Source organism: Homarus americanus, unplaced genomic scaffold (assembly GCF_018991925.1).
Source record: "Homarus americanus isolate GMGI-L3 unplaced genomic scaffold, GMGI_Hamer_2.0 scaffold5589, whole genome shotgun sequence".
Taxonomy (NCBI): domain Eukaryota; kingdom Metazoa; phylum Arthropoda; class Malacostraca; order Decapoda; family Nephropidae; genus Homarus; species Homarus americanus.
In genome coordinates this window covers 510,772-582,860 of record NW_024736650.1, presented here as the reverse complement: position 1 = coordinate 582,860, position 72,089 = coordinate 510,772, and the positions used below count along the sequence as shown (strand labels likewise).

Below are 72,089 nucleotides of genomic sequence, written 5' to 3'. Positions count from 1 at the left end.
CACCAGGGAAGAGTTTAAATGCCTGAAAGGTAACACCTACACGATAGCAAAGGCCGAGAAGCTGACGAAAGTTAACAGTTGGCAGAGCAAAAGTAACACAAAACAATTCTGGAGAATATTCAGCGTCAAGAAATCTGTGGACTTCTTGGTGGGAGCATGGGATCAGCTGTCTGTAGCAACTAGATCACGCATGAGAGCATGTGGTGCAAGGCATTCCGGGCGTTAGGCAGGGAATCAATCTGTGACTGGTGGTGAGGTTCCAGACTGTTGCAGTAGCAGTGGACCTTGCCGAAGCTGCATGAAGTGTTACACAGCTGCAGGCTTCTCCGAAGACCACCAGCGACGACATCCTGGAGGTGATAGGGATCATATGTGACTACCGACGACATGGTAGATGATGATGGCGTCAGTGAAAGAGGCGAATTGATGCGTCATCCCAAAGAGCCGCTTATCCCGCAAATAATGTTAGGGAATTTGCCATCGAGTGTGTCGAGAAAGTAAGCTCCTCCTTTCGGCGACCCTGGCGCAAACAGGTATGAAATCTTCACTGCGCAGCTGTTGCAGACTATAGACCCTACATCAAAGGTTTATGAACTGTATATGAAAAGGTCACTCTAGGGAATGCATCTTATTATTATTGCTTTATTTTAATGGTAATTTATGATTCACAATACAACGATTCACCTTACACTGCAATATTGGAGAACACATTACCGTCGTTATTCGAGGCTTTACTGTAATGATATAGTGAAATAATTTTTTAATCTATGAGATCTTGGTGAAATGGCTACTCACAATAAAGTAGCATATACTGTACCACACAAAAGCATGTTGTAATATATAGGCCAAGCTTGGAAAAAAGTCAGAGATAGTGAAATGTAAGACCGTATCGCAGTAGAGTCATGCCTATGGGTATGGAGAATTATAATGAATATATTGTGCTTATTTGATACGTTTTCGTAACGGAATCATCATTGTCATGCATATGCCAAGGCCTATCTCGTCCAGGGTTGGTGATTTTCTTTATTAAAAAAATATACAGTTAACCCTCACTTTACGCGGTTAATGTAACCCGGAGGGTACCGCGGAAAGCGAGAAACGCGTAAAGTGAATAACATAACATATGGGATTAATTGAAATGGAGTCCAGGCCGATCCCCAAACTCCACTTTTTGACGACACATAACTATGTTGCAGTAAAAATAACATCTTAATTTTATGATGGTACATGCACACAATTAATACTTAAGAGAAATAGAGAAATACAGTCGCCAAGTTAATGTCCATTCAAATAATGGACACGACTCCCTCCCCCTCTCACACTACACTGCCGGCTCTTCCCTCTCTGAGAAATTTTGGGGGGAAAACCAGGTATAGTAATAAATAATACCTCAAACTAAAGTTAGGATAATATAATTGACATTGCTGGATTCCTTGTAAGACCAGGAATATTTTGAATATAAATGTCATATATTTTTCACAAAAGATAACATACTTACTCAGATTAAACATTTTATCTAAAAATTTTATGTCTTATGCAAAATATATGATGTTTATATTCAAAATGATCACCAAATTGTAAGAATTCCAGCAATGTAAATTATATTCTGGCCGGGTAATTTGTATGAATTTTATGAGCTAAAACAAATATCTTCAGTAAATAAAAAAAAAAAAATATTCTTCACGACACTATCTGTCAATCAAAGTACCCCACCTTGCCTCCCCCCTCTTCCAACCCCGCGGTCAGTCCCAACCCTCCCCCCCACCCCACACCAATCCTCCCTTCAAGAGTTTTTAACATTTAGTATTAAATAATACCTCAGATTAAAGTTAGGATAATATAATTGACATTGCTGGATTCCTTGTAAGACCAGGAATATTTTGAATATAAACGTCATATATTTTGCACAAAAAATAACATACTTACTCAGATTAAAGATTTTATCTAAAAATTTTATGTCTAATGCAAAATATATGATGTTTATATTCAAAATGATCACCAAATTGTAAGAATTCCAGCAATGCAAATTATATTCTGGCCGGGTAATTTGTATGAATTTTATGAGCTAAAATAAAAATCTTCAGTTAATAAAAAAAAAAAATATTCTTCACACGGTAACAGATGGTCGGTCGCCGGTCCCTCCCTCCCTCCCTCCCCCCACCAACGTCCCTACTAGATAAATGTGTGGGAATACCAGACTGTTTACCTTTTTAGTAATAAATAATAAATCAGACTAAAGTTAGGATAATATAATTGACATTGCTGGATTCCTTGTAAGACCAGGAATATTTTGAATATAAATATCATATATTTTGCACAAAAGATAACATATTTACTCAAGAGTAAACATTATATCTAAAATTTGTATGTCTAATGCAAAATCTATGATGTTTATATTCAAAATGATCATCAAATTGTAAGAATTCCAGCAATGTAAATTATATTCTGGCCGGATAATTTGTATGAATTTTATGAGCTAAATTAAAAAAAATTATACTTCACCGTGTAAAGGGGTACATCCACCGCGGAATGTGAGCATCCTGGGTTCTGGCAGGGCACCGCGTAAACGAGGAAACGCGGAATGTGGGACCGCGTAAAGTGAGGGTTGACTGTATAAAAAATTCAGATTTATTTAATTTAAATCATATTTTTTTTATTTAAATCAATTTTTTATTTAAATAATTACTTTTATATCTTATAAAAAAGGTGAAAACACGATACAGTCAAGCTATCATGATGGCTCACCTGCTGGCCAACATGGCGCATCCATCCCTTCAGGAAAGAACACTCACTGAGGATGAGAAAAACTCTGCTATGGAATATGCCAATGATTAGGTAGTCGGCAGCTCTCAAACAGGGGGGTACTACCGCCTGGGAAAATATTGGAAGCATAATGTATTGTCTAATGGTAGACCCTGCTGCCATATGGCATCACGAAAATTGTGACCCAGTCCCAGGTTGCTGATCTGACTTTCTGCCTCATTTACACACAAATGCAGGGTCTCAATTGTTACTCTTACAATTGATAACACAACATACATATATTGTTTCTCACTTTTGATCTTTTTTTCCATTTTTGTATTTCTTTATTATTATTATTATTATTATTACAGTGTTATTATTATTATCATTATTAATTTAATATTTTATTTTCAATTTTGTATTTTTTATTATAAATTTTATTTACTATAAATTATTAATATTATTATTATATTTTTGCCCCCCGAGGCACCGATGTGGGTCAGTGACCTGTGCCCGGGTGGGCTGATCCCCATTAAAAAAAAAAAAAAAAAAAATAACCATCTTGATTCAACTCCAGGCCAGATCTCCACCATTTCAGGCCTTAAGCTTGCTGACCATGTAACCAGCAGTGTCACAGCAATTGAGTGGTGGCTGTCACACAGTGAAGTCATTGATAAAGACTGCATGCCAGTAGCGAAACAGTTGATGTCAGCTGTAGCATCGTCTGTGGGGGTGGAGAGAGTCTTGTCTTCTCTTCTTATGGCCTAGTACTGTATAGTCCAAGCTAAGGAACCACCTCGGAACCAAAAAAGCTGTTAAATTAGTATTCCTTTCCAAAGCTTTCAATCAACATTTGAGGTCAAGAGCTATCCTGTAATTTTAATTGGTAATTTAGAAATATATGTACTTTGAGTTTCAACTACCTTTGAGTCAGCAAATTAAGCTGTCATGACCAGATGAATTTCATGTTTTCTAGAAAGGAAGTATTTGTTTTGTATAAAATGATTGAAATAAAATTTGAAATTAAAACTATTGTTCCTACATTGAAATAAGAAATAATATGTATGCACTGGAAATGTTTGTTCAGTTTAGATGAGTGAGCTATTATGATTTTCATTGTCATAAAAAGTTAACACAGACACTCTCATGTCATTTTAATCAGAGCTATAAATCCATAAATTTATATACAGTCGGCCCTTCACATACGCGGGTTTAGCATTCACGGATTCGCAAATACCGTATATACTTGTCTATAAACCCCCCTCGTTTATAGGTCGACCCTGATTTTTTGACCAAGAAATCGTTAATTTATTATATTCCTCGTTTATAGGTCGACCCACGTTTTTGAGGGTAATGGAACAACAAAACCATCAGTAAAAACGCTCTACGTCCTATAAACTGGGGTTCGCCGTGCCTGAAACACCGAGTGCCGAAGGCAAATTGTTTACCATTTATTATTACGACACTTTACACTGAAACGCGGGTAGTTTCAACTAATGTATTGTATATTTCCATTCAAGTATTTATTCAAGTGAATTAGGAGGGAATATTATTGTAATACAACAGTTTTTTAACTAAACTATTCGAAAAACGATTACGGTAACATCTTTTGAACAAAAGAAAGCGAAAGTCATAGTTTTCGTCAAGATTTTATCCCACTTTCCACTGTAAAACGTACGAAATTTCAGCAAAAATATTACATTTCCGTGAATGTATTATATCAAGCACAGTATGAATAGAATATCACTAATATAACAGTATTTTAACCGAAAACTATTAAAAGAACGAATAACATATCTTGAACATCGGAAGGTTAGGTAAAGTCTTTTGTTTTCATGTAGTTTATCCCAATTTACATTGAAATACATTACGTTTCAGCAAAACTACTATTTATTTCTGAGAATATGGAAATGTAATATTTTTGCTGAAATGACGTACGTATTACAGTGGAAAGTGACGAAAGCAATGACTTTCGCTTTCTTTCGTTCAAAAGATGTTACCGTAATCGCTTTTTGAATGGTTTTCAGTTAAAAAATTGTTGTATTACAATAATATTCTATCCTAATTCACTTGTGATGCAACAGTTTTTTAACTGAAAACCATTCAAAAAGCGATTACAGTAACATCTTTTGAACGAAAGAAAGCGAAAGTCAATGTTTTCATCACGATTTTATCCCACTTTCCATTGTAATACGTACGTCATTTCAGCAAAAATATTACATTTCCGTGAATGTAGTATATCAAGCATAGTATGAATAGAATATCACTGTAATTTAACAGTATTTTAACCAAAAACTATTAAAAAAACGAGTAACATATCTTGAACATCGGAAGGTTAGGTAAAGTCTTTTGTTTTCATGTAGTTTATCCCAATTTACATTGAAATACATTACGTTTCAGCAAAACTACTATTTATTTCTGAGAATATGGAAATGTAATATTTTTGCTGAAATGACGCATGTATTACAGTGGAAAGTGGGATAAAATAGTGACGAAAGCAATAACTTTCGCTTTCTTTCGTTCAAAAGATGTTACCGTAATCGCTTTTCGAATGGTTTTCAGTTAAAAAACTGTTGTATTCCAAAAATATTCTATCCTAATTCATTTGTGATGCAACAGTTTTTTAACTGAAAACGATTCAAAAAACACGTGTACCGTCTAGCTAATACGGCAGAGCCCTGGTCACGGAGGCTTTGTTTTTGCATCGGCCCTTCTTAAGCAGCCTTTAATTTTAGCGTACGTTGAAATTGTGCTTACCGGTATATTCTTATTTTCTTGCTTCTTATTTTCCAGAAATATGACAAGTTTGTATATAATACAATGTTACGGTACTTTTAATTTACAAGTATTCATTTTTAAAAATACAGAAGACACCAAACAAATACCAATACGGATATTTGCGTGACTCTCCCGGCAAAAAAGACCAAACAGCTGGTACTCTCTCCCTCAGCCCTAACAAAAATAGCCCAACGACATCTTTCTTATTTATTCTCTTCCAATTTCTCACTTTAACTGGTATTTTTTACTTCATATTGCCTACATCAGATAAACTACAGTAATTGAGGTTAGACACTGTTATAAATTTGATTACCGGGTACTGGCAGGATGCTGCTAGAACCACCTGACCCTACCAACAGTGTTGCAAGTCAGACACAGCATTTTTTTTTTACATTTTTGGTGTCTCCATTTGTTAATTTTTTTCTGTGGGGTTTGCACAATAGTAAACTGTTTTACCTACAGTATTGTAAAACGATTTGAGAAAAGAAATACTCGGTAACTTAAAATTTTAAATGGAAAATCTTGAAACTGGCAACTGTGTGCTGAAGATGGTGACAAGGAAAATTATTTTGATGGATTTTCATGAAAATATTTAGAAATATGGTATCGTAGTATTTATTCAAGTGAATTAGGATAGAATATTATTGTAATACAACAGTTTTTTAACTGAAAACCATTCGAAAAGCGATCACGGTAAAATCTTTTGAACGAAAGAAAGCGAAAGTCATTGTTTTCGTCATGATTTTATCCCACTTTCCACTGTAATATGTACATGCATCATTATTCTTCTGAATATATTCAGTCACAGTTAAATTAAAACGCTGATTATATACTGGCTATAACCCCCTCGTTAATAGGTGGCCCTGATTTTTGACCAGAAATCATTAATTTATGATATTCCTCGTTTATAGAGTTGACCCGTTTTGAGGTAATGGAACAACAAAACCTTCGTGCTCTCTGGTCCTATAAACTGAGGCTGTAGAAACACCGGTGCGAGAGGCAAATTGTTTACCATTTATTATTGGACACGACACTTTTTACACTGTGACGCGGTGGTTTCGAAAAAATAATTTCATTTCAAGTATTTATTCAAGTCAATTAGAAGGAATATTTTTGTAATACAACAGTTTCTAACTAAACCATTCAAGCGATTACGGTAACATCTTTTGAGCAGCGAAAGTCATTGTTTTAGATCACCGATTTTATCCCACTTTCAATGTCATTATTTTATTTCAGCATATTACATTTCATTGAATGCATTATATCAAGCACAGTATGAATAGAATATCATTGTAATATAACAGAATTTTGTAACTATCAGTAACATCTCAAGAACATCGGAAGCTTAGGTAAAGTCTTTTGTTTTTCGTCTGTTTATCTATTTTATATTGAAATACATCGTTTTAAAAACTACTATTTATTTCGAGAATATATTCAGTTTAGGTAAAATATATGTTGAAGTAACGGTTTTTAACTGAAAACGATTCAAACTGCGTACCCTCTAGCCCTGTTCAAAGGACTGGGAAAGCTGTGGTGCTGCAGGCGATGACAAGGAAAATGATTTTGATGGATTTTAATGAAAATATTGAAATATGGTATGTAGTATTTTTTCAAGTCAATTAGGATAGAATATTATTGTAATACAACAGTTCTTTACTTGAAAACCATTAGCGATTGACAATATCTTTTGATGAAAGAATCCGAGAGTCATTGTTTTGATCGTTTCCTTTCCACGTATCTGAGGGTCTCATTTCAACAAAATATACATTTCCGTGAATGCATTATATCAAGCACAGTATGAATAGACCATTGTAATGTATTTTAACAAAAACTATAAAAAAGCGGTAACTCTCTTGAACATCGGAAGGTTAGGTAATATCTTTTGTTTTTTCATGTATTTTATCTCCTATTTTATAAAATACATCGGTTTCCTTAACTTCTATTTATTCCGAGAATATATTCATTCAGGCACAGTTAAGAAAATATACATGTGATGTAACAGTTTTTTACTGAAAACGATTCGCTCGTGTACCGTCTAGCGTGCTCCAGCGGTGATGCGTCATCTGTCGTTTATAAACAGGAGGTTGAAGTAGATTACCGGGTATTATATTGAGGTAGAAATATAGAAAAGTTTTATATTTTTTGTAGATCAATGAGAACTGTGATACCGTATATAATAAGATAAGTTAACCTGTGCTAAGGAACTTCAACATAGACTACTGAAAGCACGTTGCAAGGTAATTTAGCCTTTTTAAGTTGGTGAGCTTCATTTGCTGAAGACACCTTTCATTACTATTAATTGGTACATTTTTCGTTCCATTGTTTGTGGCATGTAAATGGTAAATATTTTTCATGTCTGAAGCTAAAGTTGCTCTCGCCCTTCCCATCATGCCGCAGGTTCAACCTAACAAAACTATGCATGTATAGGGCGACCCCAATTTTTTGCCTAAAAATTTGGTTTTAAAACTTCGAACTATACGCAGTATATCTGATTTACTAAATGTTAATATTTTAATGGAAATACCGTATATACTAATTGCATAGTTCGAGTTTTAAGACCAATTTTTGGGCAAAAAATTGAAATTAGATCTATACATGCGTAATAGTTTTGTTAGGTTGAACCCGTGCATGATGGGAAGGGTGAGGAGCAACAGCTTCGAACGTCAGAAAATATTTACCATTTGCGCGGTAAAACAGTAAAATTGTACCAATTAGTAATGAAAAGAACTCACCAACTTTACAAAGCTAAATTACTGTCTTTCAATCTATTTTGATATTCTTGTTATCACGGTTAGGATAAAATGTGTAAAATAGTTTGTTTGAAAGTTTTGGATTTTAGTTTGTTCTTGTGGATATTTTGTGGTACGGTGGAAGATGGGATGACAAAAGTTTATGTTAAGTGGTTGTGGTTTTTTGTTGTTTAAATGTGTGGTAAGCAATTTGCCGGCACTTGATTTTTATGCAGCGACCTTTTTGGTGTTTTTTTTTGTGTTGGTGTGTTTTGTGTGTTTTTTTGGTTATAGAAGGGTATATACGGTATCTATCGTAATAATAAATGGTAAGCAATTTTGCAGCCAGCACTTTCGTGTTTCATGCTGAGGCTTTCAGTTTATAGGATGTGAAGGTTTTTAGTGAAGGTTTTTGTTCCATTACCCTCAAAAACGTGGGTGAACTATAAGCGAGGAATATAAATGAAATTAGCGATTTCTTGTTAAAAACCAGAATTGCGACCTATAAACGAGGGGGATTTATGAGGGGTATATACGGTGCCCGATTATTTAGAAATACAGTGTCGTGATTTTCTTTTATTTCAAATTTAATTAACAAAATTGATCTTTCAAATGTAATAGACAAAAACTAATGTATCTATAAATAAACTTTGAAAATGAATACAGTAGTGCCCGCTTAGCAACGGTCAATAAAACCACAGTGCGATGTTAAGTGGCTCCGGCGCTAAGTGAACAACAAATTATATGGGATTAATTCCAATAGAGAAACTGGCTATCTTGACTCACTTTTTCCAGAGCACAATACCTGTGTTCTACTAGTAAAATAACATCTTAATTTTATAGTGGTACATACTTTTAATTAATACTTAAGAAATAGAAATACAATTTTACTTAGATTAATGTCCATTCCAAATAATGGACTCATTCTATCCCCTCTTCTCACACTACACTGCTGGCTCTTCCTCTCCTGAGAAATTTTTGAGGAAAACCACTAAATTTTAATAACCTCAAAAGCCTAAGTTAGGATAATACAAATGGCATTGCTGGATTCATGTAAGACCAGAATATTTTGAATATAAATGTCATATATTTTTGCTAAAAAGATGACATATTTACTCAGAGTAAACATTATATCTAAAATTTGTATGTCTAATGCAAATCTATGATGTTTATATTCAAAATGATCACCAAATTAGCAAGAATTCAGCAATGTAAAATTATATTTATTCTGTGGGTAATTTGTATGAATTTTATGAGCTAAAACAAATATCTTCAGTTAATAAAAAAAAATATTCTTCACAACACTATCTGTCAATCAAAGTACCCCACCTTGCCTCCCCCTCTTCCCGCTTGGCTGTCAGTCAACCTCCCCCACCCCACCAATCCTCCTTGAAGATGTTGGGTGAAAAAAACTAAATTTTAAGATTTAGTATTAAATAATACCTCAGATTAAGTTAGGATAATATAGTTGACGTTGCTGGATTCCTTGAGACCAGGAATATTTTTTGAATATAAATGTCATACTCTTTGCACAAGGAATGCCTCTTCCTCAAGAGTAAACGTACATCTAAAATTTGTATGTCTAATGCAAAATCTATGATGTTTATCTCCAAAATGATCATCAATTATAAATTCCCAGCAATATAGGTATATTCTGACCCTTGGGAGTAATTTGCTTGCCAGATTTTATGAGCTAAAAACAAATATCTTCAGTTAATAAAAAAATAAAAATATTCTTCACACTGGTAACAGATGACAGATGGTGGAATTGATTCCTCCTCCCCCCCTCAACTGTCCCTACCAGATGTGTGGGAAAACGAATATTTACCTTTTAGTAATAAATAATACCTCAAACTAAAGTTAGGATAATATAATTGACATTGCTGGATTCCTTTGTAGCCCAGGAATATTTTAAATACAAATGTCATATATTTTGCACAAAAAATAACATATTTACTCAGAGTAAACATTATATCTAAAATTTGTATGTCTAATGCAAAATCTATGATGTTTATATTCAAAATGATCATCATATAGAATTCCAGAAATGTAAATTATATTCTGGCGGGTAATTTGTATGAATTTTATGAGCTAAAACAGGCAGTCAGGCAGGGTGGCGGTGGTGGGTGGGGGTGGGCGAATCTAAAAATAGCTCTCGAGGCGGACACTCACGGCGTATCGTGGAAAAAACCCACATTAAGTGAAAGTTGGCCTGGCGGGCACGGCATTATCTGAATGGCTAAAAGCGAAACCCGCGTTAGCGGGGTAATACTGTACTTTATGTTTTACATCGCCCTCGCTACCATACTATGGATTTGGCTACTTTGCGGCTTGCTATGATGGCATAAGAGATCTGTCTATTGGTGTATCGACACTCACAGCTGGTGGGCGTCGTTTCCATTGTTTACTGGTAGTTACTGGTAAATATTTTCAACCTAAAAACTATTACCTGTTTATAGGTTGGACCCCAATTTTTTGCCAAAAATTTGGTTTTAATTCGAACTACACACAGGTATACTGTATCGATAAATAAGGACATGGGGGCCAGGGTGTTTTTAGGGGGAGCAAATCGTTGATTTTAACATTCACGGGTATCTCTGTTACCTCACCCAGCGTATGTTAAGGGCCGACTGTAATGAAAATAAACAAAGTCTCTCATCATTCTTTATGTACAGTATATATCACCTACGGTATATTATAGTGATTAATTAGTAGTTTTGACAATTTACTTATTTTATTCATACACAGTATTACCCCGCTTTACACAGTTTCACTTTCACGATTTCTCATTTCTCATTCTGCGGTACCTTGCCAGAACCGAGACTTTCACTTTCTGCTGTGCACCTACTCATACTCGCGTGCATCTACTGGTGCATCTACTCATCCTGTGAAGTATAATTTATTTTATTTTTTTAATTTAGTTCATAAAATTCATACAAATTACCCGGCCAGAAACATTGCTGGAATTGTTTGAATATAAACATCATGGATGCTAGATAATTTGGTTTACACAAAGCAAATATTTTATCGTTTGTGCAAAATATATGAAGTTTACATTCAAAATATTCCTGACCTGCAAGAATCTAGAAATGTCAATTATATTATCTAACTTTAGTCTGGGTTATTATTTATTACTAAAAATGTAAATATACTAATTTCTCCCAATCGCTTCTCTGGTAGGGAGGTGGGAGGTTGGGGGTAGGAGGAGGAGGGCAGAGGGTGGAATTTTGATTGACAGATAGTGTCTTGAAGAATATTTCTTTGTTTATTTACTGAAGATATTTGTTTTAGCTCATAAAATTCATAAAAACTACCGGCCAGAATATAATTTACATTGCTGGAATTCTTACAATATGATGATCATTTGAATATAAACATCATGGATTTTGCATATGACATACAAATTTTAGATCTAATGTATAATTTGGTTTACATAATGCAAATATTTTATCTTTTGTTGCAAAATATATGAAGTTTACATTCAAAATATTCCCTGACCTGCAAGGAATCCAGAAATGTCAATTATATTATCCTAACTTTAGTCTGAAATTATTATTTATTAAAATCTAGTTTTTCACCCAAACATTTCTCTGGTAGGAGGTGGGGTGGGGGGTGGGACCGACCGACCAAGCTGGCGTGAGAGTGTGAGGAGGAGGAGGCAAGTGGGGTACTTTGATTGACAGATAGTGTCTTGAAGAATATTATTTTTTTTATTACCGAAGATATTTGTTTTAGCTCATAAAATTCACATTACTACTGCCAGAATATAAATTACATTGCTGGAATTCTTACAATATGATGATCATTTTGAATATAAACATCATGGATTTTGCATTAGACATACAAATTTTAGATCTAATGTAATAAATTGGTTTACACAAAGCAAATATTTTATCTTTTGTGCAAAATATAAAGAAGCTTACATTAAAATATTCCCTGACCTGCAAGGAATCCAGAAATGTCAATTATATTATCCTAACTTTAGTCTGAGGTATTATTTATTACTAAACGTTAAAATCTAGTGTTTTCACCAAACATTTCAGAGAGGTAGGAGCTAGTGAGCTGGGAAGTGGGGGATTTGAGTCCATTATTTGAATGGATATTAAATGGTGACTGTATTTCTCTTAAATATTAATTGTGTGAGCATACCTTCATAAAATTTAGATGTTATTTTTACTACAACATAGGTACTGTATTGTGTCAGAAAAAGTGGAGTTTGGGGGTCGGGCCAGTCTCTATTGGAATTAATCCCATATGTTCTGTTGTTCACTTTACACGGTTTCCACTTTCCGCGGTACCCTGTGGGTTCAATTGACTGCGTAAATCGGGGTACTACTGTACTGATTTAAATCTGTGATTATAAAAAAAAAACCAATTTATTAAAATCAAGTTGATTTAAATCGACCAACCCTGACCTTGTCTGAGTGGTAAGCAGTGGTGGGCACGGTTCCGCTAACCGCTAATTAGCGAAGCTAACTTTCTCGTTAGCGGATCAGCTGCTTAACTTTGGAAACCATTACGACCAATTAGCTTCCGCTAAATTTAGTTCCGCTAACTTTAAGTCAGCTAGCAAAATTTATGCATGTTTATTCCTGTCTGTTGTAAGTGTGTGACGCTGCAATGCATGTCTCCAACAGCCAGTCAGGAACACTTGACTGACTGCGTGTTAGTACGTGTAAACGTGACAAGATGATTTGTCGACGTCGCGCTGCAGCAGCTGAGCAGCATTGTGTAATTCCGCAGTTCTGAGTTCAGTTCACTTACGACGTTGTCACATTACAGACAGTCTAAGCAGTCTTACAGTGTCAGAGACAGCAGCGTACGTTATCGCTTATTGTTATGGAGGGTGAAGACTGTCAGTGTATGTTGAAAGAATCATAGAATGTAATTGTAAACTAATGTATAATTTCATTTCTCATTTATTTGTTAATTTAATTAGGATTTTTGTGTCAATATATTTGGTTATGCTAAGTACTGCATAAGTTAATAACCAGGATGTCATCCAAGGTGTGCACCAAACAAAATTTTCTAAAAACTTATTTTTCATTAAAGTTTAGAGTTTTCTGTTTATTTACATGACTAAGACCATCAATAAGTTATATAAAAATGCACTGGTATAATAGGGTGTGTCATACGTAGGCGAATATTTTTTTTTTTGGTATTTGAAAAATCGGCCCATGGTATTAATGATATAGTTCTATGTGCAGAATCATGTGATATCTTCAGATTTGAAAAGTTTCATTTTGCTAGGTAAATTTTAACTTGAAATCTTATGAAAATTCAGTATTCTAATTCTTTTACTAACACCACTAAATAGCTTATTTAAAGTAAAGTAAATGTATCAGGTTAATTTATTAGATGAAAAATGATCCAGAATAGTGAAACGTAATGATCTTGACACATTTATTAAATTTAATATTCCTTAGAAACAAAAATCATCAAATACAAAAACCGGGTTTACTACTACGACCCGGTGTTGCTGCACACCATAGAGAATAATATGTCTTTCTTGCTTGTTTCTACTCATCACCTCCCTGTTGACCACCTGAGCTCAGATGTAGCCTTCCCTCCTCTCCTGGCTGTACACGTGACTGCTGGCCTCGCTCACTTGCTGTACACAACGCTCTATACTCTGGGTGTGGGAGGGCCAGGCAGGGACATGCATGGGGTTGTCCAGGAAAGCTCTGACTTGAACATTGGTGAGGCTGCAGGTAAGAGGGGGCTCACTGTCAGCCTGGATGTTATCCAGATCTATGAGATCAGTGAGGGTCTTGGCACCTAGATTGACTTCAGGAGTCTTCCTGGCCCTGAAGGAATCGTCACCAACTGATTCGTCATGCCCAGATCCTCTCATAAGTCTGATATCAAAGATCTTTTTGACTGCCACTCTTCTCTCCTCCTCATCCTTACTGCAGAGCATTGTCTGCAGAACTGCCTCGGGATGAGTATACCAGGAAGATCTCCTCACAGTCTGCTCCACAATCTGAACAACCCTCCTTGGCTGGACTCCTCAGGAGCCTTCAAGCTGGAAGAGAACATACCGGACCTTCGGAGAAACGATGATTCTTGACCTTGGTGTTGGAACCAATTTGGCAAGTAGGCACTCACGATGAATTGGACAACAGTTCCAGTTGTAGTTGGTTCCCTTTCAGTTTATGATGAGCGACCCAAATTCTGGCATGAACCTGAGAGCCAAGCCAGAGCCACCCAGAATGTGAGACTGACCTATCTGCAGGTAAGCAAGCTCATTGTAGCATGACCCCAGTTTTGATGGCACTGCAAATCATGTAACCATAGTACTGGTAAGCACTCAGGTCGTCAATCACAGTATGTGCAAGCTCAACGAGTGGAGGGCCAACTGTGATTTTTTCAAAGCTCGGATTTATTTCTAACTCAGTGGCAGAGTCCAGCATCTTGCCAAGAGGACCAGACCATCTGTTGTTTGAAAGAGTCTTGCCATCCAGCTCCTGGATCAGATGTCTGAGTGGCAACTCGTTGGTGTGGAGGTCACAAACAATCCAGACCAGCTTCCTCCCAATCTTCCTCTCTATCCACTGTATGACCCCCCCCTTGCCACCCTGTGTTTGTGTTGGTGCTGTCCCCTCCAATGGCCTGCAGGGTCTGGTCTACGTTCCTATCTCTGAGCCAGTTCACAATGTTATCTGCCACTATCTCAGCTGGTTTCCTGATGTCATCTTTCTCTGGAGTGAAATGCCACAAATACTTCCCTCCTGGTTCACTGCAGCAGGAGTAGTGTTCCTCCTTCACCATGGCAGGGAACAACTTGTCAGAATCTCCAACTTTCATGAACACTTTAGTGTCATCCCTTCTCCCATCAAAGAACAAACAATTGATTCCATTTTCTCTTATCCCCTTATCAAACTCCTCTTCTAGGTTACTGACAAGTTTCTCCTGAGCTCTCCAGGTGAACATCATCAGGTGTTATTAAACCACCGTCAATCCAGGCAGCTGTTGCTATCTCTGCAGTTTCTCTGAGACCAGTGTGGTGTCGCATGCTGGCCAGAGCTATGCTCGGGATATCTTTCCTATTTCGAATCTTATGCCTGGAAGGTTTGGGATCATTATTTTCTGGGTTAGGGACAAAGTCACCATTCTCCTGGTCAGCACTTTCGGATCAGCCATGGGGAAGTCATTAAACTCTGAATCAGCTTGACTCCAATCATCGGCCTTTTTTACCTCACCCTGGGCCTTCTCAAGTCTCTTTTCCTCGGCAACTCTTCTCCTCTTCTGTCTCTCTCTGGCAGCCTCCTGTCTCTTGGACTCCGGAATATCTTGGCTAGAAATCATGAGAGCCCCTATACTGCCAGTCTTCTCTCTCTGTGCTTTGACAAATGCCAGTTCAATCACAGGAATCTTCAGTTCACGCTTGCAAATACATGAGATGTGGGCCTCGGATTTACAGTCACGATCGCATCCAAACTCAGGACAGAGAACAATTGGGCACTTGCAAGTAATTATGTCAAATAACTGGTCCAGTTGCTTGGCAAAGCTGTCCTTAACTGCAAGTTTTCCTCTCCCAAGAGAGATATCTCTTGCCTTTTCCCAACTGGCTAGCAGTCTCACTAATCTTCTTCTGACTTGTTATGACTGGAGGCTTGAACTGAGCGTTAGCCAGAGTGTACTGTGCCAAGACAGCTTTGGTCATATCACTGGCAATGTCTTTGTTTGTGTAAGTTCTTTGGTTCTTTTCACTGATTTGCCTGATTAAAACACCGTATCTCAAAGCATCTCTCAATGTAGGCAACTCCGACTTCAGGAGCTCTCTCCCAGACCCAAGATAGTGACTGAGATGGCTGGATTTTTGGTTCCTCGTCCTGACACAAGCAGCCATCGCAAATATTATCAACTTATAAATGCATCAGAATCTGAAACAGAAAAAAATATTGTTAGTTGGGTTGTTAAAGAATGAAGTCAGAAAGCAATGTTCACTATTTAATTGTAATGCACTAATGCAGCTGTACGTTAGATTTTCGATAAATTTCACGCTAAAATTTACCTAGCAAAAGGTTGCAAAATATTGAAACTGAAATTATTTTCTGTTTATATACACTAAAATCTACCAAAAAAGTGATGGGCCATTAGTTTTACCTGATCTTCCCTCCTATGACACACCCTACTGGTATAATGACTAAGACCAACAATAAGTTATATAAAAATGCACTGGTATAATGTGTATGTGGTTGGTATTGCATATTTACATGAATAATGAATAAGGCCGATAGGTTGTATGAGAATGCAAATTAATTATTTGTGAAATTGTGTACAGTGTACACCTTGATAAGTTTATCATCATCTGATCTTGGCATGATGCTATTTGCTACCTATGCTATACAGTACTATAGTTTTTGGATTTGTTTAATACTTCTGTCTTTTCATACAGTAAATAAAGATTATAAAGTATATGCTAATACTTGAATGTAAACTAATGTTTAATTTCATTTGTTCATTTAATTATTTGTGTACACCTTGATCATCATCTGATCTTGGCATGCTATACCTTTTTGGAAAGCTCTATGTCTAAGCTACAAGACAACATATGAAAATTTCAGCTCTCTAGGTCTGTTTTTAAGGGTTTTAGAGCCCCCCCCCCCACACTAGCATGGAAAAAAATGCGTACTGTATTGTACTGTACACTGTATAAACATTTCGGCCACCACGCCTAACCACAACCACTTTTTACTTTTTATTCTGTAACTCTGTTAATTTTTACAATATCTTTTTTTCTGATTCTGCCATCGTCTTCTTCATGATTTAGTCTTTCCTGTCATGTGCATTATATACTGACTGATGCAATGATGTGGGTACAGCACAAAGAGGAATCAACAGTAAACTCTCACTTTTACTTATACTGTACTCACCAATATGGCTTTTATTTATTTTATTTATTTTTGAGGCTTAAATATGATTTCCCAGCCTTTCCCAGAAAGGCTGAGCTCCAAACAGAGCGAGTGACAGACTCATTTAATAAATTTCAGGCTATCCCGAGTGGTAAATGGCTGGCTTTGGTTTCGAAGCCGAATGTTTGGCTTTGGCTCCATGTCTGCCCTAGGTTGTTGTAATTATTTGCTACTACGCTTGATACAAATTTTACTAATATTTTTTAAACACAACAAATAAAAAAATCATTCACTGACAACAAGAACTACAAAGTATTTAGCATGCATTCCAGGTTAAAGTTTTTCCTCAACAAGAAAATAAATTTACACTCACCATGCGTCCAGGCCCTAAGCCAGCCACCTTCACCCTGACATTCTTCAAGCCTCGGTCAAGCGCTCTCTGTACATAAACCCAAAACTTGTTAATGCTGTTTGCATTATAACTGGGCCTAAAATATAGTAAACCCTTAAACTACGCGGCTTTAAACAACACGGGCCTCACCCCTCCGCAAATTGCATGGGGAGCAAGGAAGGTTATGTTCGTGCATCTGACAACTTCCACTACTGACCGCGAGGGTTCTCTACGGTCGCACGGGTGAGTTCCACTGCATCTTAGAGACAGAAAACACACCCATGCTCTTCATAATTTTTATATTATATTTCCCATGCAGTATTCCTAAGCCACATTAGAGTATTTCAATGACTTTTCCACAACTTATATAGTTTCATTATAGGTAACAATGGCAACATGTATTACCATCCTGTTTTATTTTTTTATTTTTTATGCTTTCATTATTTTTACGAAATATTCTCTACTGAAATCAACTTAACAATCAGTGGCAAAGAGGATAAAGTAAAATTACAGCAGAGGTGATTGTGAGGTGAGCATTTAAACTGAAATAGGGCTAACCAGCCAAGCCACCAGATGCACTAAGTATTGACAAACTGCTCACTGTTTCCACACATACAATCACCTCCCGCAAAGAATTCACACCCATGCTCTTCATAATTCTTATATTATAGTTTCATATCATATTTTCTTTATTTCCAAGTCACATAAGAGTATTGAAATGATTTTTCCACAACTTTTATTGTTTCATTATATGTAACAATGGCATCTTGCATTACCATTTCACAGGCCACAGATGACTGGCATGTCAGCCAGCTGACTCCCAGTGTGTGTCTCAGAAAACATAATTCTTTAACACTTATTCTACTCTATATAAACAATGTGGGTTAGAAATAAAGAAAATAAATATAAAACAATAAAATTAGAAAAATGTATGTGTGAGAAGTGAACATTTGTCATGGAAGCCACACATCCACAACATTGCTAAAGCTGCCTCCCAAAAGCTAGGAATGCTGTACAGATGCCATAGCTACTTCACTCCTGAGCAGTTACTTCAAGTATATAAGGGATTCATTCGTCCTAACTTGGAGTACTGCCCTCATATCTGGGGTGGCTCTTTTTCCGTCCAACTGTTAGATAGGATGGAATTAAAGGCATTTCATCTTATTGACTCTCCTCCTTTAGTTGATAATCTTTCTTCCCTTTCTCTTCGCTGCAATGTTGCTTCACTCTCTCTATTTTACATATACTTTAACAGGCAATGTTCGGTGGATTTGGCATCCTGTGTACCGCCGTCAAGGCTGTGGGCTCGTAACACTCGTCTTGCCCGCAAAGCCCACAGTTTCTCTGTGGCTGTCGGTCACACTAGAATAACCCGTTATAGTACATCCTTCTTTCCTCACACAGCCAAACTGTGGAATGCTCTGCCCTTTTCTGTCTCACCTCACTTTAAAAAGCTGATTTTCAGGCATCTTTGTGGTGTAGATTTATAATCTTTTTCTTTTCTATTTTTAATTTCTTTTTACTCTTATTTTTTTGCCCCCTAGGCCCTGTTGTGGGTCGATGACTTGTGCCCGTGTGGGATATTCTCCGTCAAAAAAAAGTAATAATAAAAATAAATAAATAAAAATAAAAATAAAATAAAATAAATAGAAATAAATAGACTATACCTACATCCCCGACTAGCCAGCTTACCTGCCGTGTTTACTGTTGCTTGCTAATGAAACTATAAAAGTTGTAAAAAAATCATTACAATACTCTAATGTGGCTTAAAAATAAATAAAATATAATATAAAACAAGAAAACAAAGAGCATGGGTGTGTATGTGTGAGACGTGAACGTGAATCTATGGAGGCAGTTCTAGCCAGGGCCTTAGCTATAAATTATGTGGCCAACTCACTAGACCAACTGCCTCATATACTGTTACTTGTAATGAAACTATAAAAGATGTGACAAAATAATTACAATACTCTAATGTTGCTTAGAAATATGGAAATATAATATATAACTACAAAATAAAAAAAATAACGAGCATATGTGGGAAGTAAGTGAGTTATGGAGCAAGTTTCTCTATATTTTTTTACAATTTTGGCTTCCCGTAGCTTCCCATAGGTGAACATTGCGGTTTTGGGTCTTCACAGGGTTTTCATTAACCTAACGCCCACAATGTTTAAGGGTTTACTGTAGTTTATTTCACAAGAATACTATGAAATAAGAGACTAATGTGTATGTCATAGTATGGAGCTATATACAGTAGTACTTGATAGGTACTATCAAAACTAGGCCTCCTAAAACATGAGTCTATTATGACTGGAAAATACTAGAATTGGGTCTACTAGGACTGGAACATACTAGAACAGGGGTCTATTAGGACTGGAACATACTAGAACTGGGGTCTATTAGGACTGGAACATACTACAGCTGGGGTCTATTAGGACTGGAACATACTAGAACTGGGGTCTATTAGGACTGGAACATACTACAGCTGGGGTCTATTAGGACTGGAACATACTAGAACAGGGGTCTATTAGGACTGGAACATACTACAGCTGGGGTCTATTAGGACTGGAACATACTAGAATTGGGGTCTATTAGGACTGGAACATACTACAGCTGGGGTCTATTAGGACTGGAACATACTACAGCTGGGGTCTATTAGGACTGGAACATACTAGAACAGGGGTCTATTAGGACTGGAACATACTACAGCTTGGGTCTATTAGGACTGGGACATACTAGAATTGGGGTCTATTAGGACTGGTACATACTAGACCTGGGGTCTATTAGGACTGGAACATACTACAGCTGGGGTTTATTAGGACTGGAACATACTAGAATTGGGGTCTATTAGGACTGGTACATACTAGACCTGGGGTCTATTAGGACTGGGACATCACATACTAGAAATGGGGTCTATTAGGACTGGGGTCTCCTAGAATTGGGATCTATTAGGACTAAGACCTATTTTGAATGTCAGATCACGAAAGAAAGTGGGTCATAAGTGCCAAGAGTGAGGGATAGTAAGCTTTGTATACAAGAAAGTAGTGTGACCAGCACTACACTCAACCACATTCACTTCCTCCAATGTAAAGTCAGGTACCCTTTTACATTATACATTGTGACAAAATAATTTAAAATATGCAGTACATACATACTTCTTCATATCCACAATGTACATACAATTATACACAATATAGAAACCATAAATTCATCCCATATACACTGATACATTCAGAGCATTTAACTCACTGTAGCTAAACTTATGGCCGTTGCCTGTGCTGCGATGTTTGTGCCTTTTCTTGTGTTTTTGAAGCCTTCCAATCCACATGATCGATACATCTTAACCACACCTGCAAGGAAGAAATCATGATGTGAAATCTCAATACACTCTATGATATTGATAAAGTAATGTCAAACGTATTACTGTACAAGTTAGTTGATTGGTGTAAAAAAGCATTTGTTTGTTTTGATACTGTACATTAACCCTTAGGCCCCGGGTGACGTTTCAGAATGTCCAACTAGCGCGCCCCGGGTGACGTTCCAGAACATCTGCCTATTTTATCGCCATTTTTTTTTAATTAATTTTGGAAATGTTGATTTTTTTTCTCGATTTAACCCCGCATGGAAGGTACTGCCAGCAGCACCCTAACCCGGGGCTTAAGGGTTAATATGTACAGTCCCCCAAATAAGTATTGTTAGATTTCCCGTTGCTACAATCAGGGCTGCCATTTTGAGGAACATCGTCTGCTAATGAGGAAAACAAATGACAGTTGGTGACATCATTAGGAGAGCCCGTCCACATTCTAAGTCACCGAGATGCTATGAGGAATGTATTCCTCATTGTTCTAGAAATCCATATAAAATGTAAAGGACTTAATCATTTTTTCTTCAGTAATATATACAGTATATGGCATTTTTTTTATCAACTCCTTTAGTATACAGTCAACCCTCACTTTACGCGGTCCCACATTCCGCGTTTCCACGTTAACGCGGTGCCTTGCCAGAACCTAACATGCTCACATTACGCGGTGCGTGAGCCACATTACGCGGAGCGTGTCCGGCGCGACGCTATTTTTAGATTCGCCCCACCCGCCTGCCTGCCTGTGCTCCTCGCCTCTCCCTCCTCCTCCCTCCACTTGGGCAAGCCGCACGGTAAGGTTGCGCAGTGTGTGTCTTTGTTGCGTTATCACTGACGTCATATGACGTATCGGACTGTGATTGGCCATGCATCCCTACCCCCCTCTGCTGCTAGCTGTAATTGGCTTAAAATATTATGACGTGTCCACCCGGGGGAGGGAGGGAGGGAGGAAAGATGATCCTTGACCTAGCCGCGCCAGTTTCATCCCTCCACGCCAGACCGTGTAAACGTGCATCCATTGTTCTCTAAAATGGCTTCCGCCGGACCACCACCCCCAGAGAGAAACCTTTCCTTACCTGGACCCAGCGGCACTAAGCCAAAGAAGACACGACGTTCCTTAAGCTACGAGGTGAAGTATACCATCATCCAAGAGTTGGAGAAAGGAACAAGGCAGGTTGATTTGGCGCGCCAGCATGGTGTGAATGAATCTACGATTCGAACAATAAAGAAGGATGCAGCCAAGATAAAGGAGCACATGAAGATCACAAAGTCTACAGGTGCTTCTATGATCAAGTATTTTCACAACCAGGTGCTTCTCAAGACAGAAAAATTACTTGTGAGGTACTTGGTGCGTCAGGCGCGACGGAACATGGCGGTCGACACGCGCTCTGTTAAGGACTACGCACGTGAACTGTACATGGCAGTGGCACGAAAGATGGGAACTACAGAGCCCAAACCCTTTAATGCTTCCTCTGGGTGGTTACAGAGGTTTAAGATCCGGAACAAGATCACCAATATAAACATTGGTGGTGAAGAAGCGAGTGCTGACCGTGCTGCGGCTAGGGAATTTCCTCCGTTTTTACGTGAGATTATGGAGGAAGGACAGTACAGTGACGACCAGGTGTTTAACATGGACGAATCTGGTCTTTTCTGGAAAAAGCTACCTTCCAAGTGCTTTGTTGTAAAGAATGCCAGCAAGATTCGGGGCCGGAAGATGCAGAAGGAACGCATCACCGTCCTGTTTACCACCAATGCCTCCGGTACCAGTAAGCTCAAGTTATCGGTGATCCACACAGCACGCAAGCCACACGCCTACAAAACCATGGACATGACCAAGCTAAATGTCCACTGGCTGACCGCACGTAAGGCGTGGATGTTCTCTACACTGTCCCTCTCCTGGTTTGATGACTGTTTTGTTCCCGATGTAAAGAAATTCTGTGAGCAACAGAATGTGCCATTCAAGATTTTGTTGCTGCTGGACAACGCACCAGGACACTCGCCCCTACTGTTAGATCGTCACCCCAACGTAAAAGTGGTCTTCCTTCCTCCCAACACTACGTCTATATTACAGCCCATGGACCAAGAGTTAATCTGTAATGTAAAAGCTGCATTCTCTACGAAAAAATTCAAACTCCTGAACGACTACACCAACACCAGGGAAGAGTTGCGCAACCTGAGTGACACCACCACCGATAGCAAGAGCGAAGAAGATGAGGATCAACAGTTGGCACAGCAAAAAATACTGTTCAAACAATTCTGGAGAGTATTTAACATCAAGAAAGCTGTGGACTTCTTGGTGGAGTCATGGGATCAGCTGTCTATTGCTACAATTCGTCACGCATGGAGACATGTGTTGCATGGAATACCAGGTGAGAGGAGGAGTCAATCTGTGACTGGTGAGGTTCAGACTGTTGCAGTAGCAGTGGACCTTGCCAGAGAAGCTGCGCAGACTGTTACAGTTCCAGGCTTCTCCGAGACCACCAACGACAACATCCTGGAGGTGATAAGGGATCCTGATGTGACTACCGACGAGATGGTAGATGATGATGATGACGACGTCAGTGAAGAGGCAGGTGGTGCGTCATCCCAAAAAGAACAACACTTATCCCATAGTAATGCTAGGGGTGCCATCGAATGTATCGAGAAAGCCAAGCTCCTCCTTTCCGACGACCCTGACGCAAACAGGTATGAAATCTTCACTACCCAGCTGTTGCAGACTATAGAGCCCTACATCAAGGTGTATCACGACAACATCAACACCAGCCGTCAGCAAAGCATAACAGATTTCTTCGCCCGCAACCCACCACAGCCAGCCCAAGCCAGTGATAGTGACAGTGAAGATGACTTTGAGGGATTTGTCAGGGAAGCCCTGACAACTGTAAGTGACAGTGATGGTGATTCACCTAGTAATGGTGATTCACCTGAGGGCCAGTAATCTGCCCTCTGCCTCGGAACCAGCCTCCATCCCTGTATGCCGACCCATCTCTTCTACTAACGTAAGTGTTCCACATAACTTTTAGTTTTCCTAACCTAACCTTTACTTTTCCTATGTTAACCTTTATTTTTCCTAACCTAACCTCTTCTATATTACTTGTTTTTTCATACCATCATAAAGTTAAGATAAAATTTTTACTACAACAAAGTTGTGTGTCGTCAAAAAGTGGAGTTTGGGGGTCGGCCCGGACTCTATTTCAATTAATCCCATATGTTATGTTATCCACTTTACGCGTTCCTCACTTTCCGCGGGACCCTGCGGGTTACATTAACCGCGTAAAGTGAGGGTTGACTGTACTGGATATCAACAGATAATGCATAGCATAAATGGATTGTGGGTAATAAATGACTTGCAAAATCAAAATGGGACCCTTGACTGCTGTGGAAACCCCAGTTTGTTCTTGTCCGTGGATATGGTTAGAGCTCTTACCATCAGCTGGACAGGCACACAGTACTCTATCTACAAGCCGGTAAGGATATATTTATTTATGTATTGTCATTTAATTAATCACAACTTTCATCATTGGTAACTACATATAGAGGAGTTACCCATACCTTAACCATTTTCTTTTATCAGTGTATCAACAGAAATGATTAGATAAATGAAACCTTTACACCTTGTTCATTTGTTCCGTTTATTAATCCAAAGGGCCAAATATATATTACTGTGCACTTATAAAGGACTGCGCAAATAGCTTAGAAAGATCATGGCAATTATTCACTGATTTAGTAATTCTTGGGTTTGTAGGGGAGACTACACAAAAATTTATCAAATCTCCTATTGGAGGTGGTGATGGCTGCGAAGTGGAGCTTCAGAGATGCATGGCTGAACAGTAAAGATTTCCAGTCCTGGTTGTCCCATGTCAAGGACAATCCATCTACAGCCTTTTGCAACATATGCAAGAGGGAAGTGAGTGTGGAGTTGACACACATCAAACGTCACAAGACAACAAAGATGCATGCAGTTTATGAGGCCTCACAACACCAGGAGGTCCAGCAGGAGTGGACTCCGGTCCACCAGGAGTACTATGCAGCAAGTGGAGTAGCAGTAGCAACAATTCTTTTTGCTTGCTTTAATGCCGAGCACAACTTGCCATTTACCACTGCAGATCATTTAGTAGACCTCATGAGAAGGATGTTTCCTGATTCAGTAATTGCTCAAGCCATGAACATGAAAAGAACAAAATGCATGGAGGTTGTGAGTACATTAAGATGGAGTGCCACCGAGGATTTATTAGATAAGCTTAGAGAAAATAAATTTTCCATTATTGTTGACGAAACAACAGACATTAGCACGATGAAAGCATCCTCTGTTCTTGTCAGATTTTGGGATTCAACCACACACAGCATTAAATCTGGGTTATTAGAGCTGATCAATGTACAGTCTCTCCTCGACTTACGTCAACCCGGACATACGACGGCCATGGTCGTATAAAATATTTTTCACATTACGTATTTTTGAGTCCTGACATTAGTGATCGCGCTGTGTACTGACCAAATTTTTGTTTGTAATTCCCTTTAAAATGGCTAGCAAGCGTAAAAGTGAGAGTTCTCGTGGTGCTGAGAAGAAAAAGAGACACCCATTTTATAATTTCAATGTATTATTTTCGTCTTTTCGACTTACGACCTGGTCGATGGGACGGAACCCCGTTGTAAGTCGAGGAGAGACTGTATATGGTGATGAATCATCTAAACGGTCAACAGGGAAAAATTTGTATAATTTAATTATGAAAACATTAGAAACACACCGTAATCCACATGAGAACATGATTGGCTTTGCTGCTGATGGCACTAGTAACATTATGGGAGAACACAATTCTGTTAGCAGCAGACTACGTGCCACTACAGTATTCCTGTTACAACCATATTGAACTGCATGTATCATTCTATTCACTTATACGCTTCAGAGGCTGCAAAGACGTGACTACGGCGTTGTGAAGACATGATAGGACTTATATATACAGTAAGTCCTCGCTTAACGTCGTGGTTCCGTTTCTGAAAACCGCGACGTTAAAAGAAACAACGTCAAAGGAATAAATTTTCCCCTTAATAGAAAAAAAACAGGAGTTATGTTCCCCAGCCTCCCTTTGCCCCATGAAATACATTACATATACATAAATTAAATTAAATTTTTATAGAAAATCGAATATATTATACATCCAAAAAGGTAAATAAACTAAATCATTTTGTATTGTACTAACTGATGGGCAGAGGTGGAGCGAGTGTGTGGTGTGTCTGTGATGACGTTATACCGAATTCGCGGGACACTGTCCGAATCATGGGTTTCTAAAGAGTAGCGACGTTATAACGAAACAAAGTTGTCGGGGGCAATGTTAGACGAGGACTTACTGTACCTTTTTTTCCCATAGTGCTAAACAATAGAATGAATTTATGGAATTTCAATCATTCTGTACTGTCAAACTACACAAAATCCTGCATGTAAATCACACCTGCTAGTTATCATTCCATCAAGCAGTTGAAAGAGTATTAGTGCAGTGGCAACCCCTAAAAATGTTTTTTACTTTAAAAGAATCAAATAGCGGAGTCTTTGGGACCCTTCACTTTTATTGTACTGTACTACAGTACAATTTTCTTAATTTCATATTGCCTAAATGTAACAAGTTAAATCTACTGTTTCAGAGAGTTACCAACTATTCATTTGTTACATGAAAGTATATGTCAGCTTTACAGGAATCTTTGGGGATATTTTTGTCATCATGAAGCACTTCAAACAGGTAATCTTGATTCAGTTAATCCTAGAAATGAAGCAAATTACCTCCCAATAAGCTAAATATACTTGGGAGCAGTAATACTTGACCTACTTCAAGTGAAGAGTATAGAAAGCTCCCTAATATGGTCAAGGATGTACAATTCAGATGTCGTACCTTCATGATAAACCTTTGTGTGCAATTATGTCAAAGATTTGAGCTTGGCAGTAAATTTTATAGATGTGTTCATTTATGTCATCAAACAAAGTATTTGATACTAAATCCAGAAAGGAGATGCCATTCTTATACTACTTTGCGAAGGAGGTGCCCCACATGTACAGTGGCAGTATAAAAATTTCAGATGATCAATGGAGAAACTTACATGTGATTGCTAATACCACCTGGGATTAAGGACTGCAGTGACATAGTGGACGTTTATACAAAACTAGAGGAACTTAAGGACGGTGTAGGCGTTTCCCAATTGAAGGACTTTTGTACATTTGCTTTGCAGTTCCAACAGATGCAGAGAGACTATTTTCTAAATCTAATTCAACCTTTAAGCCCCGGGTTAGGGTGCTACTGGCAGTACCCCCCACGCGGGGTTAAATAGAGAAAAAAATCAACATTTCAAATTAAAAAAAAAAAAAGTCAGGAAAATAGGCGGACAATCTGGAACATCACCCGGGGCCTAAGGGTTAATCGTGTGCAAGGAAATGTACAGTATATTCGTATTTTTTTCTTTTTTACGGGGAATAGCCCACCCAGGCACAGGGTCATCGACCCACAACAGGGCCTATGAGGCAAAAAAAAATAAGAGTAAAAAGAAATAAAAAGAATAGAAAAGAAAAAGATTATATTAACCTACACCACGAAAAATGCCGGAAAACCAGCTTTTTAAAGTGAGACATTGTATGAGTTTGCCCTGAGGACAATTAATTCTTTTACATGTATTGTATGTGCAGTATATACTATACAGGCATCCCCCGCATTACGGAAGGGTTGCGTCCTTGGAAAATTGACCGTATTGCGAAATTCCGTAACGCGAAACCTATTTTCTCATTGACTTCCATTATAAAACTGGAGATGCGTTCCTGAGTAATTCAAACACTTTTATGAATGAAAATAAACATTTATAAACACATACAATACAGTATATTAATTAATTTATGATATACATGTAATATGAAGAGAAATACAGTTGGAATAATTAAAAATGTTGTACTGTACTCACGGATTGTTCCCACTGTTGAAGAAGTAAGACCTAATGTTTTTGCAATCTGCTAAGTTTTTCTCTAGCATCAAACCTTCTTAAAACATCAAGTTTATTATCTAATGTAATGCCTTTGCGGCTTCTTTTTGCACTACTGCGGTCACTTCCACTTGATGGCCTCTTTCCAGTAATCTTGAATAAGGGTAATGAACTGCACTGTACTTGCTGTATGTTTGTAAAAGTTAAATCAAATTGCTAGGGCGAGAAACATGCGTGCACACTGGATGTAAACAATGGAGTGACTCCGCGTGGCGACACCACGCTTGGCGGTAGCAAACACCAAGAAATCCACACCAAACAAATTTTAATTTTTAACAAAAAATTTTAATTTTATATAGTGATTTTTTTTAAGTGTTAAAATTTACCCCAATTTCCGTAAGGGTGGGTTTACGGGCCGTATCGCGAAATTATTGGTCATAATTTACAAATTCCGTAAGAGCGAAATTCCGCAACCCGGGGTTCCCTAACTCGGGAGATGCCTGTATATGTGTGTGTGTGTGTGTGTGTAGACACACACACACAAAACACATAAAAATAAATAATAAAGGGAAAATCCTCTCACAAATAATCAGAAACAAGACAACAAAAATGTATTACGGTAAAGGTGTGAGTTTACCCTCAAGTCAACTCCGTGCTTTGTTATTAAAGTTATAACAAAGCAGAGGGTGACTTGAGGGTAGACCTAACATTTTTAATACATTTTGTTGCCTTGTTTCTGGTTAACTGTGAGAGGATTTTCCCATTATTAATTATTTGTATGTGTTTTGTGTGTGTGTGTCTACACACACACACACACACACACATATACAATACAGGCAAAAGAAATTACCGTACTCTCTCTTGGGTACATCCAGTGTAATCAGTGAATAAATGAGGTCCGCAAATAGAAAATCTGCGAATTTTAAGGATATGCTGTACATTGACCCCTCGGCTAACTATACTTTTTGAGGGGACTGAACATTTATATTAGGGATATAATTAGTCAGATACCTCAAAGAGGAACCTCACAGGAAGAGTCTTTTACAACATTAAGAACTAATAACTTACATATTGTCTGAAATACACATAAACACTGTACAATATCAAAATAAACTTGACCAGATACGGTACAGTATTAATTAAATATTACGTTCAACCTCATACCACAGACACACACACACTTCTTTTACCCCCATGAAATTATCACAATTCTGGTCCAGGTGTATAAACAGCAACTACTGTACTTTACATCCCCCTACCTTGAGCATCTGTGAGAGTCAGTAGAGTATTATTTTTGGAAAATCTTGCATGTAATATTGGAAGGTCAGCAAACCGCACACCATCGAACAACAAGTCTGGGGTATTTTCATCTGGGAACATGCCATCGTACCTATAAATAAGGAAAATGACGCTAAGACATTTTATACCACTAACATATCATAAGTTTGCAACATAACATAACTGTAACATAACCTGATGTGATGAAGTTCATCCCAATATAAACTAAACCAATGCAACATCTATATTGAATTGAAAGTCGACTGACATGTGACATCCTATTATAAAATACCTTAATGTAATCTATAGCTACTATGTGACTTACTGTATATACATACTGCATTACAGTTCAAGCTTTTATGATAAAATTTGTATGCAAATGTAGGGGGTCGGACTGCATTGTACACGTGGAATATTTTTTAGGGTCATTTACGGAAGAATGATAGCTACCCAGTATATGCATGCGGTACATTTAATTTACCAGAGCTTCTTTATCCTGGACTTGCCTACTACACCCCTAAGAACATAACCCCTATTTATATCATTAGGTTTTGGGTAAACTTGTGCTCACTTAATGCAGCACTTTTCAAGAACACATGTACAGTCTCGTTCAAGATTCTTCGAACACTGCTGGAGACAGCTGGCAACTCAAGGCCGTTTGTTTATTATTGTACGTAGTAAAAATTATGAATAAATGTAAAAGTGATCGGTGATTGGTTACTTAGTTTCCAGTTGCTTAATTTAATGATAGGGCTTTGTTTTTCCGTATTATATTATATACTACGTACAGTATAGTAAACAAACGGCCTTGAGTTGCCAGCTGTCTCCAGCAGTGTTTGAAGAATCTTGAACGAGACTGTACAACAGGGCCGGATTCAGGAGTGGGCAAAGTGGGCAGCTGCCCAGGGGCCTCCACATATTACAATATTTTATTTATTTGTTTATTCATTTGGATTATTTATATTTTCATTCTTTAAAATTTATGTTTATCTATTCCATCACATAAAACTATGTTCAGCACGAAGCGTGATAGAAATTAGGCTAGCTACTCCTTGAAATTCATGAATACCTGGTTTTCCTTTAATGAGTACAGTATTGAATATGACATCCTCAGAGAGATTGACTTCGAAAAGTTGATCAAAAACTTTCAGCGGCCAGGTCACGTAAAGTGCCTGGTCTGTAAATAAAGGTAATGTTTATTTTCTATTTTGCAATTGATCAATGTTTGTGTTCAATATATCCATTATCCATGATCGATGGCAGTTATTTTTATTAAAATTTTTGTTTTTTCCAACATGTTCATACTTTTGTTTTAATTTTATCAAATTCAATAAATTGTTTATTTGTTTTACTATTGGATGCAAAACTTCAATTTTATTTATAGTTGAGTTAATATTTATTCAGAATCTATCTGACCTTGGACTTAAAGAAGCCTATACGGTACATGCATTCTTGGACAGAACCATTATTTGAGTAGAGGTTTATCTGATTAATTATGCAAAGAATCATCTCTCTCTAATAACTAATAATATATTCTTTTCTGTGAAGTCTCATGAAAATTTTTGACATGTGCAGTAGTAGCTATATCAGGGCAGGTCGACTTGAAACCACATGAATGACTCCAGTCATGTCTCACTTTTGTGTGTGTGTGTGTGTGTGTGTGTGTGTGTGTGTGGGAATTTGTACACTATCAATAAATATACCGTTAATTAAAAATTTCTCAATGTTCTAATTTCCTCAATATAACTGCATATGGCTTCAAAATTCTCCAAAGAAGTGTTCAAATTTCAAAATTTTCCCGGGGGGCTTACAGCGCCCCCCAGAACTCCCAGATGTTTAGGCTCGCTTCACTCGCCACCCCACCCTCTTGGGTAGTTATAATGAGGGGGGCCTCCACAAAGAGGCTGCCCATGGGCCTCCACAGGTCTAAATCCGGCACTGCTGTAAAATGTATAGTAAGGTAGCTATACCTGTAAATAACAATGTAAGGCACCTGTACTGTTTTGTTATCTACAATATTTCACAATATTCCTTAAAAAAAAAAAAAAAAAAAGAGAAGAGTGGTAACGCAAGTGACAAGGAACTACCCAGTCTCCAAAAACTGTTATCCTATCATAGCTACGTTAGGGTCCATGTGAGAACAAGCAACATCTGGCCTACAAGTTACCTTGAATCTTTGGTTTAATCTGGCCAATAATAATTTTGAAAGCTATGCAAGAACAAGAATATTATTTCAATTATGTAAATAAAAATAATCAGGGCACTGGGCTTTTTATTCAATAACACAATAATAATTCATGAATTGATACAATACAATGCAACTTATTTTCCTCAAAGACTTTTGGTCCTTCTCATGAGGTAAGAAATCCTTAATCTTCTATAAAAACGTCCTCAAGTACAGGTGCACAATTATCGTTAGAGTACAACAATGCAGGTAATCATGTAGCCCTAGCTACCCGGGTGACATGATCAGTGCTGAAGCTAGCTCACTTGCAAGAGTCAGTAGTGGCTGGAAGAAATTTAGGAAGTTAGAAAAGAAGGTCCTCTTGCCTTAACTGACAGCAAGAGGACCTTCTTTTCCCATGAAAGACGATCAATGGAAGATATGTGATGTTGTATGGCAACAAAATATGGGCAATTAAAGAGGATGACAAATGGGTTTGAGTGAGCTGAAATGAGAGCGATGAAATGAAGACATGTGACATTTAAGTACTGTACAGGTGCTACTCTACTGAAGAACATTCAACTTACAAACTTTCAGAGATACAAACATCATCACTGAGGGGGGGTTACCTGCCAGAACATTTTTTACAATATGTTTGGTATCTACAAGAGTAAAGTTGGACTTACAAACAATTTGACTTACAAACAAGCCTCAGGAACGTAACTCGTTCTTAAGTAGAAGAGCACCTGTATATGGAAAAGCTCTCTAAGCCTGGGGTGTCAAACACACGGTCCACCACACTCATGTACAGTAACAGGCCCACAGACTATTGGCTGCTCCTTAACCTAACACTTAAAACTTGATATATTTTACATTACGATACATGGAATAAAACTATGCCGAGTGTCATTTTAAGATCACTAATAAACACACACTTAAAAAAAATCAAAATACTTGTACTGTACAGTGTGATAAAACATTACCAAATGAAGAAAATGCATTGAAATCAACTTGGTACTACTATCCAACAACAACAACAACAACAACAAAAATGTAAAGGTTGCTAAGCATGCCACTGTATGAGTTGTGGATTGGCCAATGACGTGTCATAGACATGTCAGCCATCAGCCACACATAACACTGCCCTGCATAGTTTTTGAGGTTTGTGTATTATTAAGCTTTTCTGGGTGTATTTTGCATGCTGATCTCAAAAATGTTATCCATTTTGCTCAATCAGGTCAGAATTTTGTGCTATAGCATTTTAAGCGGAGATTCAGGTAAAATATTGGCATTTTTCGCTCAAAATTGGGTCCTCATATTCGTTCATTAAAAAAATCATCCGAGACATTGGCAAGCCTCACAGAAAAGATTTCGGTCAGTTTTAATGCCCTTACGATGCATTTAAATACACCCACGTGCTCGCCGGCCATTTAAATGTCCGCCGTGACGCAAAGGAAAAGAGTATATGTCCGTGTTTTTTTACATATATTTTTTCACAATTAAATTTCTTTTTCATCTGGTGGTACATGGCATGTTTCCTCTGTCTGTGGGATAGTCGAGCAGACAAGCAGCACTACATGCAACGTGACTGGCCTGCAAGAAGTGGACTTACTCCAGGTTCTCACAATGTTGTTGCCCATGCTCTGGTGAATCCGCAGAACATTCTTCTTCCGCCACTGCACATCAAGCTCGGTCTGTTCAAAAACTTTGTAAAGGCACTGGACAAAAAAAGCCAGGCTTTCAATTTTCTGAAAGAAAAATTTCCAAAAGTCAGTGAGGCAAAGCTGAATGCAGGAATTTTTGATGGCCCTCAGATCAGAGAGCTTTTCAAAGATCCCAAGTTTGATTGCAGCATGGATGTAAATGAGAAGAAAGCCTGGCATGCCTTTAAGTCTATTGTCTCCAATTTTCTTGGCAACTACAGAAGTCCAGAGTATGAACGAGTTGTTGAGGACCTACTTCTGAGCTACAAAGTTCTTGGTGCACGCATGTCCATCAAGATGCACTTCCTCAGCTCCCACTTGGACTACTTTCCAGAGAACTGTGGTGATGTGAGTGAGGAACAAGGAGAACGCTTCCATCAAGATATCCGTGTAATGGAGGAGCGGTACCAGGGTCGCTGGGATATCAACATGCTCGCCGACTACTGTTGGTGTCTGAAACGGGACGCCCCAGACACCAACCACCAAAGAAATTCTCTGCGACAGCCATTTATGCATGTCTAACTGTAAAGGCATCTATGTAGTTGACATATTTTGGTCCTATGTGTTGTGGTTACATTTCTTATGATATATTTTGCATAAAAATTTTGACATCATATTTAAGAATTTCGATTTTTTCCTAATTCCCATAGCATAAAAATCTGACCTGATTGGGCAAAATGAATGGCATTTTTCGAATCAGCACGCAAAATACATAAAGAATCAGCTAAGAAACCCCGCACCTCATGAATTTTTTTTTTCAAATGCAGCCCAGTGTTATAGTCGTTTGAGGCAGCTGGAGTTATAAATATCGAAAGCAGTGGTAAGTGTTTTTATTTTTATGCAGTGACTAATAAGGGCTCATGATCATGTTATAATGAAAAGAAATATTGATAAGGAATGTTGGGTGCAACACAAAAGGTGGAAAAACTAATAAAACCTTGATAAATCGGACTTCAATATATTGGAATTCACTTTTTTTGGACTCTGAGATCCTCTGGTCACCAGAAATACTATATTAAAAATAAATAAAAATAAATAAAATAAAAGTTAAGAAATGGGGAAGATTAACCCCTACGCCCCAGGCTAGGGTGCCGCTGGCCGTACCCCTCACGCGAGGTAATTCGAGAAAAATCAACTTTCCAAAAATAATTGTTACCCATTTTACATGATAAAACAATAAAAATTAAGTAAGAAAAACTATATGTTGGCCTTCTAGAAACTTCCCCGGGGCCACAGTGGCGAGGGAGATACGGGGACAGTGTTGTTTTGACGGCTAGTTCTAATGGTCACTACGCACTTAGCGGCCATTTTCTGCTTGCCTTTTCTTTGTGTCTGGGATGCCCAGTAATGCATATATTTACTGATCATAATACTTATTTCCTATAAATAATTCATTTAGAATTTATTTTATTTGCATTATTTTTCCTAAAAAGTGCTTGGCGACACACGCAGGTTGCCGCCAGGTTGAGGGACGACTCCATGGCGACAGGCTAATGCATACTAACCGCACTGAGCCCACCCACAACCACCAAATAGTCATGCTGGAACCTGAAAACCCACGTTGGGCATTCAAACAATGGCGCGAAAAGGTGCACATTCCGGAACGTCAATCGGGGCGCCCTAGAAGAACGTTCCGAACACACCTCAATTACCTGAACACAAAGATAAAAGGATGCAAAAAATTGGTGGCACAATTTTATGACTTCATTCATGCCTTTAAGATGAAACTTCAGCTTTGGGAAAGGCACACCTCAGTTTCACTGTGATGCCCACAGAGAAAAGTACTGCAGCTAAGATTTTCCAAGTTAAGGAATGAGTTTCAAGAAAAATTTGGTGGCATAAACTACCCTGAGAAAGATTTTTCAATTTTTCAAAATCCTTTCTCTGTCAATGCTACAGAGATATCAGAACACCTACAGCTAGAAAAAACTGAGCTACAATGTGACTCGGTTTTGAAGGATAAGTTTTCCAGTGTTGATGTTGGCACATTTTATCAATATATGGGAACAAATTATTCCAGAATGAAGTGCTTTGCCTCAAAGACTATGTCCATATTTGGTAGTCAGGAGAGGATCCAGGAGGGGGCCCTGGGGCTTCAGACCCCCCTGTTTCATCAGAAAATTCAAATATTTTTTCTTTAATGCAACATTGTCCTTGGGCATTTTTGTATAGAAAAAAGTATTGGTAATTACTATTGACCTCAGAATATCTCCTAATAGCTATCAAGTGCCCATGGCTTCAAAATGCTCATGATATTGGGGAGCTTACATGCCCTCCCCCTAAACCCCAGCTGGGTAGGCTCGCTGTGCTCGCCATGGTCCACCGCCCACAACTTTTTGGACCCCCCTTTTGATATTCCTGGATCTACCCATGAAAGTACACATGTTTGTGAACAGCTCTTTTCTGTAATTTACAAGTCACAGCTTCCATCTCATCTCAATATGTACTGTACTGTACTCAAGGTTGTTCTTGCCCAGACATTTGCTCTAAGGTGCCAGGAAGCAGCAGTACATGTACTAGGTAATAAGGAGTTCCAATATAAGAACATAAGAATGGAGGAAACTGCAGCGGGCGTATTGGCCCATACTGGACAGTCCCGTTTACAACCCAACCCCTATCGTTCATATATCCGTTCCACCTATATTTGAAGCTATCCAGCACGTTCGAGTGAATAATGATGTTTGGTAACTTGTTCTACTCATCCACTACTCTTTCCAACCCAACCAGTATTTACCTGTCCCTTGTCTAAATCTAAATTTGTCTCATTTTAAACCATTGCTATGAGTTTGTTACTGGTTGGATAATTTAAGTACATTTGTTATGCAGTGAACCCTTGAAGATCTGGACTAAATGGGGGACCACCTGTCCAAATAAAACGATCGTCTGAATCTTCCGGCAAATGTACTAAATGTATAAAAACAATAAATAATGAAATAAAATACACAAAAAATACAGTACACATTATCCTGACCACTGGGGTTAGTTCGTTATACAGACATTTTCCTGTGAAAAAGCCATAATTTTGAGCAACATATTACTGTATGCACTTTGTACTCAAATGTACTACAGTAATACCCCGATTTACGCGGTCAATTGAACCCGCGGAGGCCCCTGTAAAACGGGAAACGTGTAAATGGAACAACAGAACATATGGGATTAATTGAAATTGAGACTGGGCCGACCCCCAAATTCCACTTTTTTAGACACAATACCTACGTTGTAGTAAAAATAACATCTTAATTTTATGATGGTATGCACACAATTAATAATTAAGAGAAATATCAATAATATTAGGTTTTTTAACACTTACATTAGTAGAAAAGATGGCTGGGCACACGGGGATGGAGGGTTGGTTCCGAGGCAGAGGGCAGATTATAATCTTTGGCCCTCACCTGTATCACTTGTATCAATTGTATCACTATCCACCACAGAGGCTTGCAGGGCCTCTTTGTCAAACCCCTCGAAGTCCATATCCTCACTATCACTGACTTGGGCCGGTTGTGGTGGGTGGCGGGTGAAGAACTCGGTAATGTTTTGATGACTGGGCGACCTTGTGCGCACCCTGCCCGCGCCGCTTCCCGCGTATATGAGTAGATGCACTGCGTAAAGTGGGAATTCCTGTTCTGGCGGGGTACCGCGTAAATGTAGAAATGCGTAAACGAGAACCGCGTAAAGCGGGGTATTACTGTACACTAAAAAACTATATATTCTTTTTATTTCTTGTGCAAACTATGTGATGTTTATACTCAAATTATTTGCTATCTTGCAAGGATTCCAGCAATGCTAGTTATATTCTACTAAATTTAGTCTGCGACATTTTAAAGACAAAAACTTTAAGCCTAAAACTACCTTCACCCTGGCTGGGAGGAGTGGGGAGGGCCGAGGAGGCAGGTGAGGTGTTGACAGTAAGTGAAGAAGTTACTAAGTGCGTAGTTAATCCAATAGAGGGAGTTTAAGTTTTTCGCTTACAAAATGTCACTGAAATGACTTGGCAGAATATAACTTACATAGCTGGAATTCTTGTAAGATACCGCTAGCTATTAATTTGAATATAAACATCCCATAGTTTGCACTAGACATAATTTTTTTAGTAATTATTTAGTACTGTACATTTGAGTACAGGTTTACCCTTAAGACAATTATTTCCTTTCCCTTTTTCACAATATGCATTTAGGATGGTGTGTGCATGTAAATGAGTAAAAATAAAGGAAGAAAGTTACGTATATCTACCTGAAAATAAGAGTTGAAAAACTTGTCCTTATCGCCTACGCCCCAGTTGAAGTTCCGGAACGATCATCTAGGGCGCCCCGGTTGACGTTCAGGAATGCCTGCCTTTTCGCAGCATTGTTTGAATGCCCAGTGCGGGCTATCAGGTTCCAGCATTACTATTTGCGTGTCACGTCACATGGTCGACCACAGGGAAGCTTCTGGAATGTCATTACTTACTTTTGTTTATTTAATTTTCATTGTTTGTACAATTTATCATGTTGTATCAAAGTAATATCGATAAAAGTATTGTTGTTGTATTGTAGTGTAGTATTACTGGAAAATAATGCTTCATATGATTATGTTATAAATGTATTTATTTGTAAAATTATTCCAATAATTATTTCTATGCATTACTTGCTCTACCAAACACAAAGACAGCCTGGCGACAGACTGCGTGTGTCGCCGAGCACTTTTTATGAAAAAAAAAAATGCATATAAAATAAATTTTAAATTAATTATTTATAGGAAATAAGTATTATGTTCAGAAAATATATGTATTACTGGCCATCCCAGACACAAAGGCAAGCAGCAAATGCCTGCTAAGTGCGTACATGACCACAAGCGCTCGCCATCAAAACAATGCTGTCCCCTTATCTCCTTCGCTCAGCACTGCCATTTTCTTGCCACTGTGGCCCCAGGAAAGTTTCTAGAGGGTCAATATATAGCTTTTCTTACTTCTTTTTTATTGTTTTATCGTTTAAAAAGGTTAAAAATTATTTTTGGAAAAGTATATTTTTCTCGATTTACACCGCATGGGGGTAATGGCCAGCAGCACCCTAGCCTGGGGCGTAGGGGTTAAATGTACTAAATGAAAGGACTAAATTTTTATCTCTTGTGCAAACTATGTGATGTTTATACTCAAATTATTCACTATCTTACAAGGATTCCAGCAATGCAATTATATTCTGCTAAATTTAGTCTGACATTTTATAAGATAAAACTTTAAGCCTAAAACTACCTTCACCCTGTTTGGGGAATGCTTCTTAGGGAAGCTTCTTAGCCCAGAACCCTTAATTTTTAGTCCGAATCTTCCGAGGGTTCACTGAACTGAATCACCTTTGTTTAACCATACACTTCAATCATACTGCCCCTCACTCTACATCTCTTGAGGGATTGTAAATTCAGATGCTTTAATCAGTCTCTATTCTAAAGGTTCCTAATGCCCGGGAAAAGTATTGTCACCCTCCTGTGTATACTTTCTGTAGTACGGGGACCAGAACTGAGCTGCATAATCCAAGCCAAGTTCTCACAAGCACAAGATATAGTTTTAGGGTAACTTCACTAGTCTTATAACTAACACTCCTTTGTATCGACCCTAGTACTTAGTTAACCTTGTTTCAAGCAAATACGCATTGTTGTCCTGGTTTAAGATTCCAACTTATCATTCCCCCTACATCTTTCTCCGTCGGTTTTCTCTATATCAATGTTGTTCATCTGATATCTGGTTTCTTTGTTTACATCTCCTAGGTTAAGCACTTTACATTTGACCACATTAATCATTTGCCATTTTTCAGACCATGAGAAAAATTTTTTTTGACGTTCGAGTAGTTTTGTTGAGTCCTCATCAGATTTAATTACATGCCCCATTTTAGTGTCATTAGCAAATTTACTTATGTTGCTGTCTATGCCTATATTTATGTTCATCTCCAATTCCATGTGCTTCCACTTTACATATTAGTCTTTCACGGGGGACCCTGTTGAAGGCTTCACGAGGTAATCCGCATCATAATAGTGACAGTTATCCATTGTGTTTCTCGAGGTGATTTGGATTGGAGTTTGAAATTATTGCTTTCAGCAATTTGCTTACAATTGATGTTAAATTAATTGGATGGTAGTTTAAGGATAGTGATATATATCTCCCTTCTTGGAAATCAGCTTCACATTCGGTATCCTCCAGGATTTTGTTACTACACCAGTTTTTATTGACATGTTAAAAAGTTTGCTAAAGGCATACTAAGTTCTTCCATACTATACATTCCTTTAATACTCTGGCAAATATCTCATCGAGACCTGGCGACTCTTTAGATTTTAGTGTATCTATCTGTTTACGAACATCGTTGCTAGTCACTACTATCTCGCTTAATCTATTTTCTTCACTCATGTTTAAATTTACGATTGTGAAAATTGATGAAAATACCTGTTCAGATTAACTGCTCATTTCTCCGCCGATATCAGTTAGTTCGCAGGTATCTGCCTCTAATGGTCAATCTTGTCTATGGTTTTAGTTTGATACATTTAAAAAATTTCCCTTTGGGTTTGACTTTGTCTCCCTTGCTACCTCAGTTCATTACAGTGGTCCCTCGGTTAACGAACACAATTCGTTCCAGAAGGTCGTTCGTTAACCAAAAATTTTGTTAACCGAAACCATTGTTTCAATGGGATTTTAGGTAATTGGTTCCAGCTCACCGAAAATTACATACAAACTAAAAATAAATGTGTGCATGTAGAAGGCTTTTGGTTGATGATGATGATGGGAATTAGAAGTGGGGGTGAAGGAGAAGGGAGAAGAGAAGGCAGTGGGGAGGAAGAGAAGTCACCCCGTGCTTCATGCCGCCATTTCACCCATAAAATTTTAAGTTCACTAGGTGTAATTCAAGATTATTTTCTTTAAATCAATACTGCACTGCATTATATATTGTCAATATGTAAAATAATTTTCAGAATGGCCAATAATTGTACTGTAAAAACGTAAAAATAGTTTTATGTTCAAGAGTGTCTCAAGCAAGGTGCTTCCTCCACCGAGCAGACACAAACTGACGACATTCTGGGTGAGTCAAGTGGCTGTTTGGCGCGCTAAAAACTAGTTCCCTGTACTTCAATTATGTTAAATAATTAATTGTTAAAATGACTAAAAATTTTAATATAAGACTTGGAAAATTATTGAATAGTACAACCTTCTTGATATTTACTCAAATGGTAACGAATTTAAGCCCTAAAACCGATTACCACATTGGTGGACTAATACTCCAGCTGGTGAGCAGGTGAAAACATGTTGATAAGATTTCGTTAAGGATTTCGTTAACCGAATTTTTGTTCGTTAATCGAGTTGAAGATTCTTATGGAAGGTAATTCGTTAACTGAGGCGTTCGTTAACCGAGGGATCACTATACAGGTTGTACCTCTCTAGTCCGGCATTCTGTGGTCCGGAAACTCCCGTGGTCCGGAACGATTTTAGTTTGTCCAATAGGTAGATAGGCAGTTTTTTTTTTTTTTTTTCTTTTTTTTATTTCTCTGAATTATTATTATTATTACAGGAGTATTAAATTTTTGCCCCTCAGGCCCCAATGTGGGTCAGTGACCTATGCCCGGGTGGGCTAATCCCCTTAAAAAAAAAACCAAAGCCGCGGGAAATTAAGGTTTGTTTACATCCGGCAGTTCGGCTGCTCTCTCTCTCTCTGCTTGTCTATACAGAGTACAACATTTAACCCTTCAATATATAGGAGCAGTAAATAAGTGTTGCTTTCATATTCTTATGTAGAGTAATGACGATATATTTTCACATGTGCGCACTTACATACGAGCAGTCTCACTTTTTTTTTACCATTAATGGTTAGCTACTTATATTGTTTCATTTATTAACATTAAATAACATTACAGGTACTTCAAGCAACCATATTCATTTTTTACATTAATTTTATTACAGCTAAACTCAGGGTCTTATTTTCTTCAGTTTTATATGTAGAACCAATCAGTCACTGGTTTCGTAAGCTTTAACATAAACAATGCCGGCAGCCGTCTCGTCTCCTCTAATATTCCACGTATTATTAATAAATTGTATTGTTAATTTTGCACACACGTACATTAATTCAATAAAAACAAATTCAGAAACATTAATTAAAATATATATGAACAGTAAATAAGTGTTGCTTTCATATTCTTATGTAAAGTAATGACGATATGTTTTCACGTGTGCGCATGCGCACTTACATATGCGATCTCTTTTTCTTTACCATTATCGTTAGCTACTTCTATTGTTCCATTTATTAACATTAAATAACATTACTTAAAACAACCATATTAATTTTACTACAGCTACAACCAAGGTCTTATTTTCTTCAGTTTTATATGTAGAACCAGTCAGTCATTGGTTTTGTAATCAACGAAAACACTGCTCTGTCATTTCCTCATGTGTTTTAATTTTCTACGTATTATTAATGAATTATTGCTCATTTTGCACATATAAACATTAATTCAATAAAAAAGACATTCAGTAATAAACAATAATGAATCTTTTGTACATAAGAGAAATGACGCTGTTTACATGATTATGCACGTTGGCGGGCCGTTCAAACCCGTCGAAATTCAAGTTTCCACAGTCAAAATTTTTATTTATTTATTTTTTTGTGTGTTCCAATAAAATACGTTAAGAATTAAAAACTCGCGGAATTTGAGAAGCTACTATACGACATTTAGCCCTTCAATATGTCTTCAAAGAGACCATGACGCAGAGAAACTGGTGCTAGTGCTTCCAGGCATAAGCACAAGTCACTATCTATCCAGGAAAAGGGTGAATTTCCATGGTCCGGCAATTTCCATGGTCCGGCACCGGTCAGGTCCCGAGGTTGCCGGACTAGAGAGGTACAACCTGTACTAAAATTAAAATATCTTACCTCAGATAGTTTTGCAGTCAAGAAATATTTACTTATACAGTACAGTTTTGAAATTCAGCTCTCCGAGAATTTTGCTGAATTCTTATTAACATTGAATTGAAAGTTTATTTAGCCAGAACACAGATAAAATAATAATAATAACAACACTAATAATAATAATAATAATGAACCATAAAGAAATACAAAATTGAAAAGGGATCAATAGTGAAAAAAGATATATGAATGTTGTGTTGTCAAAATAAGAGACAAAATTGAAACCCTCCAATTGTGTGTAAATGAGGCAGAAAGTCAGATCAGCAACCTGGGATTTGGTCACAATTTCGTGATGCCATATGGCAGCAGGGTCTACCATTAGACAACACATTATGCTTCCAACATCTTCCCAGGCGGTAGTACAGTATCTCCCTGTTTGATACAGTAGCTGCCGACTACCTACTACCCAACAGCAACAACTCTTTGGAAATGTAATATCACCGTTTAACATAAGACTTCATACTTATAAAAAGAAAATGACTGGTAACAACTGTAGCACCATCACATAATGGGAACACCACAATCGCTACAATGCCAACCCATGGTAATAATACGTTATATCCACAATGATATTAAATTACGACATTCGCTCAACGTTATTGAGAATTTACAGTTTGTATACGAAGACTATTTCTCTGTTTCCTTAATTAAATTCACCTCAGAAAAGGACGCTCTGCATCAGCATTGGACGTTAGAAGTGACAACACTTCCATTGCAAATGTCCAAAACATTTATGTTTTGCATCTGCCTCTTCATTTAAAATGCTAATAACATGTTTATAAAATTGCTGACTCTTTTGGGGTGTAAATATACCGCCAGCCTCCACAACTTATTGTTTAGTTTGAATCTTTTCTTTATTTCCCAACACACTACTACTAGAAATCTCTGCACCACATCTTCATCAGTGTTCATGCTTATCTTATAATGCTCTAGCCTTTGGAAGGTGGCATGTAATTGCGATCCCAAATATATCTGATTGACTGGTACATATAGGGAATCATCAGTTGGATCGATACCATGCATTTGGAGTTTGACACACTATGTAAATGGCAAAAGGAGTTTAGCAATAACCTTTGCAGTTGACGTAAGCTTTTATGGATTAAATGCAAAGTTGGGGCTTTACTTTGGAAAATCAAGTTTATGGTGTTGAGTTGCAACAATATGTAATTCAAAATTCAAGTAGCAGAACACAAGTCTCACCTCAATTACCCTGCTATGAAAATACAGTTTAAGGGGGTTGCCACTGTTCGAGCATTCTTGCAACAGCTTCATGAAGTGACAACCACCTCGTGGCACAGGCATGAAATATTTGTGTGGTTTGAGTTGACAAAACCCAGGAATTCCTAAACTCACATTTCCTTTTGGCACTATGGGAATGGTAAATATACACGTTTCTCAACACGTGGCACGAGTACGTGGCAAAGTCTTTGCTGCTTCGCTGGCGCAGAAATGCATACTATGTGCAACATGTTTAAATATGGTAATGCCAAGCATTTGAACTTTCATTCTGCTAGTTACGTTGTTATATTTGCCCATAATGTTTGATGCCCCATCTGGAGCAGACCCAATGAAGTTGTTCAATGGTATATCATGTGTAGTGAGGCACTGAAACAGCATGTTATATATTTTTACCAGTCAAACCCTGATTACCGTCAAATACGTCAATCAAATCCAGCATCGCGATTTTGTAATTATCACTCCGGATTAAAATACTTCACTATCACTGCACGTGATTTCACTACCACTGCACGTGATTTACTTACTGAACAGTCGGTACTTTCGTCAATAATTACACTAAATTTATTTGTAGTTTCCTAACCAAGTTTTGAGTTGCACATTCCCCTAAGGCTTGCACGATGACCATGTCTGGTCCGTTTCCTTGCCGTTTGAGCGGCTGTCTTGGAATCGGGAACATTCGCGTATTAAGGTCAACAAGGTGGTCACATAAGCTAAAAGGAATACTGTATTACAATTATTAGGCTATACTTGCAATTGAAAATTGCGAGATCATATGTTGCCTACCGAGTAAGGTTTCTGCCACCCTTACTTGGGACAGATTAACAAGACCACTTACTGGGCAGTGCCATTACATTTTGGGATAAAATACAAGAGGAAACAAACATTAAATCACCTGAATGGCATCATGTTCTGCCAAAAATGCTGCGAATAGGACAGTTGTGTATGCCACGGCGCTCAGTATAGCCCCAGCAGGGTAAAGACGTATCAGGTTGATCAAAGGCACCGCCGCCAGGCTGACCACAATGAGCAAACATGCCAACCGGAGCAGAGATGCTAGCTTTGAGGAGTTCTTCCATACCCGCATGCTGTCTTGAGGTGGGAGGATGTCTTCTGAAGGACTCATATCAACAACGGTGGTGGCATGTGCAGTTCCTAGCAGACCGCTTCTGGAAACGCTGGGTGAGGAAGTACCTTCCACTACTCTGCAAAAGACAGAGGTACATAGAACCAACCCGTAATCTCCAGAAAGGAGACCTTGTCCTCGTCACCGGAGAAGATCTTCCTCGCAACACATGGCCATTGGGCAGGGTCACGGCAGCAGTCCCGGGAACCAATGCTCTAGTGCGCCAGGTGTGTGTGCGAACCGTATCTGGGGAGTTCAGTAGGCCAGTGACCCATGTATGCCTTATTGAACACGCCACACCGTAAATCTTGGGCGATTGCCCAACGCCGGGAGTGTTATCGCCACTGGCTTCAACTATAGAGCTGGCATTAAATCTTTCAACCTGTGACCTCGCCAGGTGTATAAGTGTTTTCAGACAAGTCCTGGTTCTGCCGAGTGGACTGTCTTCGGCGGGTGGCGGTGCTGCCCGCCCCACCATGAGGGAGGTCGCCTTCTCTAGTGATGCTGTGAAGACCAGCCCTCTGCTCACACTGGTGAACACCGACTCACAATCCTGTCCGAGAATTTGTGCTGGGACAATTTATGCAGTACCGTTGTCTCTTGGAACACCATACTGATCTGCATTGACCTGCACTTGTAAGTACAGACTAAGTGATGACATACCCCTCAGTACTTAAATATTGTTGACAAATTATTCCTACTCGTTTCTGCCTTATCTGGAGTAATAAGACAAAGTGGAATGAAGCGTAGCTAAGATTAATAGAGTTATGAACTTTGTGTTATGTTGCTGTTTAATAAATTGTAATTAAGTTAAAATTGTGTGAGACTAACTAATTATGTGTCAGATGGATCACCCAGGGGTAGAAATTCACATACGCCCGGTCGCTCGAGAAAAAAAAATAACATAAGGGCGACAAGATTTTACTCTTTGGCTGGTCTGAGATCACCCGATGGGCGAGTGGGCCAATGACAGTGGTAAGACACACTCAATGTGTATAAGAGCTTCATATAGAGAATACACTATTAATGTTAGTTATCTTAATTGTATCACCGGTATTGCAAGCAGAAGGGATACCCATTTTCTGTATATAACACTTTATATGAAAATGAAAATAAAATATATACATATACTGATCATTTGGCACTCTGTGAACTAGACAAATCCAAGGGCCTTGATGTAGGTAATACATACATAAATGAGAAGAGTGCCCCATTGTTTATTCATGCCATTGCTGATGAGCAACGGCTTCAAATTAAACAAGAGTACAACTGTGTCAAGTTTTTGTCTTTAATCTACGATGGAATTACTGATAGATCTGTTACTGAAGTGGAGATCCTCTAAACTCGCTCGGCCTATAAAGGAAATATACAGGTAAACTTTGTTACTGTAAAAAATATTGAGAGAGGTGATGCTGCATCTATCAAGAAATGTGTTTGCTCTACAATGAGCGAAACTTGGAAGCAGAAGCGAGTTGGCATTGGTACAGATGGGGCCAGCATTATGATTGGGTGCAGAAATGGTTTAGTAGTTCGACTGAGAAGAGATCTAGAGAAACCAGAGTTGGAAGGCATCCATTGCACTGCACATAAAATTGAACTCACTTACAAGGATGCAGAAAAAAAATGTTCCACTAGCCAAAAAGGTTGACTTACTGCTGCTAGGCATATACCTGTTCTACGAAAAGAGTTCTCTCAACAGGAGCATGTTGAAGTGTGTTCATAAGATATGTCAGGTACCAGCACGTGTGGGTGGTACACGGTGGCTCCCGCATATGCTGCAGGCATTGGAGCATCTACTGAAGAGTTACAAGGCTATTGTACTCCACATGCAGCAGATACAGAACCCTGATGATCCCGCAAACCACAAGGATTCATACAGAAAAGCTAAGAACTACCTGCTCCTTCTAACTTGTGCTGACATAGTCCAGTACCTCCACCTCCTACTTGATATGGTCCGGTGCCTCTTAGAGCTGTTCCAGCATGGTCAAACCAATATTTCTGCTATCGTGAATGAAATTCAGCCTGCAGTTGATGTACTTAAATATTTGACTTGGCCAGGACCCAGCCCGAGAAGGATTATGGAAGGTGACACGACCATGTTCCAAGGAGAGAAGCTGAGTGGTAGAAGCAACACTTTCAAGACTGCAAGGTGTGATATGCTGACATCACTGATTTCAAGTCTAAACATAAGATTTATTGACATGGCCAGTACGATTCTCCAGAACACATGGATTCTGAATTTCAAATTGTGGCCTGCAGAGCACAGTGGGAATGAAGATTTCGGGGATAACGCTATGCAAGCATTAGCCAAGGCTATTGAGAAAACACTGATGGAGGCAGAGGTGAATCCTACTTTGGTAGAGGATGAATGGACTGTGCTCAAAGTTAAATTTACAAGAGTAAGACATCACTTGTTTCAAGACTGTCTTGGCAACAAATCAACCAATCACACGGAGAAAGGTGTGCCTCATTTCTCCATCTGGTTGACCTACTGCTTTCCATTTCAGCTAGTTCGGCTGATGCTGAACGAGGTTTTTGCTAGGTCAAACTCATTAAGACGGACTGGCGCAGTCGTCTCACTGATAACCACCTGACGAACCTCATGGTGGTTCAGTTGCAAACAGAGTGTTGGCAATTTAAATCCGGACAAAGCCATTGCCAGTTTGCCAGCAACTGGGGCCCGCCGTGTGGATGGCTACGCACACACTGCTGGCTGCAGCACAGTGGAAGATCTGGACGACAACAATGAGTTGAACGAGGAGCATGTACAGGAAATGCTTGTTCAAATGCAATGAAAAATCTGTGCTTCATGCAGTTAATGTAGTTAATATGTGATAATTCCGGCGTTGGTTTATGATTTAACATAGTTTCTACTAGTAAATAAATGTCACATAGTAAATAGAACTTTGTATAAACCCGGTAAGTGCCAATGTTTAATGTTTATTGACAAATTGTTTAAGGGCTAGTAAAAATTTATAAGGACTAGTAATTTTTCAAATCTACTAGTCCTGCTGGCGACTTTGAAAAAATGGTGAATTTCTACCCGTCACCATGTAATATTATGAACCCCTTCTCCTCTGTATGTTTTGACCACATCAATAAATACTGAATTCGTCAAAAGGTGTTTTTGAATCATTCCCTTCGACTTGCCCATCACCTGAACGTCCTTAACCAAGGCGTTTACAGTTAGGTTAACTTAACTTGAACCTTTAAATAAGCACTTTATAACACATTTGTCATAACTACAACAGCATCCACTATAAAACAGTGAAATTGCAGCATTTTAAAATTTGTTTTCTATGAAAAATCAAGGCTATGAAGTCAATAATAATTACCAATTACCTAATGATAGTTACTAAGATGGGCTTCTTTCTGACCAACCTAACCTAACGTCCCTGCCCATGTGGAAGGAAGCACCATATACCCAATTCTGCACATGCGCAATTCTCTGCCATACCATTAACCACAGTCTGTTAATATGGTTACCATTCCTGCATCCAGTATGCTATTGATAAGGCACAAGATATAGGTATGACAGCCATATGTGAAATGTCAATGTCTATTGATACGGCAACCTAATGATGGTTACTCAGATGGCCTTCTTTCTCACTTAACCTAACCTAATCATTAACAACACAATCCATCAATACTGCTGCCATAACTATAAGCAGTGTGATATTTGGCATACAGCTGTCATACCTATATCCACTACATATTGATAAAGCTTTTATATACAGTACTTAAGGTTAATATTTAAAACTTACTTTCTCACATACAGTATTTCACCTCGCAGATGCTTGATAATTTTGCAGGTATTGTTATCGGTTTGGTCATCCAACGATTTTCTAGGATTTTAAGTTTTGGAATCAGTAGTTTAGACAATTCTAAGACGCGTTTCTTCCATGGCATTTCTTCCGTCTATGATTACTTTAAGAGATAACCGCAATAAATTGTTGGAAAATCGTGGTATTTTTAATAAGATCTTTTTGATGTTATTATTGTCTGAGACAGCTCCTGTGTGTTTGTTTGTTGGTTACTATGCTGCATTCCACATGCGCTAGAGTCTGACACATGCACAGTTGTTCTTTGTGAGAATCTGTTACATGCGCAGTTGTTCTTTGGTTGTTGATTGGTGGGTATGATTTTGAACCAATCAATCACAATTTGTTATAGGTCCCCACCGCTACCCACTTGAATTTGAATTTAGTTTCAAGATGTCTTCATTATGCAATGACTGATATTAATTATTTCCAAGCCATTGCCAAATTTCATGAAGAATATTATGGTAAGGACAAAGAAGTATGAAATTTCTCCACGAACACAGTGTTTTGCCAAGTGAGGTTACTTGCGCAAAGTGTAACCAGCCATCCAGCTATAAAGCTGACAAACACCTTTGGTACTGTAGAAGGAAAATTGCTATTCGGAAGTATAAGAGGAAGTATAATTATCCAGGAATATTTATCTGCGGTGCACATCTGTGTAGTATCTTGGGTTATTTAATGGGAGAATGAAGAGTCACATGGTCTGTCTGGCTGGCTGTTTATTCTCTGTTCTTGGTTACGACGTGCCTAACACATTCGTAAGAAGTAACATAATATATAATATATACATTCAATAAAGGCAGCATATAAACATACATATATATAACAATCTGGAGCCATGGAAACTTATTTCATTCATCAATCATAGGCTCCAGAAGGTATAGGACCATCATACCTTTATCAAGCACCTGCACCTGTCTGCCAATACAAGTGTCGACTGGTGCAGCTTCTGCTCAGAAGTGATGGAATACTGGTTTGACCATCAAGAGCCAGTAGGAGGCCCTGGTGTCGTCATGGAAAAAGACAAGTTGTAATTTGGGTATTCGGCGGCATTGAGAGAATCTCCAAGAGGTTTTTCATCATCCCTCTCATAGAACCTTTTGGCTGCAAATGCGACGATGCCATGCTGATTCCTCTAATTAGCAATTATACTGTATATGACCATGGTCAACTGTTATGAGCAACAAGTGGGCAGCATACAACAGCCCGAAGGATCACCACAGTTTCCTTCAGCAGAAAAGAAACGGAAGAGGAGCAACTTTTCAGTTAGTGACTACAAAGGATCATTTCTAGAACAGAGTAATTTTGATCCCTGGAAATTGATCCTTTTTATTATTCATTGGCTTAGCAAACACTGGGATCACAACACAATTTTTGAGCTTTAGGTTGGAAATCAAAATCAAATTAGGGGGCCAGGGATTGCTGTGGAAATTGACAAGACTTATTTGTAAAAGAAAATATGACACTGGTATAATTTTAAGCCAGATATGGCTTTTTGATGGTGTTCAATGCAACATAAGAGAATAGTTCGTTGTGCCCCTAGTCAGTCAAAAAAGCGACTTGGATACGTTGTTTCCCCTGACTTTTAAATATATTCGAAGAGGTTCAGTGATTTATAGTGATTCTTGGCGAGCAAATCATACTCTTAAAGACCATGGCTACAATCATTTTATGAATAACCATTCTGAATATTTTGTGGATCCTGAAAATTATGATATTCATACACAGAACATTGAAAGAGTGTGGCTAGATTTGAAGTTATATTAAACAGCCTTGAATTCGTGCTCAGTATTTAGAACAATATCTAGCACGTTATCTTTTTATTACAAACAATAAAAACAACTTGTTACACAGGTTCTGCATTTAAGCAGCCCGCCTATACCCTCCTCAAAATGACCGACTACCATGGGCACCACATCAAATAGATTCAAACAGTAACGACCCTGATGAACCTGATACTTCTTCAGATTAAGGTAATATGTGGGGGCATGAATAAAGGGGGATTAGGTTAGGTTTGTTTTGGTTTTGCTGGTCGGTTGGTATTTTATTTGGTATTATTTTACTTCAAGACATGGAATGCCCCAAAGTATTTAAGTACCGAGACATTTAGGTTAGTTTAAGCTAGGCCTACTGAGGATCCGGGGGCAGAGACCCTGGCTAGGGGTTAGGTTTGGTTAGATGATTTGTTTTCTCCCCCACTTAAAAACCACGATTTCCCAGGCTCTCCCTCTATTATTGAGGGGGGGGGGGGTAAAACTAGGGATTTCCGGAGAATATGAATATCCAATTCGTTCAACAGTTATTCCCAAGACGCAGTACAATGTCGTATTTTTTAATGACAATCCGGGAAAGCTAACCCGTTAGCTATTCCGTGCTTCTTAAAACGCCTATAGTTCTTGCGTTCTTCGCCGGTAAAGGACGATTAGCCAGTCAGAGCGCACTCATGGTAAAATAGCGTTAGTGGGAACTTAACCGGACACGGCCAATTATCTTCTGCCTTTAGCAAACTTATTTTATACTTACTGCTTTAAATGATGGTATAAAACTTCACCTTCCGTTCCTTCGTCCTTCTGGGGCATTGAAGCTAGCATTTCCTTACGATCTTGAGATTTAAGCTTCATTACGTCAAGATGAAGATGCCTCCCCGAGGTTAAAGTTGGAATATTCACCCACATATCCCGGTGAGAGTAATTTACCTTCACTTCAAGCGTTTTAAGCCTCCTGGCGTCTGCTCCTACCACCTGGATGGTTCTTGCCGCTATTTTCCGTAACATTATTGGTTTATTCACTAATAAGGAGATGAATTATACCATATTATTCAGGATTTCTTCTTTGAAACGGGATCTTACTTCGGCGTTTCTAGCTGTTGCAATTTTTCACTCTAGTTGAAGTAACACTTGGAACAAGGAAGGTACAGTAAGGAAGCTTGACTTCTCCTACAGATGCGTGCCGCCAAAAAATAGCATCAAATCACTAACTGGGCACTTATAGTTGAGTCGGTCAACGATAGATAGCACGACTGTCCCGTAAGTGTCGTCTGCAACAGACTGTGTTTTGGTATATGACGTCATCTGGCTGGACATTCAAGATTCGTTCAGTGTGACAATAAAAGGTTCAAGAAATGGCTCCACTTGGTTGTCATGGTTGTGTTGTTTGCAAGAAGGACAAAAAAAGCCACAGACATTTAAAATTCCATCGCTTTCCTAAGACTGGTGAAATTTAATATATGTCATTAAGATAATGGAGTTAACCAAGTTATTTCGGAAATCAAGAACCAAGCGGACTGTGAAGAGCTGCAGAATGATCTCTGTGAGCTCCAAGAATGGTCGAAGAAATGGCTGCTCAGATTCAATGTCACGAAGTGTAAGAGGGTGCACCTGGGGCGTACCAACGGTAAGGAGGCGTATCTTATGTCCCAACGGAGTGAAGAAACTACACTATTTGAGATTGAATGTGAGAAGGACGTAGGTGTGTATGTTGACAATGAGCTGAAATTCTCGGGCCATTGCGCGAAAAAGGTAAATCAGGCAAATAAATTATTGGGTCTTATAAGAAGTTCGTTCAGACATCTAGACCGTCGCTCGTAACGATCTTCAAGAGTGAAGCGCTTCCGCATCTGGTATACTGTCACCTTGTCTGGTCCCCGAGATATGCTAGGGACTGTCAGTTGGTTGAAAATGTTCGAAGAAGGGCCACCAGACTGGTGCCTGCACTTCGGCACCTCAACTACCCTGAGAGATTGAAGCGCCTGAACTTTCCTAGCTTTACTACAGACGGGCAAGGGGCGATCTAATTGAGGTGTATAAGCATCTCAAAGGGGTCACAGCTCAAGATTGAAGAAGCCGCAAGTCCAGAAAACTGTGAGGGCAAACTGAGTGACAGTTGTGAACTCTTGGAGCAATCTACCAGAAAGTGCTGTGACTGCACCAAAAGTGAGCTCTTTCAAGACCAGACTTTACCAACACGAGCAGGTTCAGGTACATTCAGGAGCCGGTGCATGCCCAGTACTTGCCAACAGTGCATAACAGAGACGTGGCCGATCGCCCAAGCGGCTAACGAGCCGATTCGTGGTGAAAAGGATAAAAGTCAAGTAAAAGTAAATGTAGTTACTAGTTTAACTTACCATGGCTTCGGCCCCCATGTCTGCTATGAGGTGTGTTTACATTAATGTTTAAAAGAAGCATCGGCCTCAGCTTGAGGAAGATTATGAAACTTGACCTTCTGTTTTAATAATAATAGGAAATTTCTCCAGAATACTGGCGTGTTGAACGGAAATAGTCGGAGGAAAAAAGTCAGAAAAATTTGACAATTTTGGCTAGGAAAAAGTTACAGCAAAAAGATCACATTTTACTTAAATATCATTAACAGTTAAAGTAAAGGAAAAGTAATCAGAGACGTGACCGATCGCCCAAGCGGCTGACGAGCCGATCAGTGTTAAAGAGGATAAAAGTAAAAAGAAATAAAACAAAATATGGTGAAGATGTAGATAAAGAACATAAGAAAATAAGGAGTCTGCAATAGGCCGGTTGGCCTGTGCATGGCAGCTCCTGTCGAGAGTTCCTACCACTCTCTATCATCCATGAATCTATTTCGCCTCCTTTTAAAACTTTCCAGCGTTTCAGAACTTTTTACAAATTTGCTAAGCTTGTTCCACTTGTGCACCACCCTATTTGTGAACCAGTTCCTTCCTATCTCCCTCCTAAACCTAAACTTATCCAACTTAAATCCGTTGCTACGAGTCTTATCCTGCTCGGATATTATAAGAACCTTATCTATATCGCCTTTATTGATTCCTTTCACCCACTTAAATACTTCTATCATATCTCCTCGCACTCTTCGTCTTTCTAGGGAATGCAAGTTTAGTTTCTTTAACCTATCTTGATATGGAAGGTTTCTAAGTCCGGAATCATTTTCGTCATTCTTCGCTGCACCGACTCCAGTGAATTGATATCCATTCTATAATAAGGGCACCAGAACTGAACCGCATAATCGAGGTGCGGCCTGACTAGCGCAAGATATAGTTGCAATAAGTCCTCTGCACTCTTATTACTTACGCTTCTAGATATAAACCCCAATACTCTGTTTGCCTTATTTCGAACATTAACGCACTGTTTTCTAGGCCGTAGGTCCGGGCTTACAAGTACCCCTAAGTCTCTTTCACAAGTCAACTTCTATAGGTTGATGTTGTTAAGGCTGTATACATTGACAGTATTTGTTCTTCCAATATTCAGTACGCTGCATTTGCTGGTGTTGAATTTCATTTGCCATTTTTCTGACCACTGCAGTTTATTTAAATCCTTCTGTAGTGCATTTGCATCCTGCCCTGAATTAATCTGCCGCCCTATTTTGGTGGCATCCGCAAACTTGCTTATGTCACTGCTGATCCCAGTATCTAGATCGTTTATGTAGATTATGAACAAGAGTGGGCCCAGTACTGACCCCTGGGGAACCCCACTGGTTTCACTGTGGGGTTATGAGATATTGGTTCACACTCAGGATGGGATGGAGAAAGGAAACTCACAATGTGTTCACTGTATACATATTGTATTGGATGTACAATGCACCTTGTTGCTGGGTAGGCAGCATGGTTACAAGCGTTGAGTAGAGAGAGCTGGTTGGTGAGGGTGCCCAGAGGAGGGCACGCAGCTTGAGGGACGTCAAGGTCGCCGGCGGGAGCGGGAGCCGCCAGGCTGGAGCTGAGGAGGTGTTGCTTGCTGGTGGCCGTGGGTAGAAAGAGAGTGGTAACTTTTTTAATTGATTTGTAGGAATATTACCTACGCGGACCTTAAGCTAAAATGCTGGTCCACCCACTGCTGGGATAAAACACCAGCGTCTTTTTGGTTAAATGCACATCTCCACCACTAATGTGGGGGGGGGGGATGCTCGGTAAGAAACTGTAGGGTTTCTTGAGAGTGGTTGGTGGTTAGCTTTCTGGCAACCTTCTCTGTTGTGATAGGTGGTTGTATGTTTCTCCTAACTAATCGTGTTCCAGGGCAATCTATGAGGTAGTGCTGCAGTGTGCTTTCTGCTCCGCTGTCGCAGGTCTTGCACATGCGCTGCTCTGCTTGTGCCGATACATTTATTTCCCAAATGCATGGGTATCCCAGTCTCAGTCGGTGGAAGTTGACTTCTTCCCTTCTTGTTATATCCTTCATGAATGGTGATCTCTCATAATTCGTGACCAGATAGTACCACCTGGCCGATCGTGATGCTGGTGTTAATCTTCTATGTTTCTCTATTTTCCACTGGGCAGTTCGTGTTATTGTGGTCTTCTTTATCTGCTCCTGACTGGGCGGGATGTTCATCTCAATGTTTCGATGTTCTAACGCAGCCTTGGCAGCAGCATCAGCTCGTTCATTCCCTGGGATTCCGATATGACTGGGCACCCAGTTAATGATAACTTGCCGATCTTGTAGTTTTAAACCTTGCAGTAGTCCAACAACGGATGTTATGAGATGAATGTTGTCTCTATGCTCTCTGCATTGTAGTGCTTCAATAGCACATCGTGAGTCAGTGTGTATTACAATGTCTTGTTGACTGTTTATGGAAGCGTGTCTTAGGGCTCCAAGTATGGCAGCTAGCTCAACTTGCAAAGTAGAGCATCCATCTGAAGTTCTCCAAAGGGACGTCATACCTCCTTCTATAGTGAAGGCTGCTCCTGCCTTCGTACTGGTGGTCTCTACAGTACCGTCTGTGTAATACACTGTACTATTGTGAGGTGTTAGAGCCTTCATGTTTCTCTCTGCTCTCTGTCGGAGCTCATGTGGGTTACAGTCAGCCTTTCTTGTCCCAGTTTGTAAAATGTTGAAGATTGCTGGCGGGGACTCCCACGGTGCTGGGGTGCTATAGTCTGGACTCATTGTATCAGGTCCTTTGCTGAGGATTGTGTCTTTCAATTTCAGTCGATTTACAGCGTCAGCTGCGCACAATAGCCATGTTTTCTTGTTAAAGACAGCTCTGTTAAGGTTCAGTGCTCGTAAGAGTCCATTCTTGATGTCACCCTCCCGAACCCTGGTAATCAGTTTTGTTGCAAAGCACGCTGTTAATCGTTCCGCTCTGGTTTGGAGAGATGTGAGACCTGTCTCCATGTGTAAGTTTTCAATTTTTGTCCACATAGGTGCCTTGACAATGGCTCTCATAGCGTTATTGTGGGCAACTTCTAATTTCGCCCACTGCCCCTCAAACAGTGTGTTAAGAGCCGGTGTCGCATAGTCTGTTAATGATCGAATGGCGTGTATATATAGCGTTCTTAGGACTACATGTCCCGCACCCACCTTGGGTCCTGTCATGGCTCTCGTCATGTTGACTCTCTTGCCTATTCGGTCTTTTAGATAGTTTATCTTGGTGTCAAATTTGAGGCGTTTGTCAATCCAGATGCCCAGGTATTTGTATACATTGACCCATTGTAGGGCAATACCTTGTATTTGAAGTTGTGTCACCGGCTCATTGTGTCCAAACCTCATGGCTTTCGATTTGGGGATTGATATCTTGAGCCCGAGCCTGATACATTCTTCACTGATGAGGTCTAGTGCTCTTTGGACTTTGCTGATTTGGTTTCTGCCTTTTACTATCAGTGCTAAGTCGTCAGCATAGCACAGCAGTTTGGTACCCTCTTGAAAGGGGAGCCGACACAAGTTTTCCATCAGGATGTTGAAGAGAGTTGGACTAAGAACTCCTCCTTGTGGTGTGCCATTTTCCAGTCTTTGCTGACCTGAGACTTGTCCTTGACAAGTAACTCTTGCTGTTCTGTTTTGGAGATAGTCAGCAATCCAAGCCAGTAGGTATCCTTTGACGCCTTTCCGGGCCAGAGTGGTTACAATGGCCTGTGCATTTGCCAGCTCAAATGCTTTCTCTAGATCAAGGAATACTACGATTGCCTTATTTTGACTAATCGATCCCAGGAGAGTGGCCAAACTGTGTGCAGTGCTGAGACCTTTGGTGAATCCAAAGATATTGTGGTGAAGTGGTCCAATTTTCCGGAGGAGTCGTGTAAGGACCATCCTTTCGGCGGTCTTGCCGATGCATGCTGTTAGTGATATCGGTCTGAAATTCGGGGGGTCATTGGGTTTGGGAATAGGAACAATGTTTGCTCCTTTCCAAGCTGACGGGAGTTTGCCTGCTGACCATGATGCGTTTATAACTGTTATGAGAGCAAGTTCACCAGCAAGTCCTGCATTGCTGAGCAATGAATAGGTTATACCATCACTGCCAGGAGCGGTGTCTTTGCTTGTTTTCCTGGCCCTTCTGATTTCGTTTATAGTAAACAGACAGTCTGTAGTGTCAGCTTGTTCAATTGCATGTCTGACTACTACTTCTCTCTCCAGTTGTACTTGCTGTAGATGAAGTCTTATTTCAGGAGGTAGTTGAGCTGATGACGAGCGTTCTGCAAAGTGCTCTGCCAAGCGATTTGCTTCCTGTAGTGGCTGGGGGTGGGCTTGAGATCTGGGCAATTTTCCTGTTGCTATCCTGAGTTTTCTCCAGAGTTCACTCAGGCTGGTGCGTGCATTAACGGTTGCGTACCACTCGAGCTATTTGTCCTCCCTAATTTTCTGAGTAATTTGACGAGCAGGTTGGAGAGCAGCTCTCAAGAGTTTCACTCCCTCAGGAGAAGGGTATTGTCGGAGATATCTTCTGAATGTGTTGATTCTGTGATTCTGTTCTCTGACTTCGTCATTGTAGAACCATTAGTCTTTGTGGTGTCTATTTGTAGGGTTTGTTTTTGGTATTGCTTTCTCTGCTGCGTGTTGTATGGCATCAGTAAGGTCCTGGTTTAGTTGGTCAATATCTTCTGCTGGTTCATAGTTCGAAAACCATTTTTGGAGTTCATCTTGATATAATTTCCAATTTGCTTTCTTGGTATTCCATCTGGGTGACGGACGTGGGGAAGGAGGGAGTAGTTCCATTCTCAAAGTAGTTGTCGTTGCAAAGTGGTCACTGGTCAGTTCATCATCCATCTCCCACTGAGCTACTGGAACGAGCTCAGTGGAGATGAATGTGAGGTCTAATGTTCCTCCCAGTGTGTGTGTTGGTTCCCCAGTATTAATGAGCGTTATTTCTGGAACATCTGTAAGCAGTTCCACTAGGTGACGACCATCCAGGTTCATTCTTGTGGTCGAATTGATCGTTGGATGATGGGCATTGAAGTCCCCAGCAATGAGCACAAGTTCCTGTGTTGCTTGTGTCAGTAGTTCACCGGCTTCTAGTCGTTTGGTAGGCGGTTTATAGATATTGTATACAACAAGACTGTCGTTTGCCAGGTGTATCCGAACAGCTTGTGCCTCTACTCCATCTCCACAGTGAACTGGTTCTACTTCTGAACTGGGGATGGTCGCCCTGACGAGAATCATGCTGCCATGGGAGTTGAGCCCCTTTGGTACAGAGTACTGTTGGTATCCAGGCAAGCGGAATTATTGATCTTTGGACATCAGGGTTTCTTGTAGAATGAAGACATCAATATTTTTAGCTAAGGCTGCTGCTTGTACAGTATGCCGTTTCTTGGACAGGCCTTGTACATTCCACTGTGTTATCTTGAGATTACAAGGAGGTGGGGCTATTCTATCATTGTCTCCTCGTCGCTGGTGCTGTAGTTGCTCTCGGCGTTCATGGTCGAGTCACTCTCCTCCTCGTCCGTTGGGAGTGGTGGCTGTTTCTTGGGCACCTGCTCTGAGGGAGGAGCAGGAGGTGGAATCTCGGGAGTTTTTTCTTCTCTCTTCAGCTTGCTGTCGCTCTTGTCTGTGATCGTGTGTTTGCTGACGGTCTGTGTTTGTTGTTCTATTCCTCGTGATCTGTTGCAAGGGGCTTGAGGTTTCACGGTTTTGAGTGATCTCTTGGATGGCAAGTTCTTCCTCTTGTCTGATATCTGTCTCAAGGGCGTCGTCTGTTCCACTTGTAGTTGTGGAGTTTTGGGGGTCTGGTCTTCCTGCATCTTTCCTGTGAGCTGTGTCATAACTGCATTTATTATATTTTCGGTGCTGGTATCTTGTTTCTGCATTATCGTAGAGAAAGTCACTATCATAATAGTGATCATCTGTTTTATTTGTTCTTCGGTGAATGCCACTTGTAGATTGGCAGGATGGGGTGTATTCAGTTGGGTGGTCGCCTGAAGGGGTTACAGTGTCCTTTTACTGCTACACAGCTCTGGAGCTGCGGTTGAGGAGTCCACTGGTTTGTCATGGTTTTCTGCATGGACTGATTTTGTCCCGGTGTCTTCAATTTTGTCCCGTAGCCTGGTGAAGGAAGTGCAGGGAAGGAATCCTCTGACAGTTGGGGCGGAGTGGGTGTTGGGTTGACTGTATTCTGTCGCTGTTGACTCCACACGAATGTGCTCTGAGGTGCTTCTGTTGTGTTTTGTGGTTGAACTTTTGCCATTGCAACTTTCATCCGCTCTCTCCTCTCTGGGCATGATGTGCTCCAAGCGTGATGTTTCTTTCCACAATTTGGGCACTTGGCTGTCGTGATGGTTCCGTCCTTGTGTTTCTGAATACACATTTCTGTCTTGTGGCTTTGGCTGCAAATGCCACATCTCACGTTTTTGTGGCACCTGGATTGGTGATGTCCAAATTTCTGACATTTGTAGCATCGTAGTGGTTCTGGGACAAAAGGACGCAACTTGTAAGTCCCCCAGTTGCCTAGGTCTACCTCCTCTGGGACTGTCCCCTTGATGTCCACTAGCACTTGCCTTGTCTGTGCTTTGGCCCGACTTGTAACACAGCGCTCTGCCTTGGTCACTTTTGAATGTTTTGTGACGACTTCTGCAGGTAGTTCCAGAGGATATCGTAGTAGGTCCATTCTGGTTGTTTTCTCCTCGGGGTCTAATGGTATTATCTTGATCGTCTTCCCGTTGAGATTGGTGCCCTCGCTGAGGATCTTGGCTGTGTTGTGGTCTTGGGGGAGAGTATCAGGTCTCCAACTAGATTGGGCTTCACACTGAACTTGATGTTCTTGTATTCCAGTTCCAGTGCTACTACTACCTCGTATGCATGGTCGAACTCGGTTTCCTTGGGAATCTTGTACTTCATCACAGTTGGAATCGCGACGGTGGGTGGTTCTGCCACGGGGTGGATTGCTGGGGACATATTGTCCATGTCGGAGAAGTCGTCTTCCTTCCGAAGCCTCTTGTGGCATTTTCCTTCCATTGGTTACGTCTCTCTCGCTCGTCTTAAATCAATAAATTGACAATGAAGGCTCACTATACCTACCTAGTTCCTCGTTGCCCTAGGACCAGTGCCGTAGCCACCCCAACGGTGGTCGTAGGGTGGTGGCCTGACCTAACGACAGTGACAGTTCCCGCAGGGTTCGTTAATACTGGGAGAATCGGTAAGGGCACTAAGAATTGTGAGCAAAAAACACAGAGAAACAAGCAAGTCAATTCAACAGAGACGAGAGATCCACGTCAAAGTGAAAGTGGCGTGTGTGGCGACAGTAAGTCTGGCTAGGCGCCGTTGTGAGCAAGTGGAAGCGTGGAAGCGCGTGGGTTGCGAGTAACTGCGACGTGCGTCTTCTCACAGCGGTGGCTCACGCTGAACTCTGTGTGGATGGCTCACGCTGCTCGTGTCTGTAGTGTTTTTTGAGAGTGGCCACAGCGGTGTGAGGTCTTATAAGGCGGGGGTAGACGTCGGTTGGTAGTTGACCCCCGCTCCGTCAAGCGGAGCTAGAGGCGTAAGCTGGGGAATTCGAGAAGGTTCCGCTACTCAGCGACAAACGGCGCTTGTAGGGAAGGAATCCACTACAATACTCCCCTTCCCCTCCGGGCGCGGTGGGAGGCTGGAGGTTGGCAGGGTTGCGTGCCACATGTGAGGCAGAACGGCGAGGGCGTGGATGGGCCGGCCGCTAGGGGGGACAGCTCTGTCTAGATACTCTAGATCTGTGGGAGAAAAGAGGGAGAAGGAGGATTGTGGAGGCGATGAATGTTGTGCTTCCCTCACGGCAGGTACAGAGTCCTCAGATGCGCCTGCTGGGGTGTGTGGGTCTGGATCAGGAGCAGGGACTGCGTCAGGAAGAGGGTCCATGACAGCAGCAGGGTGCATGACAGCAGCAGGGTCCACGACAGCAGCAGGGTGCAGGACAGTAGCTGGGGGTACCTGAGGGAGAAAAGAGGGGTGTGTGGGTCCGCGTCAGGAGCAGGGGCCACGTCAGGAGGAGCGGCAGGGGGTACTACTGGGCCGGGGGGCGGCGTCTGAGGCAGGACGGGTGTGTTGGGGTCTGTAGGACGTGGTGCTTGGGGCAGGAAGAGGAGCGGCTGTCTGCTTAGAGTAGCAGAGCTGCTCTAGGGTGTCTAACCTGTGGTGTAGAGACAGTAGTTGTAGAGCCAATGAGAGCTGCCTCTGCGTGGGTAAGCTAGTCTTCCACGTTGCTTGAAGACTGGGAGAGTGATCAGTTTCTCCTCCATCCTATGTGAGTGCGAATCTCCGGGGGTCACCATTTGTGGAGTTATGAGATATTGATTCACACTCAGGATGGGATGGAGAAAGGAAACTCACAATGTGCTCTCTGTATACATATTGTATTGGATGTACAATGCAGCTCGAGAGTTGCATCTTTTAGATTTATTTGTGGGTAGTTTTCCAATATCTCCTTATATTTCATCCAGTCTGTTTTGCTCATCTGGAGCCTTGGTGGTATTTTTGTTTGAATTGGACTGGTGGAAATTGTGAATATTATCGGAATGTGGTCGCTTGGGGTGATGGGGCCTTGCTCTATGTGGTAGTTAAGAGATGCCCTGTTGTTGCAGAAGATTTTGTCGGGTGTTGAAACGCCGTTTGGTCCCATCCAGGTGGTGAAGTGCGGGCCCAGGTGAAGTAGTCTGCCAGTGTTGATTATACGTTCCAATGCTATGCCTTTCTGGTTACTGTTGCCGTTGCTAAAAATGCGGTGTCTTGCATTGAAACCTCCGAGGATGTACATTGGAATATTATAATTTGTTAGTTTCAGTAGGTCTTCAATAGGGAGGGATGGCCTTCTTGGGGGTAGGTATGTTGTTGCGATTATTATTTCGCCCTGTGTTGTCTGTTCTTTAATGGCAAGGAATTCGCTGTTAAAGTTGTCTATTAGTATGTGTTTGATACCTTTTTTCACCGCAACGGCAACTCCGTCATGTTTTTCTCCACTTTTGTTCGATTTGTGGGTGTCGTAGATAAATATTTTGATTTTGGTGTTCTCGGGTTCGCCGTGTGCACTTATCAGTATTATATCTGGGTTGTTTTCATTATACTGTATATGTTACAAAGCGATGTTTTGCATGTATGCCAATCACGGACATTGTGTTGTAGGATTTTAAGTGTTTTCAGTTGGAGATGGTCCATTATTTCTTTTTCATTGAAGGTTGAAGTTGAGGGGGTGATCTCATTTCGTTGAGTCCAGATGATTTCCTTTTGAGTTCAGCTGCCGTGATTACAATAAAATCTTTTGTGCCGAATTTTATTTGGACTTTTTTTAATCATGTCCATACCGTTTCTTTGTCATAACGTTCGTCTGTGTATTGCCAAACTATTTCGTTAGCCGTTACTAGTTTTCAATTAGTTTTCCAGTTGGTTTTCTGTGCTGTGGGTATGGTATTCTTGAGGTTTGATAAAACCTTAGTCCTATATCAGCTGCTTCTTCAGGCACTGGGGGGCAGTTGTTGTTGGGAAGTCGATTTCCATTTCCTTTTCGCTCCTGTTCCTTGTGTCAGTCTCGGGTCTCTCGCCCTCTCATTCAAATCTCCAAGTTGTTCCGTTTTTTCCGGTATGTTATCCTGGTCTGTTGATGATGTGTCCTTGGGCGTGGATAATCGTTGTCTGTAGTGTTTTGTAAGCTCGGGGGTGCTGGTGGCGTGTAGCAAGTTTGCTGAGTTTGGGTTTTCAGGAAAGTTCATTTGTGGTATGTTGTTTAATCCAAGCATTCTATTAAGTTCGTCGGCATATGATCCTGGGGCTATGATATTATGAAGGTGATCATGTAGCATGCTCAACATTACCTTGAAATGATCAGTGTCACTTAGTTTGATTATGGTGTCAGTGGTTGGCTTTGTTGCCTCTTTCACGGCCTTCTTTGCTATTTCAGCATAAGTGCTTTGGTCTCTCATCCTTTCTCGTTGGTCTTCCTGCTCTTGTTTGTACTTGATGAGGGTCTTTTTGATGGGGCAGGACATGGCCATGGTTGGGTGGGTGTGGTACACGTCCCCGTTCCTTTTGCAGTTTATGCAGCCTTTGGTGGTGTTGTTGTACTGTGTGTAAACATGTCCTTCCTCTGCACAGTTGGAGCACAGTTTCTTTTCCTTTTCAGGTCAGTCTCTTGTGGTATGCTCTTCATATTTATAGCATGTGAAACATGTCAGGAGACTGGTATATTTTTCCCTTTTTATTTGATGAGGGGATATTGACATGTTGCACGCCAAAAACCCGCTCTGGAGGACCTTGTCTGCCATAGACGTTTCTTGGAAACAAATCTTCATTACGTGCGTGTAGTCTTATCTTAATTATTTCTTCTACTTTAAGTCCTTCGTTGTTATTTTCAATGTCTGCCTTCAGAGAGTCTGCCGTTCGCCCTCCTACTTGAGAATCTAGTTTCGTAACGAAAACAGATCTCCTGGCTCTTAGCTCGGGAGGCATGACCACAATTAATCCATTCTTATCGAGGATTTGTTTCTCCTTAGTGGCTAGTAATTTGTCTGCATCATTTTCATTTCGGCAAATGACTTTGAACCCTTCGTTCAGGTTGAATACCCTATTGAAGGGCACACCTAGTTCCACATATGCTAGGGTAATTAGCCTAGATTTATCAATAGGTTTGTTCTTATCTTTTACTTTTATTCTTATGTTTACTGCCATTTTGCATGTAGAAGGTTATTGGAGGCCCTTCTTTGATTTTACAAAAGACAACCCCCGCACAGTGGAGTGACTGCACGATCACAGTCGTCACTATGGGATCGGCCTGTTTTTCCCCGACCCCCAATGAACACACACAATCCCACTCAGCTGTGAGGTGTGCGTCACTGGAGGGGCTCTAGCACGAATACTTAAATAAAGTAGGTGTCTCGGCCAGGGTAAGCAAGGAAGGATTTTAGTAAGAGAGAAAGACCCCAAAACCAGGTCAGTACTGCCAATCAATAGCTGCCCTCCAGCAGGAGTGTGGGTCACTCACACTACCCGTGGGGAGGGCTAACTAGGGTTGACAATCCTGAACGCTCGTGAGGTAGTCCGGTGACAGTCGTGGTCGTTTTCCAAAGGTGAAGGCCCGCAAGGGGCGTTGCCCCAAACAGGGTATCTGGAAAGTTCAGTGGTAGACAGAGAAGTCGAGTTGTGGTCCGGTCGTCAGCAGTAGAAAGAAGGCTGGCTGCTTTGGCGGTGAGGGGTCTGAAGAGAGGTCCGTTCACGGCGAAGGCTGGCTGGCGAATGATTCATTCGGTGTCAGAGGGTGGTCACAGTGGTGTGAGGTCTTATAAGGCGGGGGTAGGCGTGGGTTGATAGTTGACCCCCGCTCCGTCAGGTGGCGCTGGAGGCGTAGGCTGGGGAATTCGAGAAGGTTCGGCTACTCAGCGACAAACGGCGCTTGTAGGGGAGGAATCTATTACAACGCAACCCCACTCAGATTTAACACCATTTACGCTGACCCTCTGTGTTCTATCAGTGAGCCATGATTTTAACCAATTCAAAACTCTCCCCTCGATACCATGAGCCTTAACTTTTCTCAGAAGCCTTTGATGCGGTACTCTGTCAAACGCTTTGCTAAAGTCTAAGTAAATAACATCGTAATTTTCGTCATTATTTACTACCTGGAAGACTTTCCTAAAAAACGTCAGCAGATTTGATAGACAAGATTTTCCCTTTGTAAACCCATGTACCAGAAGTTGTTTGCTGATTTTCTTTATTTTGTTGTACTTGTTGTTTTGATGATTTTAAGTAAATTAAAAGAAATGACAACTTTCTATTACGATTTTAAGTATTTTTGTTTTTACTCTATCCCGCGTCACAATTCTCCTCCCGGCGCCATTTTTTTTGTTTCTCGCTGAAACCCTCATCAAGAGACGTTTCCTATAAATGGTGGTGAACGCTTCCACGAATTCCTCCTCGCAATTGCTGATTTATATCAACCTCAATATTAAGGTAAATTGTTTAACACATATATTAACACAATAATGCATAGAACCTAATAGAACCTGACCTAACTTACCCAATTTATGGGTATGTTAGGTCAGGTTCTATGATTGTCGTTTCCATTTTTGTGTTTAATATCATGATATTAGTGTGTAGAAAAAATTTCAACCAATTCGAACAATTCCTTCTGGTGGTAGCCGTTATCTACACCTTTACCCAAAATATTTTAAGTCGCTTTTTAACTGACTTGTACACATTGACAACACAATTTACATATGATGAATGATGGCATTACACGTATGTTAGGTTAGGCACAGGGATAAGATTGTTATGGCGAATCAGCCCTTTCCTTATTTCTTGTTATTGTTACTATATATAAAAAAGTGCATCATAACATTCTTGTTTACCTTTATACCGCCACCGCGGTTGCTGGAGGATCGGCTTTTTTCACACTTCATTTTTCCAACATTCGCGGACTGAGATCCAATATTTCTTCTGTGGAGCACCATCTATCAATCTCTTCCCCCGACCTCTTACTACTCTCCGAACTTCAACTGACCAAAGCAGCTTCACCCAAACTTTTTCAAGTCTCTAACTACAACCTTTATACCTACATCCGTTCTAAGGGAGGTGTATGCGCCTACTGCAATACACGTACACCTATAGCCCGACTCACGGATCTTGAATCTCCCCTTTATGATGTCATCTGGCTCAAAATATCTCTACCTACTGTGACTATTTTTCTTTGTTTCCTATACTGTTCTCCCAACTCTACCAACTATTTCGAACTCTTTGACTATCTCACTTCTTGCCATGAGTCGTTGCTATCCACACACCCCAACACCGAGATCCTCTACGTTGGGGATTTCAATGTACATCACAGAGAGTGGCTTGGCTCTGCAAGGGATGACCCAGGTGGAGCTGAGGCACTCTCTTTTTCCTTACTTAATGATTTGGAACAAATAATCAAACACCCTACACGCATTCCTGATCGACACGATCAACTTGCTAACATTCTTGATCTTTGTTTTACCTCTAACCCCTCACACTATTCAAGCTCCAATTTTTGCCCCCTTAGGGTCTTCTGATCACATCCTTATTTCTATTAAATCAAACTGGGCACGACCACCTCCCCCACCCCTCTCTAAACGTCAACTATGGCACTATCGGAGGGCAAGCTGGCAATCCTTGCGAGAATTCTTCACCGACTTCCCTTGGGATGAATGTTGCTTTTCCACTCGGGACGCCTCGGTATGTGCTGACAGCATTGCTGGGGTTATACAGAGCGGTATGAGTGCATTTATCCCATCTTCTACCAAAACTTTCACATTACAATCATGGTTTGATCGCTCCTGCTCTCTTGCTTGCAGGGTGAGAGATAGGGCATATCGAGCTATGAAACTATCTCCTCCGCCTATTACCCACACCTCTTTCATTACTTCTAGGAATCGTTGTAAGGCTATTCTTCGTAGGGCCAAGCGGAATTTTATTAAAAGAAAGACCGCTATCCTGACTAGTTCTTCCTCTAGTAAATCCTTCTGGTCCTTAACTAAAAACATCTGTAACAACTTCTGCACGCCTTCTTTTCCTCCTCTCTTCCGTTCCAATAACTCTATAGCCAACTCTCCCCCTGACAAAGCCAACCTCTTTGGCAGCTTATTCTCCTCTAATTCCACCTTAGACGATTACCACTCTATCCCTCCTACCCCTGCACCTCCTACTGAACCTATGCACTTTCCTATAATCTCCACTCGCAGGGTTGCCGGTGTGTTATCCAGGTTGGATGTGAGTAAGGCGCATGAACCGGACGGAATACCCCCTCGTGTTCTGAGGGAGTGTGCTGAAGCCCTGGCCCCTGTGCTTGCTCGCCTCTTTCGCCTTTGCCTCAAAACCAAAACTTTTCCTTCTTCTTGGAAGCATGCCTTGGTTCAGCCCATCCCGAAGAAGGGTGACCATTCTAATCCCTCTAACTATCGCCCCATTGCCCTAACTTCATCCCTCTCTAAGATTTTCGAAACTATCTTGAACTCCCATTTTCTCCGTCACCTTGAACGCCTTTCTCTTTTGTCGGATCACCAGTATGGCTTTCGCCTGGCGAGATCTACTGGTGATATGCTCTCCTATTGCACCCATCTTTGGTCATCCTCTCTTAGGGATTATGGGGAAACTCTTGTCGTGGCCCTCGACATCTCCAAAGCATTTGACAGTGTATGGCACAAGTCTTTGCTATCTAAACTTCCCTCTTTTGGTTTCTCTCCCCCACTTTGTTCTCTCATCTCTAGCTTCCTTGAGAACCGATCCGTGGCAGTTGTTGTCGAGGGATCGATTTATCGCTCTTTCTCTACCAATAGTGGCGTCCCACAGGGTTCTGTTCTTTCACCAACTCTCTTCCTTTTTTTTATCAATGATTTACTTCACACTACAGCTAATTATATCCATTCTTACGCCGATGATTCTACTCTTCACTCTTCCTCACATTTTCCCCTTCCTCCTAACTCTCAAACTAGATCTGTTTCTAAAACTGATATCATTACTTCTATCAACGCGGATCTGTGCAGTATCTTTGAATGGGGAGATACAAACTTGGTTAAGTTCAATAGTAATAAAACTCAATATTTACCAATTACACTTTGTAAATTAGACGATCTCCCACCAATTACATTTCAGGACGCTATCATCCTCCCAAATTCTGAAATAGATATGTTAGGCCTCACCATTTCCTCCAATATGTCCTGGAAATCACACATCCTTAGTATAACTAAAGCTGCCTCCCGAAAGTTGGGAATGCTGTACAGATGCCACAGCTACTTCACTCCTGAGCAGTTGCTCCAAGTATATAAGGGATTCATTCGTCCTAACTTGGAGTACTGCTCTCATATCTGGGGTGGCTCTTCTGTCCAACTATTAGATAGGGTGGAAGCAAAGGCATTTCGTTCTTATTAACTCTCCTCCTTTAGTCGACAATCTCTCTTCCCTTTCTCTTCGCCGCAATGTTGCTTCACTCTCTCTCTCTTTTACAGGTACTTTAACGGGCAATGTTCAGTGGATTTGGCATTCTGTGTACCGCCGGCAAGGCCGTGGGTTCGTAACACACGTCTTGCCCGCGGTGCCCACCGTTTCTCCGTCAATGTCAGTCACACGAGAATAACCCGTTATAGTACCTCCTTCTTTCCTCACACAGCCAAACTGTAGAATGCTCTGCCTTCTTCTGTGTTTCCATGCTCTTAAAATTTGTCTCACTTTAAAAAGCTGGTTTTCCGGCATCTTCGTGGTGTAGATTAATACAGTATAACCTTTTTTTCTATATCTACTATTTCTTTCCGTTCTTTTTTTTTCGCCCCCCAGGCTCCGTTGTGGGTCGTTTGACCTGTGCCCGGGTGGGCTAATTCCCGTAAAAAAAAAAAAAATCGACAACAGTGATCTTGTAACAAATGAGTTCACCCACGAAAAAAATACTCGAGACCGTAATTTCAGTCATTTTGGAATGAATGAAGTTTTCCAAATGATAACGAGGTTTGGTTTTCTTCATGAATGAATAAATGAAGTATAAATAAACTTTTAAATATAAATATATAAATACCAGATTATAAATACATCAAGGTTAGTATAGTTAACCCGCTATACGGTACTTTTGTTTTCTATGAATACTGCCTTAGTTATGTCGGTCAACGCTAGATGGTGTAACAAACGGCGGCACTGAAAAATCCACACAAATTAAAGGGACTTGGGCTTCCGTCCAAATACCTTCCTTGACTCCGTATTTATACTATACTCGCTCAGTAAGGCGTGCTTCTATTGGTTATAATGATACAATTCAACCAATCATCTTTCTGTATTTCGTTTGTTTACATCCAGATAGCCTATCACAATCAGTTTATCATACGAACCCTATGGATCCTGTAATACAAAATTCTATTGGCTATAAAGATCCACTTTAACCAATCAAGATCCTCAATTTAGTTTGTTTCAAACAACTTAACCAATCACAATAAAGATTTCAAAATTTTCACGTAATGGGGTTAGTATTAGGTTGAATAGCATTTCGTACAGTGAACTTCGGAGTCATATGGCCTACAGCCGCCATATTGATTGTACTGTATTCGCTTTCTCTTATACAACAACAAAACAATTCTTAACAAATAAATACGTAATTTTACGCTATTGAAATCATTCAATAAGAATTATACTACATTCTAAATTTATATTATTTAAAAAACTGATTACCTCTTAATATTTCCGCAAATTATTGCGTACCAGCTTTAACAATTTTTAGCGCTATTTCTCATTGAATTAATAGAATTAACATATTATTATGACTTTCTTTATCGAATACTTAACTTAAGAGAAAATTTAAACCAAATCAATTTGCAATTAATATAATTACATCATCGTTACGATAAATGTTCACAATTAATTCTGTATAACGTTAATTAATAACTTGCATTTAATCTGTAATTAACCATAGGGTCAAATAAAATGTAAAAACTCACCACAAAACATAAAATCTAATCTAATCTTTAGTTCTGGGAGGATAGAATTTATTACATTATATCCGGTTACGTCAGGATATTCGATAATAAAATAATATATCTGATATTAAAATCCCTGTAAAAAATACTAATGTTTTTTTTAAATATATTTATATTAAATTATTCTTTAATTTAAAATGATAAACAAAAAAAATCCGGTTAAAACGCGAAATAATCCGAACAGATTAACATTTCTTAATAAATTCGTATAAAACATTCCACACTAAGAAATATAGATAACTGTTAAGATTAATTATAATTAATTCATATATTTAATCAATAAAAATATAGACAGAAAATCCGGTTAAAAATAGCTAAAAATCGGATAAAATCTATCTTGTGGGGTTCCTCCGCTTAACACACAACAGTCGACTGTATAAACCTGTAGAGTGAAGACCGGCCGCGCTAGTTACCGGATAACCTGATAATTACCTCATTTACCTCTGTTAATCGGAAAATTAACTGGTTTGTGCTGTATATTAGAGAGTGGAAAATTGATTTACCGAACATAAAAGCAGACATACTTCTCTCTAGTGTCTGGACAACCGGATATGTACTCATTTAACCGGATGTTTTCTCGTTTAACCTGATGTAATTGATTTTTGCTTTGTATTTCGTCCAGTGAACGATTCATTAACCAGGCATACAGAAAGAAGACATGCCTCCATCTGGTGTCCGGATAACAGCATATTTACCTCCTATATCTGTTCATCAATACTCGTTTAACGGGAAATATACCCTCGTGATCGGATATTTCCCTCTGTAACTATACATTTACTCTCGTAACTGGACATTTACCCTCTTAACTGGACATAAACCTTTTTAACTGGGCATATGACATCTTAACTGGACATACACCCTCTTAACTGGACATTAACCCCCTTAACTGTACATTTATATTAACTGGACATTAACCCTCGTAACTGTATATTTACCCATTTAACTGGACATTTACCCTCTTAAAAGGGTAATTGTCCAGTTAAAGAGGATTATATTTTGTCCAGTAAAGAGGGTAAATGTCCAGTTAACTATGTATTTACCCTCAACTGGATATATATCCTTTTAACTGAGCATTCACCACTCTTAACTGGATATATGATATTTCCCACCTCTAACCGGTCTATTTTTATTGGCCTTTTCAGTACTAAAAATGTCAGCATTTGAACATTTTTTGACTAATTCTGATGACGATATTGAAAATTTTGAAGAAAATGATGTTAAAGATCTAAAAAATGTTATTTTTTTTAAAGAAAACTGTGTTGCAAAGGTTGCCGATGTTGAAAATGTAAATAATGTTGAAAATGATGATGTTGAAAGTGATGTTTTGACCCCAGTAATTACAGGCGAGTATAAAGTACCTTTTTTGTTTGTTTTTGTATATTTGTAATATGTCTATTCTCTCTCTCCCCCATTCACACACTTGTTGCCACACAAATATTTTTTTTTAATTTTATGGTTGCAATTAATAGTTTAGACCAGTGATTCCCAAACTGTGTGCCGTGCGCCGTTATCTCCTAAGTGTGCCGCGAAAATCTGCTAAAAAAGTAGGTCGTGTGATCGAACTACCTGGGTTAATACAAAGTAATGTTAGTTACAAGACAAACGAGGTTTCCTTAAACTATATCTTGCGCTTGTGATACCTCACTTGGATTACGCGGTTCAGTTTTGGTCACCGTACTACAGAATGGATATAGAATTCCTAGAAAGAATTCAGAGGAGAATGACAAGACTAATCCCGGGCATTAGGAGCCTTGAGTACAGAGACAGGTTAAAGTATCTTAATTTGAATTCCCCCGAGAGACATAGTGGAGAAACATAGTGTGAGGGGCGATAGGTAGTAGGTAGTAGGCAGCTACCAAACAGGGAGGTACTACCGCCTGGGAAGATTTTGGAAGCATAATGTGTTGTCTAATGGTAGATCCTGCTGTCATATGGCATTGCAAAAATTGTGACCAAGTCCCAGGTTGCTGATCTGACTTTCTGCCTCATTTACACACAATTGCGGGGTCTCAATTGTTTCTCTTGCTATTGACAACACAACATACATATATCGTTTCTCACTAATGATCTTTTTTTTTAAATTTCATTATGGTTTCATATAATTATTATTATTATTGTTACAGTGTTTTCAGTATTATTGTTATCATTATTTTATTTTTATTTTTGTATTTTTTATAAATTTTACTTATCTGAATTATTATTATTATTATTATTATTATTATTATTATTATTATTATTATTATTATTTACTATTATTATTATTATTATTATATTATTATTATTATTTATTATTATTATTATTATTATTATTATTATTATTATTATTATTATGTCCCCGGCCCTGATGTGGGTCGGTGACCTGTGTCCGGGTGGGCTAATACCCGTAAAAAAAATTATCGAGGTGTATAAATGAAAGTCAGCCAGGGCAAAACAAAGGTTATATAACAAAGGTACTCGGACTATCCAACCAGGAGGGAACTCGTAACAATTTAGATTTAAGTGCGAGATAGGTAAGCATTGGTTTGGAAATAGAATAGTAGATGAGTGGAACAATTTACCAAACATCATCAGTACTTTTACTTTTTACCGACTTCCATCCTCTTCATCACTGATCGGCTCGTTAACCGCTTGGGTGATCGGTCACTTTTACTTTTTTGTTTTACTTTTATCCTCTTCACCACTGATCGGCTCGTTAGCCGCTTGGGCGATCGGTCACGTCTCTGTTAATTTTCCTTTTCTTTTATCCTCTTCACTAAATGATCGGCTCGTTAGCCGTTTGGGCGATCGGTCACGTCTCTTACGCACTGTTGGCAGGTACTGGACATGCACCGGCTCCTGAATTTACCTGAACCTGTTCCGGTGTTGGTCAAGTCTTGTCTTGAAAGAGCTCATACTCGGTGCCATCACAACACTTTCTGGTAAATTGTTCCAAGAGTTCACAACTGTCACTCCGAAAAAGTTTGTCCTCTGTAGCCAGAGATGGGGTCAATTCATTTTTGTCAATTCAGTTCAATTCCAATTCAGAATAAGCTTTGGATTAATCAATTCCAATTCAATTCAATTCATTCATCTGCTGACGTTTTTTAGGAAAGTCTTCGAGGTAGTAGATAATGACGAAAATTACGATGTTATTTACTTAGACTTTAGCAAAGCATTTGACAGAGTACCGCATCAGAGACTTCTGAGAAAAAATAAGGCTCATGGTATCGAGGGGAAAGTTTTAAATTGGATAAAATCATGGCTCACCAATAGCACGCAGAGGGTCAGCGTAGATGGCGTTAAATCTGAGTGGGGCCGTGTAACCAGTGGGGTTCCCCAGGGGTCAGTACTAGGCCCACTCTTGTTCATAATCTACATAAACGATCTAGATACTGGGATCAGCAGTGACATGAGTAAGTTTGCGGATGACACCAAAATAGGGCGGCAGATTAATTCAGGGCAGG

The 72,089-nt window shown here is 39.7% G+C and overlaps 2 protein-coding genes and 1 long non-coding RNA gene across 3 annotated transcripts in view; 1 reads left to right on the top strand and 2 right to left on the bottom strand.

Annotated features, from left to right (window-relative positions):
- Positions 1-17,429: 17,429 nt before the first annotated feature.
- On the bottom strand, positions 17,430-51,098 carry LOC121872260 (28S ribosomal protein S11, mitochondrial-like). The gene is made up of 4 exons (XM_042374927.1): positions 50,568-51,098; positions 29,064-29,194; positions 20,745-20,845; positions 17,430-17,546 (listed from the first exon to the last, which is right to left on the bottom strand). Exons 1-4 carry the CDS (start codon positions 50,816-50,818, stop codon positions 17,454-17,456), a joined length of 576 nt encoding a protein of 191 aa, XP_042230861.1. The 5' UTR covers positions 50,819-51,098; the 3' UTR covers positions 17,430-17,453.
- LOC121872261 lies at positions 32,957-48,893 on the bottom strand. Its single transcript, XR_006090063.1, has 3 exons — positions 43,993-48,893; positions 37,180-37,376; positions 32,957-32,994 (listed from the first exon to the last, which is right to left on the bottom strand). It is a non-coding gene; the product is annotated as an uncharacterized LOC121872261 (long non-coding RNA).
- Positions 51,099-69,017: 17,919 nt separating the features above from the next.
- Positions 69,018-72,089, top strand: part of LOC121872259 — a 13,326-nt gene continuing 10,254 nt past the window's right edge. Inside the window, exons 1-2 of the mRNA XM_042374925.1 lie at positions 69,018-69,111; positions 69,789-69,989. Coding sequence (XP_042230859.1) covers positions 69,797-69,989 — 193 coding nt within the window. The 5' untranslated portion in view covers positions 69,018-69,111; positions 69,789-69,796. The remainder of the gene's footprint in view (positions 69,112-69,788; positions 69,990-72,089) is intronic.

Bases quoted from the DNA above. Each gene is read 5' to 3' on its own strand.
- LOC121872260 (XM_042374927.1), bottom strand. From the start codon at position 50,818: ATGTTACGGAAAATAGCGGCAAGAACCATCCAGGTGGTAGGAGCAGAC. The intron at 29,195-50,567 runs GTAAGTATAAAA...CCTTATTTATAG, and splicing joins TTATACCATCATTTAAAGCA to GTACGATGGCATGTTCCCAG. The intron at 17,547-20,744 runs GTGAGTTAAATG...GTTTATGTACAG, and splicing joins CGGCCATAAGTTTAGCTACA to AGAGCGCTTGACCGAGGCTT.